At 40.6% G+C, this 72,089-nt stretch overlaps 1 protein-coding gene across 1 annotated transcript; it reads left to right on the top strand.

The window, feature by feature from the left end:
* The first annotated feature begins 13,131 nt into the window (after positions 1 to 13,131).
* On the top strand, positions 13,132 to 61,413 carry LOC126184917 (V-type proton ATPase 21 kDa proteolipid subunit c''-like). Its single transcript, XM_049927583.1, has 7 exons — positions 13,132 to 13,289; positions 14,015 to 14,063; positions 19,014 to 19,097; positions 23,139 to 23,286; positions 35,029 to 35,164; positions 47,355 to 47,470; positions 57,262 to 61,413. The coding sequence occupies exons 1-7, from the start codon at positions 13,229 to 13,231 to the stop codon at positions 57,292 to 57,294; spliced, it is 627 nt and encodes a 208-aa protein (XP_049783540.1). The 5' UTR covers positions 13,132 to 13,228; the 3' UTR covers positions 57,295 to 61,413.
* The last annotated feature ends 10,676 nt before the right edge of the window (positions 61,414 to 72,089 follow it).

Below are 72,089 nucleotides of genomic sequence, written 5' to 3'. Positions count from 1 at the left end.
AAGTGTCCCCACAGAAAGAAGTCACAGGGGTTCATGTCTGGCGAATAGGGAGGCCAATCCACGCCGCCTCCTGTATGTTTCGGATAGCCCAAAGCAATCACACGATTATCGAAATATTCATTCAGGAAATTAAAGACGTCGGCCGTGCGATGTGGCCAGGCACCATCTTGCATAAACCACGAGGTGTTCGCAGTGTCGTCTAAGGCAGTTTGTACCGCCACAAATTCACGAAGAATGTCCAGATAGCGTGATACAGTAATCGTTTCGGATCTGAAAAATGGGCCAATGATTCCTTTAGAAGAAATGGCGGCCCAGACCAGTACTTTTTGAGGATGCAGGGACGATGGGACTGCAACATGGGGCTTTTCGGTTCCCCATATGCGCCAGTTCTGTTTATTGACGAAGCCGTCCAGGTAAAAATAAGCTTCGTCAGTAAACCAAATGCTGCCCACATGCATATCGCCGTCATCAATCCTGTGCATTATATCATTAGCGAATGTCTCTCGTGCAGCAATGGTAGCGGCGCTGAGGGGTTGCCGCGTTTGAATTTTGTATGGATAGAGGTGTAAACTCTGGCGCATGAGACAATACGTGGACGTTGGCATCATTTGGACTGCAGCTGCAACACGGCGCACGGAAACCCGAGGCCGCTGTTGGATCACCTGCTGCACTAGCTGCGCGTTGCCCTCTGTGGTTGCCGTACGTGGTTGCCCTACCTTTCCAGCACGTTCATCCGTCACGTTCCCAGTCCGTTGAAATTTTTCAAACAGATCCTTTATTGTATCGCTTTTCCGTCCTTTGGTTACATTAAACCTCCGTTGAAAACTTCGTCTTGTTGCAACAACACTGTGTTCTAGGCGGTGGAATTCCAACACCAGAAAAATCCTCTGTTCTAAGGAATAAACCATGTTGTCTACAGCACACTTGCACGTTGTGAATAGCACACGCTTACAGCAGAAAGACGACGTACAGAATGGCCCACCCACAGACTGCGTTGTCTTCTATATCTTTCACATCACTTGCAGCGCCATCTGTTGTTGAAAATTGTAACTACTGTAATTTCGAAAGTTTGTCCGCCTGAAAATGTACTGTTGTCCCAAGCATATTGCAACAAACGGTGTATTTCTATCGCTGCTCGTTTAGTTTTTATTGCCGTTTCAAATAGACCGGTCATTTTTGAAACACCGTGTATGAGCAAAGTGCTCATAGACAATGTGATAGCATATCTACATAGATGTTGGATGGTTTGCAACTTGTGCGGATTCCTTGTATAGTAGTGGTTAGACACTGGACTCGCATTCGGGAGGACGACGGTTCAATCCCGCGTCCGGCCATCCTGATTTAGGTTTTCCGTGATTTCCCTAATTCACTCCAGGCAAATGCCGGGATGGTTCCTCTGAAAGGGCACGGCCGCCTTCCTTCCCCATCCTTCCCTATCCGATGAGACCGATGACCACGCTGTCTGGTCTCCTTCCCCAAACCAACCAACCAACCAACCTTGTATAGTAGAGAAGGGAAACAGAAGAGTGAAACAATGCAAAAAAAGAGTGTGTTTCCAAAAAATGGCATTATGTGGAATGGAAGGGGAATTTCATGCTCTCTACAAGGAGTCTGAAGAAGAGAAAGCTGCATTTTATAGATTTTTAGAAAGTCGAAGCACCAATTTTTTCATTTGTTACATCAAATCACACAAAATTACTAAAAGAAACACAGTATTATGTGCTGCTGTAGCACCCCAGGTAAAACTGGTCGCTTTAGGGTTAATTTTAGTTTGCATACCAGTGCAAATTTTCATGTAATAGTCGTATCTCTCTCAATACATTTCCCTTCAAGATTTATAGGTTTTCTTTGCATCTTATATTTGGTTTTTAATAGTTCCAGTGCCTTATTTGTACTGAGGATAGCTAGTGAAACCATATAAATACTGACTATAGATGCTGGCAAAACTGTTTCACAAACAATCCAGAGACCTACTTAAATTTCACTTCACAATCTATCCGATTCTTCCCACAGTACTTCTTTCACTTCAAGTTGCAGTCATATTGCAATGCATTTAATTGCAAAATATTAAATACCGCACCGGCATGTATAAAAATCCACTTCATAAATGTAGTAGAGGGCAAGAATTTTAGCATGTTTGTGTCGCACAGTTCAGACTGCTGCCTCACAGCTTCAATTAATCTTTCGTCATTCAGTATGAAATCACGAATTTTAACAAAAGAAATAACGAAACAAAACAGTTTATAACAAACAATAAAAATGACGAATAACAAAGATTTAGAATAACAGGTGATATCAACAACGAAAAGTACGACGAAACAAAGTATGGAGATGAGCGAACGGCTGCGAATCGGGAGGAAACGAGCACTTAGATGTTAGCGCCAGACGCCATCCTAGAGCTTCGGGCTGAACGCTAGCTGGAAGAGCCGAACTGCTATAGTTTACGAAGCGACGCTGCAATCCATGCTCTCAAAAGAAGTGCCGGTAGCTTTCTCTTATTGCATTTGGTAGTGCAGTCTGTGAAGAAAGCAGTAGCTCTTCGTTATTGTATTCGGTGGTGTTGTCTATTCAACACGAATATGTCGTTCTCAGAATGTGGAATTAGATACAAACGCAACAAAAATCTGCAGAAGCATGTTTCTAATGCTCACCAAGAGAAACTTAATGAATCACGTCATGACTAAAGCGACAGGTATCTTTTGCATATAGCTGTCAAATCTGTGGCAAGAATTTCAGTTATGAGTACAATTTGAAACGACGTCAGCGAGATCATGACGATGAACCACTGACTGACAACGAATTCCTTGAGTGTGAGGTCGCAAGTTCAGTATTTAGTAAGGCTCATTTGAGAGTGTTATGTTAACAATTATGACAGGAAAAATATTAGTTGCTAATGACTCACCATGTGCATCAGGGTCCGCAGCTCGTGGTCGTGCGGTAGCGTTCTCGCTTCCCGCGCCCGGGTTCCCGGGTTCGATTCCCGGCGGGGTCAGGGATTTTCTCTGCCTCGTGATGACTGGCTGTTGTGTGATGTCCTTAGGTTAGTTAGGTTTAAGTAGTTCTAAGTTCTAGGGGACTGATGACCATAGATGTTAAGTCCCATAGTGCTCAGAGCCATTTTTGTGCATCAGGAGGGCGACAGAAAATGGGTGTCTGAAGTTGTAGAGATCAGCCTCCTATGGGATGTATGTATTACACTTCACAAAATGGACATCGTTAACAGTCAAAAAATGTTCGAAACAAACTATTAACTTGCGCCATGAACACCGACTGAAAAATGGCGTGCTACAGCGATTACAAAGCCTCATGGCATCAAGATCGAAGGTAAACTCCTGGAGACTTACAAACCATACAAGACATTCAGCTAGGTATCCACTCTCAAAAAATGCTTATAGAATCAGACTCGTGGAATGGGGTGATAAGAACTGATGGAATGTAATGGGATGCAACTTAATGCAACACAGTCTGTTGTGGAGCTTAACATGAAACAAGCTATCCTTTAAGGCGTAAGGCATAGCAGATAGTGCGATTATATGTTTTATAGACATGGAAGCAACAAGTATCCAGAGGCTGAATGTGTCCAGTGGTTCCATGTGGTATGATCTGCAATGTTACCACTTTTCTGGAGGGGCAGTTTGCTCTGAAGGAGTATGGTATCAAGCAAAAGCAAGCTATTTTCATCAGCTATTGGCCACAAGCAGTGCTCACACCATAGTTGTAGTTCTCTTACTCCCATTTTCTCACTCTGTAACATAAATATTACCTACTGCCTCTTCAAGATCACACATATGATAAAGAATCGTAGGGGACAGAGCACCTACAATTTCTTGCAGCACAATAAATAATTTTCAAGCCAATTTACCATTCAGATTAACAGTCAGCGTAATGGTTTACGAATGTGTTAAGGCATTAACGTTAGTTAACTCTCTAGGTACCCCTAATTTTCAGGATTCCTTTCATATGCATTTCTTCTTCATATTTCTACTGGTTGGAGTTGAAAACAAAACTGAACGATAGGATCAATTTGGCTGTCTTACCTACAAATTTCCAGGCTGATTTCACAAGTTTTCTGTGCATTTTCAAGTTGATGCTTTGTATGAAATTTCCTTATCTTATGTCTTTTAATTGTGTAGCACTGTTTGAAGTTATGCAAGCATCCACTGCTTCCCTTGACATAACTATAATCTATGTTGCACGCAATTTTATGTGCATAACATAGTAGGTCACTATCATGCACATCCTGTAAATTGTATCGACCATCCTTGAAACACACAAACACCACTATTTATACCAAGTCAGCATTGTCCTCCCTTGAATATCCATAGCTTTTCTTATGCACTACATGGTCGTATTGCTGCGGACTTATTCGAATTCTTTTCATCACTTTTCTTTTACTGAGCTGCAGATGATCTTCCATATGCGTAATTGTATTTAGTATTTGCTCCTTGGATAATGATTGTCCTTTACTGTGTTTCACTGGAGATGGGATTTGTGGCTCCCTATCTGACAAGGATGATGAACTACATCACTCAACACCTATTTCAATATCACTTTCACTTGTTAAGCACATATTGTCATCATTGCACTCCTCATGTATGTAGTTCACACAGTCGAGCATATACAACGCCACTCATTCCACTAACTCAGCTTGCAGAAACGCTATTATTTTATCTACCGCTTCTTTCTCACTCTGCGAAATTCCTTGGGTCCCTTTCTGACGAAATTTCAACTTTGGCAATTGTTGTTGTAGATATAATGCAATGATTGCTTTTTTTTATCATTTCCATTGCTCTGCTTTGTATCGGCACCATTAGCACTGTAGCACTGTTGTCAATTACTCGACAGCTAAGCAATTCAACTACACTCTATAGCTCCATACTGTACTCAATAGCCGGCCGCTGTGACCGAGCGGTTCTAGGCGCTTCAGTTCGGAACCGCCCTGCTGCTACGATCGCAGGTTCGAATCCTGTCTCAGGCATGGATGAGTTAGGTTATTGAGGTTTAAGTAGTTCTAAGTCTCAGAGACTGATGACCTCAGATGTTAAGTAACATAGTGCTTAGAGCCATTTGAACCATTTTCTGTACTCACCATTGGATACCTCCAACCCCGCCCCTTGTTGCCATTAGCAGCCAAAATTGTGATTGCTTGGTAGACAATATATGGGACATCGAATGCTGTAAACATCATTGGCTTTTTGCCAACTCACACTCAAGGAGTTCCTTGTGAGACAAGATCAGTGAAGTCTAGAATATGTAATTATGACGTTCTTACAGAGCATCATTATTTTGAACACTCAGGATTGGCACATGACGTACGAGTATAAAGTCCGAAGAGCTACATTTTCATCATTTGAACGGAAAGTGGAAACTGAGAAGTCTCCTCGTGATGACTGGGTGTTGTGTGATGTCCTTAGGTTAGTTAGGTTTAATTAGTTCTAAGTTCTAGGGAACTGATGACCATAGATGTTAAGTCCCATAGTGCTCAGAGCCATTTGAACTGAGAAGTCTGCACAAGTGATGTTTGTAAAATATCTGCTCACATTCTCCAGCTGACAACAGTATGACATTATTATGCATGTTATCGCTCATAGAATTTTGTGTTGAGCAAAGGCATCACACTGCTCAAATTACAAGGCAGCCATAAAATTAGTGAATGTTCTGCAAAAATAAAGTCACTCAGGTCATAGGTAAATCATGCCATGTCAAATTTGTGTCTACTAATGTTGACCACACACACAAATAAAACCACTTGCGATTGACTGAAACTGAAAAGAAAAGTGTAATTGTGGATATCACAAATAAAGTCCATTTCCGCACTATACCAAATAAAGTTTGAGACTCGGTTTCTGACCCTCAACTTGAAAGAATTCACCTGTTAATGAGGCAAGACATATGTAACACTGAGCATTACTACATCCTATAACACTCCTGTCTGCTACTGCTGTACCATAACCTTAAAGTTGTAGGCAGGTCGTGAAATAAAACTATCTTGTTAAAGCAATTATGGTATAAAGCAGCAGAGCAGTGTTAGCCTCTGAGAGGAATTTTGTTATGTTGACCGTGTTGTACCTACCGGAGGTGGCTTATCGGAAATGAAAGTCAGAATTACGTAAATATTTGAACAGTAACAAACAAAATTTTGCTTATCTGCACTGTTTAACTGATAAAGAAAACGGTCGCCAGCCTAACTAGGCAAGAGAATGATTAACATTCTCGTTCAAGAAAATAGTTATTAGTAACTTTAATGGATAAACACAACCTATACTTTGTCACATGTGAGTGCAGTGAACTCTGACACATACATATGTTTATGGTAAGATTGAAACTAACAGTTAGAGCAGCACAAACTATTTGCAAAATTATAACAGATACCGAAACACACTATTACTTTCAGGGCTTATACAAACTGAATGGTCTTTATAACGTTGTTATTACTATTCACTGCAGAATCATTAATTGGATATAGTTTAAGTCTCTCTCAGTTAAATACTTTACTATTTAAAATGAAAGTTAATTGGAATCCACTAACAGGTTGCTTCTCACTATCATTTGAATAAAGAAATTATGGTTTTCATAATTAGTGGTCTTCCCATTACTTGTTACCTAGCATTAACACAATAGACAAACTGTGAATCCTGTTATATTATTAATATGCACTTCCAATACACAAGAGAGACAAACACTTAGCAAACATCAGTATATAACGTTTCACAACTGCAGTTTTCCACTTTTACTACATTGAGAGACAAAATTAACATATATGTAAGATACTGACTCACCTTCTGCGATTTACAACAGGCAGTAATGTGATCATTTACTAAGCAAAACTTTATAAGCCTCAGTCTTAAGAACTTTTAATTTGAAGTTGGCAACAACACATTAATAAGCAGTTTTACTAGTAAAATTATTTTCAGCAAGCATGATTAACTTTAACTCACTCTCTTGCCACATTAACTTTAACTTTCTTTTTACTATGTTCAAGAGACATTAATTAGGAAAAACACTGGTCTTTAATGTTCTTTCAGTAGGGACACTCGGTAATCACTTTAGTTCAAACGGGGAGGAACCTGAGAGGTGAAACTTCCTGGCAGATTAAAACTGTGTGCCCGACCGAGACTCGAACTCGGGACCTTTGCCTTTCGCGGGTAAGTGCTCTACCAACTGAGCTACCGAAGCACGACTCACGCCCGGTACTCACAGCTTTACTTCTGCCAGTACCTCGTCTCCTACCTTCCAAACTTTACAGAAGCTCTCCTGCGAACCTTGCAGAACTAGCACTCCTGAAAGAAAGGAAGTTTCATATCAGCGCACACTCCGCTGCAGACTGAAAATCTCACTCTGGAAACCTGAGAGGTGTTATGATAAGGAAAAAATCAAGGTAGGTACATAAATTCAGTTATAAATTACCTTATATTTGAGCACACTAACACATCCATTAAGCTGATCCTTCACTGTACATTACTATAGTGCTCCATTACAGTGATTGCGCAATGAGGTGGCGATTGCATGTTGGTAGGTGGAATTGCTGGACTCTCATTTCTTGGTGGCGATGATAGATACAAATTCCAGAATAGTTCCAGCTATTTATCCATCCATCCAAGGCATTGGAAAGTGTCAGAAAAAACCTCTCTCGGAACCAGCACAATATACATTAACATGGCAGTGCACAGTTGGGTAGCTCGTCCCCAACTGGTAGCTCGTCCCCGACTGACTCTTGGTTCCACCTTTTCTACCTAGGCCAACCACAATTTGCGCACGCTACACAGTTCCGTTCCTGAGGGGAACCACAACACCTTTTACATACAAAATAACTAAGAACCCTAAGTGAAGGTCAGCAGTTTACATAACAGCAAACAAACACATTAAATAAACAGAACATTTGCACATATTGACATTTCTACAAAAAATTATTCACACAGAAATTACAATTATATATAGTAAGTTTTGTTCCCTCCAAACGGGACAAAGAATTTAAATGACAGATATACTACGTTGCATAGAATCAAATCATGACATCAAAGTTTTAACAAAGAAAGGAGTATACAATTTTGTGTTATCTATTCAAACAAACACATTTACAGAAGCTTAACGATGTAATATTAAATGAAACAAAAGCAAAATAAGTCAGTAGAGCACTAGAGTTATGGTGTTAAAAACCTGTGCTCTGCAATGGCTAGGCATCATAATAATGCTATCAGCGTAGATGTGTGGCGCATAAAGTTAATGAAGGGCAATGCCTGTGTGAATTATTTTATAAACTGCAGGACACAATTAAGGAGTCACACCCAAAGCTGAAAAGCACAGATTTTCTGTTAATTACAATGAAAAATGTGCAGTAATTGTGATTTTGAGGACATGACTGGTGTTGGATGATATGAGGCAAGGATTCCCATGTGTCCTCTTCACATCAAACAGAAGCAATCAACAAGCACTGTCCGTATTCTTTGAGTACATAGAAGTTGCGGTTGGAGTCATTTTACCAAAAATTATCATGGCAGACATGGTAGAAACTTTCTTTAATGGGTGGAAGGTTTCAAACGAAGCTCCAAAGAGGAGACACTATTGCATGTGGCACGTAGACAAGGCCTGGAGGAAAATCATAAACATTAAATTAAGGGGCCGAGAAAAACAAGAGGATGTGTATGAGATTCTGAGGACGATGTTACAGGACAGAGATATTGCTGCATTTGAAATTATGCTACCTGCTGTAATAGCAAACTTAGAGCATGATTCTGATAAATCAGAATATGGAATCTACTTTCTGGTGAACTATGTCGGCAACATGCACTGCTGGGTGTATTGCCACAGACTATATGCCAGACTGAACACGAATATTCATATCGAAAGAATGCATGGCACTTTGATATACATCTATCTGGAGGAAAAGCATGTTAGGTGTCTTGATAATGCTCTTTTTGTACTAACATCTTTTTTCAAAAATAAATTATGAGGCCAGACAATGGTGATGATGAAAGGAAAGCTCATCAGCAAGATGAAAGGTATTTGTCACAGGCATAATTCGAGTGCAGAAATAAGGAAGGACCACAATATAGGGGAAGATAGTGATTCGAAAGTGCATCTGACTCAGCTGTCATGGAAATTTATTTGGTCAAAGACAATAAGGTGGAATGCAGCTGCAGACTGATGTGTTCTGACTACAAAACTATCATATGCAGGGATTCGTACTCATATGTCGCTTCGAGTGTAAAATGGAACGAAAACTGACACTGCACATGCCAGAAGAGAAAAATCATTCAACAACACAGACTGTTTACAGCGAACAAGGCAAGAGCTACCCAGTCCATCTCATTCTCAAGCCCCGACCCAACAGAGAGCAATAGAATGGCGATGTCTTTGTTGAAAGATCAGAATGAAGGAATTGATGTTCTGTCAGATTACAACACTGAATAGATGACTGAAGTTCGTGAGAAAATGGATAGTCGCCGAAACAAGATTCTTGAAAAATACAAAGTCAACTATAAACAGTATTATCAAGCGTTTTCTATTTTAGTTTCATATTACTTAGAATATAGTGTGGAAACCACGATCACGTCACCTTGTGTGCATTCTGTCTGCTGAAAATGTGCAACTTGCAACTCTTCAGCTCTATTTATTTTATTTATTTATTTAGTTTTGGTCCTGTGACATCTTGTGCAGATATAGAACAGGTCATTAAATGATACAGAAAGTTAAAAATTACACTATATATATGGACTACAAATATATACATTAATACAACGTTAGATGCACAGCTACACTCCTGGAAATTGAAATAAGAACACCGTGAATTCATTGTCCCAGGAAGGGGAAACTTTATTGACACATTCCTGGGGTCAGATACATCACATGATCACACTGACAGAACCACAGGCACATAGACACAGGCAACAGAGCATGCACAATGTCGGCACTAGTACAGTGTATATCCACCTTTCGCAGCAATGCAGGCTGCTATTCTCCCATGGAGACGATCGTAGAGATGCTGGATGTAGTCCTGTGGAACGGCTTGCCATGCCATTTCCACCTGGCGCCTCAGTTGGACCAGCATTCGTGCTGGACGTGCAGACCGCGTGAGACGACGCTTCATCAAGTCCCAAACATGCTCAATGGGGGACAGATCCAGAGATCTTGCTGGCCAGGGTAGTTGACTTACACCTTCTAGAGCACGTTGGGTGGCACGGGATACATGCGGACGTGCATTGTCCTGTTGGAACAGCAAGTTCCCTTACCGGTCTAGGAATGGTAGAACGATGGGTTCGATGACGGTTTGGATGTACCGTGCACTATTCAGTGTCCCCTCGACGATCACCAGTGGTGTACGGCCAGTGTAGGAGATCGCTCCCCACACCATGATGCCGGGTGTTGGCCCTGTGTGCCTCGGTCGTATGCAGTCCTGATTGTGGCGCGCACCTGCACGGCGCCAAACACGCATACGACCATCATTGGCACCATGGCAGAAGCGACTCTCATCGCTGAAGACGACACGTCTCCATTCGTCCCTCCATTAACGCCTGTCGCGACACCATTGGAGGCGGGCTGCACGATGTTGGGGCGTGAGCGGAAGACGGCCTAACGGTGTGCGGGACCGTAGCCCAGCTTCATGGAGACGGTTGCGAATGGTCCTCGCCGATACCCCAGGAGCAACAGTGTCCCTAATTTGCTGGGAAGTGGCGGTGCGGTCCCCTACGGCACTGCGTAGGATCCTATGGTCTTGGCGTGCATCCGTGCGTCGCTGCGGTCCGGTCCCAGGTCGACGGGCACGTGCAACTTCCGCCGACCACTGGCGACAACATCGATGTACTGTGAAGACCTCACGCCCCACGTGTTGAGCAATTCGGCGGTACGTCTACCCGGCCTCCCGCATGCCCACTATACGCCCTCGCTCAAAGTCCGTCAACTGCACATACGGTTCACGTCCACGCTGTCGCGGCATACTACCAGTGTTAAAGACTGCGATGGAGCTCCGTATGCCACGGCAAACTGGCTGACACTGACGGCGGCGGTGCACAAATGCTGCGCAGCTAGCGCCATTCGACGGCCAACACCGCGGTTCCTGGTGTGTCCACTGTGCCGTGCATGTGATCATTGCTTGTACAGCCCTCTCGCAGTGTCCGGAGCAAGTATGGTGGGTCTGACACACCGGTGTCAATGTGTTTTTTTTCCATTTCCAGGAGTGTAATACACATTAATGAACAAATAATTGCCATAAATTGTTTATTAATTTAACATTATAAAATTCTTTTTCATTCTGAGAGGTATTCTTTTACAGAGGAGAAACTGCGGTCCATCAGACATGACTTCAGCTTTTTTTGAACAAGCTGTCTTGCTTTACCAGCTTGATGTTGTTAGGAAGGTGGTTATATAATTGTGTGCCTCTATGAAGGACACTCTTCTGGTAGGCTGATGTTCTGGCATATGGGACATGAATGTTATTGCCATTTCATGTTGTGTAATTGTGCACAGAGCTGTTCAGCTGATAGGTATTGGAGGTACTTAAATATTCTCTTACAAAGACTATTGTTTCAAATATATATAGGCACGGAAGGTTCAGTATCTTTAGAGTAGGAAAAAGAGAGCGACATGAACCTTGCCCCTTTATGCTGCAGATGATTGTGATAGCTCGTTGCCGGCCAGAGTGGCCATGCAGATCTAGGGGCTACAGTCCGGAACCGAACGACCGCTACGGTCGCAGGTTCGAATCCTGCCTCTGGCATGGATGTGTGTGATGTCTTTAGGTTAGTTAGGTTTAATTAGTTCTAAGTTCTAGGCGACTGATGACCTCAGAAGTTAAGTTGCATAGTGCTGAGAGCCATTTGAACCATTTGATACCTCGTTTCTGTGTTTTGAAAACACATTGACTACAGGGTGCATTCCCCCAAAATATTATTCCATATCGGATTGCTGACTGGAAATGTGCGGGATATGTCTGTATTACTGTTTCTCTATTTCAGCTTGTGCTTAGTACCCATAGCATGTAACAGATTGACGATAGCTTGGTTGTAAGAGCTTTAATGTGTGTATTCCACTTGAGATCACTCTGCAGATATATTCCTAGGAACTTAATATCATCAACTAATCAGTGCAGTTTGGGATTCGAGCCCCAGCACGGCATATGTGACTAACGGTAAATAAATGAGATTCAGGTTCACGTGACTGACAACTGATGATGACGTCAGCCGTCAAAACTTTCTTCCCATGAAACTTCGGTGGTGGCGTGGTGTAACGTGACGTGACTTGATATGAGAGCCAGTATGGATCCCACCATTTGAAATGCATTGCGGAATGTTTTGACGGTACGCAACTGATGTAACACAACGGCTAGTGTGAACTGGCCTTTATTTACTAGAAATCAGGGTTTTTCCCTCATTATATGTGTCCTTCAGATTACTTTGAAGGTATTTTTCCACTGAATAATATGTCACATTTTAAAACTATACCTCTAATATTATCTTAAATTTACTTAGAATGAGGATATTTACTGATTGTGACAGTTTATTATACATCTTCAGACTTAGGTATTTGTGGCTATTATGTATCAGTGGATAGCCTTGAATACCACATGTCTAGCATGCCGTTATTTCTGGTACTGTGAATATGTACGTTCATTCTCGGGGAAAATTTCTGTATATTTTCTTTGTCGTGTATTAAGCAGTTATGCGTATAAAGACTTGGGAGTGTCATATAGAGGTGACTGAAGTCTTTCTTAGAGGATTCTCTGGGACCCTAGCATTGTACGCATCTGATAGCTTTCTTCTGCAATCCGAAAACGCAGTTTATACCTAATTTTCCTTTAGGCCTGATTGATGAGCTACTATTGTTTTGTTACAATTTGTTTACATAGTTTTTTAATGACAATACAGTGTAATAGAACAGCTGGCTTTACAGGCTATGGTAGTACAGTAGGACTACCTTACTGTTGCACGCCACGTAAATCACTGATATTCGTACATCCCGCCAAAGCTAGGCTCAACGTAGGTACTAGTCACGGGCTCTCCAAACGTTTTAAATAACACTGTATTTTACAACTTTGCTACATTTAAGAATTCGATCTATTGAAAGAGCCAAAGTTTCTTGTTTCATATACTATGCCATTGGAACAAACTGCTTTATCTTGTTTTGATACTCTTTGTTGCCCGTGTCACATGATATTCATCGATCAGCTGACAAGTTAGGGGTGTTGGTTAGGTGAGAATTCCAACGGGGAGGTGGCTATTTTTTTCCCTGAAAAATGAGGTACGGGCTGGGATATACTTTTTTAGCAACGCTTTCGTCTGCGGTGACTATAATAGGTAAGTATTAACAGCTGGTATTATATTTAGCTGCCGTTTTGTATTTTATGTGTATGTAGTGCACGGTGTATGTTTAGCTACGGTATTTATTTTCAGTACGAAATAGGCGTTGATGCGTGTACGGTAGGACACAAGTTACAAAAAATGTACACCCGACAGATGCTTGCTGTGTTGTCACTTTGGTAGGTGTTGGAGCTCTCTTGTAGGGGTACAAAATGTAATGAAGAGAGAGCCTTCGACGTTTGTGATTTGTATGTATGGACGTTGCTTGAAGTTCGTATGCTGGCCTAGAGGAAATTACATAAGCTTTGTGGACTGCGAATATTTATATCAATAAGGTTCGTTCATGTCAGCATCCATGTCCCTGTACAGTGTTTACTGGTGTAAACTATTAAGCGACCTTATTAGAACAGAAAATACATAGCAGAAATGTGCTATTTGAAAACCAGGACTTTGCCTTACGTAAGCTTCAAATTATTTTCTTACTAGTGCGTATAACCATTAAAAGTTATATTCACTGTCCATGAACACACACAGACTATATGTGCAGCTAACCAAGCTACACTAATCCCAAGGTTTCTTTTGTCTCATAATTAGTTTGAATTGCTGTTACAGGTTTAGTACTGGTCACTTAACCAATTTAATTTTTTTATTGCCAACTCATAACATTCTGAGTTCAGTCACTGTGGTTTTTATTTTTCAGTAATAATTTTTTTCTGTTTCAGTGCTGTATTATGTACTTACTGGGAAAGGAGAGAGGCTTAGTTTTGGCTGGTAAGTTGAAATATTAAATTATGTTCTGTAAATTCAGTTCAGTCTCATAAAACTTAAAAGAAGCACTTCAGATGTAACTTAAGTTGATATGTGTAGGTGTCACTTTCACTGAAGGAAACTGTGATACATACAAAACATTAGTTTTGCTGTGGTCGTTGTAATTCAGCATGCTAGATTCCATTGGAATGATTGTGCCCCATGACTGATATGGCAGCGCTGGTTGTAAAGTCACCTGGCGAGTTCTTAAAAATCTAAATTTCAACTTACAGTGCAGCTGTCATCAGTGTGTTATGTGTAGCCATTATCCAAGTAGACTGAATGTAATTATAATGAATTAGTTGGACTAATGCTTGTATATGCATAAGTTGGACTGAAATATGTGTTATAACTACATTGAGTCTACAGGACTACTTATAATGCACTGATGATAGCTGCACTGTCAGTTGAAATCTAGATCTGCAATAAAGAACACAGATGACATTATGACTGATACTGACCTTGCATCTTGGGCCATTGTAATTGTTCTTATGACACACATTCTTGGTTCTTGGGTGACTTATCTTGACCTGTACATGGTAGTGCATCAATGTTTCCTTGTAGTATGTAACTGGAAAAAAGGGATCCTGCATCAAGTGGTGTGCTGTAAATTTTTAAATAAGTCTTCCTGTAAAAAATATGCCCAACTGAAATAAATGATGGTTCATGAAATTTATAAAAACAGCAGATGGTACAAAAGTTAAGATTGTAGTGCATGGGTGTCATATGGTGCACAGGGGCAAAAGAGCATAAGAATTACTCATCATACTGTAGCCATAGATGAACAGGAAATACGGAAGCGTCCGATCCCACCCGTCTGCTTTGACCCATGACGTCACAAATATGGCGGAAACAAAAACAAACACACACACTTTCCACAGGAAGCCTAATGACACTAACGGGACAAGTGCGGGAAATGGGGTGTTTTGGGTGGGGGGGGGGGGGGCAAATTAAATATAAACAAATTTAGATGCCTTGCGTAGCAACAACGTGTAAGTGAAGACAGCCATGCATGAATACCCACCTACCTCCCCAGGGGTCGTAACCCCTGCAACCCATAGAAGATAAAGATGCTTCAGTAGCTCATTAGTGTTTTCTGTCTTTTTTTTAAAAAAAAATGTCACGGGATAGAACGAACAGATCAGAAAGATAAATATAATAAACTAAAACAGAAATTCGAGGAAACAGATAATTAAAATAAGTAATAAGTGTTTTTAAATTTTAAAAAAATCTCATGAGATAGAACGAACAGATCAGAAAAGTAAATAAAATAAAATAAAATAGAACTGGATACAGCCACACTCAAACCAAACTCCGCGCCGTCATGACGTCACACACGACAACACCATTACGTCACGGGTAAAAAGCAGACGCGTGGGATCGGACGCTTCTGTCGACCCGATGAACAGGTTATTTACATCAGTTGGAATATGCACTGATCTGGTGGATTCAACTTTCAACAACTTAAATTGCTGTGCTGCATAATTTAACGACGTTGTAGCTCTACAAATATTAATGAAAATTTAAGTACCATGTGGAAAGAACCAAATCTGTATTTTGACTGCCTGTATGTGATGAACAGAATCACAGCTGTTGCAATTTTTTTTCAATTGCTTGTTATTGCTTTACACAAATCTTCTCTCCTCAGTGTGTGTGGATTTAGCTCATTATTAAAATGTTACTGTTTAAGCTGTGTCTGAAAATTGCCGTGTAATGACCGTACGTATACTGTACTGTGTGTGGATTAATTAAAATTACTTTTTAGTTCACATGTCACTTACTGAAACTCAGGCTCTCCAGTCAGAGCTGAAAATGTTGTACATGACACGAGTATTACGGAAATGCTCTGTGAAATCAAATGGGGATCCTGGTGGAGAGGGATGACATTGTTTTCACGGAATGCTATTGAGAAAATTACTGTTGACTTGTTGACTGCAGAGAGATTCTACTGCCCCCCCCTCCCCCCCGGACATAAGTTTCATGCAAGGGATGTGAAGACAAGATGAGAGAAGTTGGGGCTCATATGTACGCACATATGCACACCAGACTTTTACCTTCCCGCCATTTGGAAAGGGAATGACTAGTTGTGGTACACGTTACGCTCAGCTCTGAACCATGCAGACTAGGCATGTAGTTGTATACTCCCTGCTGTTGCTAATATGCAATAGTAAAGTATCAGTTCACTTGCAGTGTTAAAATAGCTGGCACATGTGAGCCACAATCTGTTTAACTTTCATCAACAGCAGCAGTACATTTTATCTGTAGCAGACACTGGATTTGACCATGTGCTAAGTGAAAGGCAGTAGAAAGCTGTCAGGGCCATGTTGTAGTAGCATATTTTAGACACCACCTAGCAAATAGTTGTAATTGGACTATAATTAGACATATACAATTTTTTTCCAAAGTTTTTATCTCAGCCTTTTTGTTTGACTCAAGAACAAAATAAGGGTACCTAATCTGTACTCTGATTGTTTCTCAGATGAAGCATCGCAGAGGAATTTGCTAAGAAAACTATTTTCGCGTGGTTCTGTTGTGCAATTGGTAGCATGTCCCTTCAGCAGAAATGTAGTTGCTTTTCATTGCTTTTCATAAAAGCAACAATTGTTTTGCACTTGTGGTATGTGCTTTTTAGTGTGAATAAAGGAATGCACTGAAGATGATGGGGAAGCTGTAGTTTTCAGAGTATTATGAAAATTATTCTTGGCTGTACCTGTTGAGTTTCTAAAATAAACATTTCTGAGATTTCTGTGTTGGATAGTGATTTCCTTTCAATGGTTGCTTTGTACATAGCATTTTCTTTGTTCTTGATTTGCAGAAATCTCTCGAATTGCCATCTAAAAGTTTAAAGAGGAAGAGAGATTGCTAAATGTTGGGAACATAGTGCATCAATGGGAATAATTTAAGGATAACATTGATTTTAGGCTTTTGAAAGTGAGATCCTTTGCTCAAGTGTCAAAGGAAATAAGGTCTAAGAGTGACACTTTAAACTGAATTGGTAAGATCTCTGGTGTACGTTAGTAAATGTATATGGAAACAATGACCAGAATAAAATGGTTAATGTGATAAAAAGCAGTTGTCATTGTTTGCCTTAAACCAGTTCTGTCATACTACAGTTGAAACTGTCAGTGCAATTCAAAGGGTGTGGCTGAAAGAATAATGTTGACTGAAATTTTATATTTTCAAAATTTCAAGACCTGTGATAGTCACATTTTCTCTTTGTGTGATTATTGTATTTTTGCTGTTAGATGTGATTCCCTTTCATATAGCATTCGCACAGGGTTTGTGTGAGAAAGTGTAGTTGTTTCTTACAGTTCTTGCTACACACACTTCACTTCCTTTTATTAATGGAATTGTAAGATTTCCATTCAGTATAGTAATTGGTCATAGCATGAAATCATAAATTACTTCTTAGGAATTTGGAAAATTATTTGTAAAATTGTTTGCAACAACAGGATCCATAGAACTTCTGTTAATTACATTAAGATACGTTGGATGATTTGATGTAGACCGAGACGAATGATGATGTATGTTGGCAGTACTTGTAAAATTGTTAATGGGAACAAGTACCTTCCAATTTTGGGTGTAAGAATGTTTACTGAGTACCTACCCAGATTTTTGATAATCATAGTTATGGAGATCTCCCTGTCATTTTATAATGAAATATTAATCAATTGGAGTGAGTGTGTGTGTGTGTGTGTGTGTGTGTGTGTGTGTGTGTGTGTGTGTGTGTGTGTGTGTGTGTGTTTTTCTATCATTATATTCTTAAAGTTATAAAGTTTTACTTATGTTTATTTGAGAGTGAATAAATATATGAACATTTGTGTCACTGGGAATGAGCCCTATTTTAAATAAGTTGTTGTTCTAGAACAGTTGGCTTTAAAATATTAAGGCCACCTTTTGTGCCGGTGTTTTAGTTAGAGCACTAATGACTGTGCTGAAGGAATGGCAGGATTGTGTGTGTCTGGCATGACAATGGGACTGTTCGTTGGAGAACTTTTCCTGCATATGTGCTCGAGAATACCGAAAGGACAATAATTGTGCTTCATATGTGAATGTAGGCTCTCCTGGTATATACTGCTGATGAAATCTTCTCGGACTTCCATCCAGGTAGCTGTATCGAAAATCCACAATGTTTCGATGAGTGTCATTCTCATTATCTTCTGGTAAAGTGAAGATATGAATGACACTCATCGAAATGTCGCGGATTTTTTGACGCAGCTACCCGGATGGAAACCCGAGAAGATTTCATCAATAACAGTGCTGTTGACCACTCAAAATACTCATTACTACTGTCATTAGTGTTGGCTGTTAACCATTAAAGTTTAAAATAATAAGCTTCTAATAGTCAAGTCACATGATCCATAGCAGAACAGTCCGCAGCTCGTGGTCGTGCAGTAGCATTCTCGCTTCCCATGCCCGGGTTCCCGAGTTAGATTCCTGGCTGGGTCAGTGATTTTCTGTGCCTCGTGACGACTGGGTGTTGTGTGATGTCCTTAGGTTAGTTAGGTTTAAGTAGTTCTAAGTTCTAGGGGACTGATGACCATAGATGTTAAGTCCCATAGTGCTCAGAGCCGTTTCAACCAAGCAAGCATAGAACAACAAGCGAGAGAAATAGTTCTCAAAGGTGATCCTTTTCCACATTGATACTCAGTGAATGTCTGGTTCCTTTTTAACCCCTCTAATAGCCTGATACTTCATTCACATTAGAGTAAATTGCATGTGTCAAATTTTTTCTGTGTATGTAGACTTTAATTTATCCTCCTATTAGACATGTGTAAAGGTTTCTCTCTCTTCCATGGTCAGACTAGTTTCAGTTGTTAACATTGCTAAATATTTTCGTTAGGATATTTCAGTTGATTTTTGTTGCACAACTGCTACTTTGTGCACCTTGGTTGGAAAAACTTTCCTTTGCAGGTTCCTAACGGAGACTAGCCCATACATGTGGGCAACAGTTGGTGTTGGATTGGCTGTTTCTCTGTCTGTGGTTGGAGCTGCACTGTGAGTGGAACCTCTTGTCTTACAAATGATTATAAATTCTAGTATCTCAAAAATTTAGAATGAGACTCTTGGAGAAAGATGGCACATATACAGGCCAACATTCTTTTAGAAAGCTGAAATTATTTTGTCCATAATCAAAAGTAAATGGATAACAATACTTGTAACTGTTTATTGTTTATTAGTTCATTGTTAAAGAGTGCAGTTCATATCAGTGTAGTAGTTATGGCATAGTAATGGTTCTGGCATAATGATGAAAAAGTCATTCTTCACAGAAAATTCATGAGTTATTGTTTGTGATATAGTATAATTTCCATAAAATAGTATGTGTATGCAAAAAAAAAAGTTTTAAAGTATTTTGATTTAGTTCATAAAATTAAAGCACTGTTGTAGACATTAATCAGTGAATAACTGAAACAACTATGAAACTGAACTGTTGTTCTGTCTTTTGAACGATACAAGAACAAATATTACTTTCTACTGCATTTTTCTATCTACATGTAAACTTATTGTTCCTAACATTGTTAATTTGTGTAATACTGTACAGTATACATCCGTAAGTGTTGTACAGTATACCAGTTCTGTATACTAAACCACAAAGACAACTTCATATGATGAAAATCTTTGAGACCTTTGGTATGAGGACTATCTTCCCCTGTTAACCTACCTACCTGTGTCCACAAATGGTATACTACTGCATAGTCAACCCAAACAATATCTTTTTCCCTGTGCCCTGAATTTTTGTTGTTTTCACCACCAACACCATGATGTTCACTTCACATATGCCTCCTGGACTATTTATCGTACATTAATCCTGCCCCTCTCTTCTAACAGACCATCATAAGCACATGAAAGAACTTTTGCTGCATGGAAGCTCTGGGAATTACTAAGTAATCAGAAATTATCTGCAACTTGGATCTCCCCCCCCCCCCCCCCCCTATGATTTTCTTCCAAAGCTCTTGTTATTGTTTCTTTCATTGTAAAGTTGCAGGTTTTATCAGCACAGTGGCCAAGTATATTATATACTGAAGTGCCAAATAAACTGGTATAAGCATGATAAGCACGCATATTCAAATACAGAGACATGTAAACAGACAGCACTGTGATTGGCAATGCCTTTATAAAACATAAAGCGTCTGGTGCAGTTATTAGATCGGTCACTGCTGCTACAATGGCAGGTTACCATGATTTAAGTGAACTTCAATGTCAGCACATGAGTGATGGGACACAGCATCTTTGAGGTAGCGATGAAGTGGGGATTTTCCCCATACAACTATTTCAAGAGTGTACCATGAATATCAGGAATCCAGTAAAACATAAAGTCTCAAACACTGCTGCATCTGGAAAAATATCCTGCAAGAACGGGACTGACGATGACTGAAGAGAATAGTTCAGTGTGACAGAACTGCAACCCTTCTGCAGATTGCTGCAAATTGCAGTGCTGAGCCATCAGACTGTCAACGTGTGAACCATTCAACGAATCATCAGCGATATGGGCTTTTTGAGCCGGAGGCCCACCTGTGTATCCCTGACAACTGTACAACCCAAGGCCTTAAGTGTTGCCAGGGCCCGTCAACACCCACATTGGACTGTTGATGACTAGAAACATGCTACCTGGTCAGACGAGTCTCTCTTCAAATTGTAACAAGCAGATGAATGTGTACGGGTATGGAGACAACCTCATGAATCCATGGACCTTGCATGTCAGCTGGGTACTGTTAAAGGTGGTGAAGGCTCTGCAATGATGTGGGGCATGTGCAATTGGAGTGATATGGGACTGACTCCTGATATGTCTAGATACAACTATGACATGTGACACATACATAAGCATTCTGCCTGATTACCTGCATCCATTCATGTCCATTGTGCATTCTGATGCACTTGGGCAATTCCAGTGGGACAATGAGAGACCCCACATCCAGTACTGCTACAGAGTGGCTTCAGGAACTCGTCTGAGTTTAAACACTTTCAATGGCCACCAAACTCCCCAGACACAAACATTATTACCTGCAGAGTGGAAATCTCATTCTGGATTATTGAGCATATCTTTGATGCCTTCCAACGTGCTTTTCAGAGATCTCCACCCCCCATACTCCTACAGATTTATGGACAGCTCTGCAGGACTCATGCTGTCAATTGCCTCCTGCACGACTCCAGACATTAGTAGAGTCGGTGCCACATTGTGTTGTGGCACTTCTGCATGATCGTGGGGACTCTACATGATGTTATGCAGGTGTAAGAGTTTCTTTGGCTTTTTAGTGTAGGTCTTGTGTGATCTATTTCTGATTATAGTGGTTAATTTGCATGCTGGGGAACTGTAGGATTTTGCGGTATTGGTTGGTGTGTATTGTTGACTTGGTTTCTCTCAATTTTGTACATTTCTCCATTGCTGCCAATATAACTTCTGCCTGAAATTTCCACAGATATGAGCCTTTGTCTTCTGAATTATAATGTCATCAATACAACTTGTGAATTGCAACTATTTTTCTTTGGGGTTGACATCTTTATAGTTAGGCATAATAATTTAATGTATGTGAATTTTCAGAGGAAACACTGCAGTCGCAACCCATTATCATGCCTAATTTGGTGTAGGAAAACCATTTACATTGAAAACAGCTTCCAGCTGTCTTGGAATGGATAAATAAATGTCCTGTATGGTTTTTTGAGGGTATTTTACACCATTCTTCCTGCTGAATAATGGAAAGTTCAGCTAATGATAGAGGTGGATAGCGACCATGCATCCTTCTCTCTAAAGTAGACCACAAAGGCTCAATAATATTGAGACCTGGTGACTTTAGTGGTCAGGAGAATGCAACAGTTCATATTCTTGCTCACAAAACCAGTCCTGTGTGATGTGGGCTGTGTGAACATGGACCCTGTCATGTTGGAACACAGCATCATCATTGGGAACCATCGTACCATGAGAAGGACCTGATCAGCCAAAATGGTCACACAATGCTGGTAGTAAAACAACCATACAGAGTGACCATAGGGTCCAAGGAATACCAAAATACAGCTGATCTTATCATTACTGAATCCTCCTCATTGTTCACTCTTGGGATGTAAACATGGCTAGGAGTTGGAGACAGTGTGTAAAAAGACTTGCCCAACCAAATGACTTTCTTCCATTGTTCTCTAGTTCAGATTTATGGCTTTGGCATGACGTTCTCTTGTTATGGGCATTTGCGTCCTTGATGAGTGGTTTTGGAGTTCCAGGTCACTCTGCAATTTGCTACTTACGGAGTTCTATCCATGTTGTTTAAATACTGACAGGATTTGTGAGCATGACATTCAGCTCTGCAGCATATTTTGCGGCTGTCATTTTATTTTTTGTCATAATCCTCTTCAATGAGTCTATCATCACTCAACACAAACTTTTGTCATGTTGAGATGCAATGGGTGATATTTTTCTGCTTATCCTATATGTGGGGTAAATTTTTGATATGTTGTATCGTGAAATGCCACACACTTTGGCTACCTTGGTTATGGAAGCACCCACCATATGAGCAGCAACAATTTCCCTACATTCAAAGTCACTTACCTCTGAGTAATGCACACACAACTCCACAGAACACGGTTCCAACCACGAATGACGCTTGCAATGTATTGAGGGAATTGCATCCATGCCGTTCATGATCAAATCCAACACAACCTGCAGGCTTGGCTAGCATATGCATTTATGTTCAAGCATGCATTTCTTGTGTTTCTGTATATTTGTCCATTTTTGTATAATTTGCCAATAAAATAGCTGTAATTGTGAAACACAACTCACTATTAGTGAAGTGGCGTAAATACTTAACTGTGTGTTTTACTGCATGCAAACAGTTTTGCTGTCATTGTGAGTAAATTAATTAAACTTATGCACAAGACAGTTTGCTGGGCCACATGAGTTTGGCATTCTGATGATGCTTTGCAAAGTCTTTACTAGGTGCTGCACTGTTCATATTGATATATATTAGTCATAGTTGTGCACAAGATTTTTCTAGATACTGTGATTTTTATTGTAATACAGTGATTCAGCTTTATTTTTCTTTTTCCTTACAGAGGCATTCATACAACAGGAGTCAGTATTATTGGTGGGGGTGTAAAAGCACCCCGAATAAAAACAAAGAACTTGATATCAGTCATTTTCTGTGAAGCGGTTGCAATCTATGGTCTCATTACTGCAATTGTTCTTTCTGGGCTGATAGAGGTAATTACATAACAGCTTTTGTTCAATATTTTTGTCAGCTTGTCTTGTTGGACCAGGTGGTGGTCTTTGAGCTTTTATGTATTTATGTGTACAGGGTATAAACTGTAGTGATGTAGAGGAAGTATAGATGAACAGTTTGATATAGAACACATGCCATCTATCAGGTCGGAAAACTGTCAAATTGGCTTGCAAAAACCACCTAAGCTACAGCGTGCACGTGTATCGACCAGTCAGGACTTGTAATATGTTGTTTGTAGCACTCCCTCCTACAGCTGTTCAAAAATTTGTGACTACATGAATTGTTTCCCGTATTCAATGTTTTTCAGTCTATGTTAATTGGTGTGTTATGGCACTGGTGTAGTCGTGCACTTACAAATTGTAAAAGTGACATTTGTGTCGGTTTTACCTCAAAACTTTATTATTTTATGCTGTTAAAATTCACAATTTTGTTTGTTTGGCCTTATTACCAAGAAACTACTGTGCATGTTAAGTTTGAATCGAATTGTAAATATAATTAATTTGTCCATAACATCTGAAAGTCTCTTTCGTTACCCTTATGGGGAAGTTCAAATTAATTATGTTAATGAAGTAGTAATTAAGATGAGTGAAGACCAAAGGAGGTCAAAGGTGGGAAATAATTCATGTACACAATCTTTTACAGCGGTAGGAAGGAGTGCAATTGACAATGTACCAAAAACCCTGGTGGTTGAATATAGAGTGGGGGTGCATTTGAAGGTCACTTTTGTATGTTTGCATTGAATAACTCAACCTGTGGTGTCTGGTGAAAATGTGTCCCAGTACAAAATTTCATTACATTACATTTCCTGCAAAAAAGGGTCCTAGTCCCTTTTTCTGTAGGACTAATAGTTTGCATGTAGAGAGTGGGTGAATATTGGAAATCTTGCACAATGTGCATGCACTGTAGCTTGGGTGGTTCTTGTAGGCCAATTTGAGGTAGTTTCCTGACTTGATAGAGCACAAATGTCATATATCAATTTGATTGTCTTGACTACTTCTATACCACTGTGCTAAAGTGTAAAAAGTTTACATGCACTGATACGTAATATGGCGTGTCTGTAGTTTTACTGTAATTTTATTGTTGTACATGCAATATCATTTGTGTATTCATGTGCTTTGCAGTTCAATTTTTGCCACATATCAGGGAGGGAAACCTGTTTCAATTTCCTGTTCAAAATTGTACAATTTTTTGGGCTATACTATAGTTCCAACAGCTTGAGAGACTGAGTGTGCTGAATAACATCATTTATATATTCAGTAGCTTCTTCAGGAATATTTATTTTTCAAGAGCTCATTTTGTTCCTCTTCATCTACCACTATTTCCTCATCACAGTCTTCTGTGTTAAGAATTTCTTTTATATCTGTTGCCAAAGTAAAACTAGAGTGAGTTGAAAGTCATTACTTTGAATCTAGTCATCTTGACTACATAAAATGTTCTGCATTTGAATTGATTCAGCAATTTGCTGCTGCATTTTTGAGAGCTTTGACGAGTACTGAAGTATGTTGTTCATAACCTCCAAACCTTGCTTTGTTGAAACACTTGGTGGCAGTTTCGGGCTTTGTTTCTCATACTGCCAAAAAAATTAAATTTACTGCATCCAGAACAGAAACTTAATGTGCAAGTGCAAATGCATTTTTAACTTCTTAAATGCTAAAAATAAGGAGACTACATCAATAACTGCCTATGACAGGATTTAAATGTGGAAGTAACTCCCTTGGCCATTGGTTGTGTGAGGTTGATTGAACCTGGCTGGAATGAAACCAGTTTCACATTAGATAACTTGACGTTGGGTGGCAGGTTGCATTATCTAGGAAATGGAGGACTTTGTGATTTTCCTTTTTTATTTTGGCATTTAAAGAGCCTAGCTGCTTTTCTCTAAGACCACTCACCATCCACGCCTTTTTATCACTTTGCCATGTGACTCGAAGCTTACTGATGTTCATGTTTCTGAAACAAGGATTTGCCACCTGTTTAATCACTAGTGGCTTCTCCATTTCACCTAACATGTTTCCACACAGCAGTATTGTGAATCTTTTCTTGAGCATTTTTCCACTAGTGTACTTTCACTTTGAATTGCTAGAGACTAAGGCAGTGTGTGATAAAAGGTCCTGTTTAATCGGCACTGAATGTCTCTTTTGGATCATAATTTGCAATTAGAGTGTGCAATATTGTCTTCCATTCAGTTAAATTTTCCTGCATATTCTTAGCTTCCCCACACACTTCATTTCACACAATGTTGTGTCTAGCTTTGAAATTGTTCAGCCATACAGTTTCCCAAACTCTTCAGTGACCTTCAGAGCTTCACTGTGTAATGTGGGTCCAGACAAAGGTAAGTTTTTGCCCATACACGTATGAACTATTCCCACACAGTCTCGTTAATTCCTTCATTTCCTATCTCCTTTCCCTTTCTTTTGTCATTTCCTTTCCCATCTTTCCCTTTCTTTTCATTTTCCTATTCCTTTTTATCACTACATCTTGTAACTTATCTTTGTTTTATAAAGTTTCATGTATTTTTGTTGTACCACATTTGAAACAATATTTTGTGCAGTGTGTTTGTGTGTCTCACTTGCCTCAACCTCCCCCACCCCCCACTCCCCCCCCCACCTCCACCCCCTGCCCTGAGGGGCTTACTACTATTTGGTGAGTATATGCTTGGCTACAAGGGGCCCAGCCTTGCAGTGCTGCTTCCCTTTCAGTGCTGCATGTGTATCCTCCTGCTATTCTTTTCCTGTCCCTTGAAGACTGAGTCATACTTTCTTCGGAAAACACATTTCTTGGTAAAACTGTGTATGAGTTCGTCCTGTCCCCCGTCCATCCTGTTCTTACCCTTCCTCTGCTTTGGCGTTTGAAGTCTCTTTTCCTTTTCTTCTTCCTGGCACTTGAGAGCCACTGAGGTGACTGTCCCCTCGTTTTTCTTATCTCCTCTCTCTCATCAGATGTGGCTATTTTCCAGTGGAACATTTGTGGCATCAGATCCAATAGGGTTGAATTACAGCTCTTCTTGTGATCATACTGTTGTTTTCTACCCCCAGGAACAAAATTATGCCCTTAGGACGACTTATCATCTCCCACACTTCACCTCAGTCTGTTTTAACTTTCCTACCTGAGGTGGGGACTCTGGCTCATAGTCTCGCCATTTCCTTGCACACCCAGCTTCAAGCTGTTGTGTCCGTAGCTTGTGGTCTGGTGGCTAGCGTTGCTGCTTCTGGATCATGGGGTCCCGGGTTCAGTTCCCAGTTGCTGTGGGGATTTTCTGTGCCCAAGGACTGGGTGTTTGTGTCATCATCATCATCATTCGTGACAGTGGCTAGACTAGACTGTGAAAAAAAAAATTGGACTGTGCAAAAATTGGGAATTTATACGGGTGCTGATGACTGCGTAGTTGAATCCCTCCCCCCCCCCCCCACCCCCCTCCTCCCCCCTCCAAAAAAAAAACACATCTTCATCATCATCAAGCTGTTGCTTTGTCTTTCCCTTTCTGGTTTCACTTTCTCTCTTTGAAATGTCTACTCACCCTTGTCTTCTGCTGTCACCAAGGCAGACATTTCAGTGTATTGCTCAACTTCCTCCTCCCTTGCTGCGTGCCTACTTCAGTGCCCACCATCCCCTTCGGGGCTCTCCAGTCCTGTGTCTGAGGGGTCTCTCTTAGTAGGTATCTTCAACCAGCTTCATCCAAACTGTTTGAACATGGGTACACCCACATTTCTTTGATTCCATACACTCCTTTTCCCTCTTGGACCTTTCGATTTGTACTGCTCAGCTTGTTTGTTGTCTCGAGTGGTCCATTCTCTATGACACACACTCAGTGACCATTCTCTCTGTATCATTAGTTTGCTTACCTCTATCCCATCTGTGAATCCAACCAACTGACAGCTTTACAAAGCTGACTGGCATTCTACTCCTCACTGGCCTCTTTCGATGAACGCCATTTCCCCTGCAATGATGACCAGGTACAATTCCTTACAAATGCTATCCTTAATGCTGCAGAATTTTCCTTACCTTGCACCTCTTCCTTGCTGTGACCCGCCCCTGTTCCCTGGTGGATTGAGACATGCCGCAGTGCAATCTGTGTGCTGATAGGAGCTCCCTGTGGTTTTAAATGTTGTCCCACTATTTCAAACTGTATCCATTTTAAACAGCTATGTGTGCAGTGCTTCTGTGTTTTCAGGGATAGAAAAAAACTAGTTGGCTTTCTTTTCAAAGCTCTGTTTTGCTCCATCTTCTGTTTGGCGTAATCTGTTAGCTTTCATGAACCACAGTTCATTCCACAGTTCCTGGTCTGACTATGGCGAACAGTGTCGTTGTAGACCTCTTGGTATCTCAAACACCTTGGGCTGATATTTTGCAGGCACTTAGTTTCATCCACTACCATCCTACCTTCCTCCCTCTGCAACAGGCAGTGGAGGCAAGGATATCATCCTTATCCTCCCAGAATTGTGATTGTTGCAATACTGCTTTTACTGTCAGGGAGCTTAAACATGCGCTCTTTTTATCTGGCTCATTCGCTCCAGGAATGGATGTCATGTGCATTCTGATGTTGCAACACCTCTCTCCTGAAGGTTTATGCTTTCTTCTCCTTACATATAACTGCATTTGGATAGATGCCACATTTTCCAGTCCCTGCTGTGAGACCGTTGTCATTTCTGTACCTAAACCTGGTAAGGACAAACACCTTCCTTCCAGCTGCCGTACAGTTTCTCTCACCAGTAGCATCTACAAAGTGATGGAACATATGATTAATGGTTGGCTGTTGTGGTGGCTAGTCTCGGAATCTCCTCACTAACGCCCAGTGTGGATTCTTTTGTCGTTGATGAAACTGTCGAGTCTTGTACGAGGATAATTGAGGGAGAGGGTTTTTTGGTGCCCAGTATCCTCTCTACAACAAAACTACACTGTATTAACAGGATTCTTTATTTATTGGAACAGAATGCTACTTATCTTTAAACTAGTTGTTGTCGTACAGGCTTTTCCGTAATAGTCCACATAAGTCTCGCTATAAACACTACTCTGGTCACTCTGAGCTAGAGACTGTGACTCCAACTGCCTGGAACTGTGACTGACTGAGCCCTCCAATCCGTGGTGGCGATCTAAATACTGGCGGCACATTACTTTTGTGTCTGTCATTGGCCTGTCTTCTGATAAGCACACTTGATTCAGTGCCTGTTATTGATCTTGCAACCTCTTTGCTGACTGGTGTACTGGCAACAGCTTACGCCAGCACAGATTCAGTAGGCACCGCTCTGCTATTGATCTCGTCACCTTGTCAACTCATATTATGATCAATTTTTTGTGGAAGTGCAAAACGGTGGCCATATTTTTTGATTTGGATAAGGTGTATGACACCTGCTGGAGGATGGGTATTCTCTGTAGTATGTAAGAGCATGGCTCCTGAGGTTGCTTGCGCCTTTTCCCCTTTTTATCCAAGAATTTTTAAAAGACAATGTTTTTAAGTTACATGGAGGCTTGGCTCTTTTGGACACTTTTATTCAAGAGAACTGGGTGCTTCACGGTTCTGTGCTCAGCATCATCTTATGTGCCCTATTATGGATTGTCTCCTGCCAGGTACTATTACATCTCTCAATGAACCTGTCTACTTGAGCAGCGTCTTCAGCTATGTCTTTATGCTCTTTGTGTACAGCATGAACAATGGCTTCCACTTTTCTGCTGACCAGACTGTCTGTATGAACTTCTGGTGGCGCCAGGAGTTTCTTCCCCTGTCCCTGTGTCTTGACCCATTCCTTTTTCTGTTCATTGACATGATTAAATTCTTGGGACTCGCATTTGATAGGAAACTTAGTCTTCCCATGTCCTACCTGGCAGCTCATTGTACTCACTGCCTCAATGTTCTGTGTGTCCTATGCAGCACCTTGTGGGGAGCAGATTGGACCATCCTCCTCTGTTTATACTGGTCCTTTATCCATTCAAAACTGGACTATGAAAGTATCGTATATTCATCCGCATGTCAGTCTATCTTAAGTAGTCTCAACACGGTCCACCATTGCATGATATGTTTAGCCACGGGTGCCTTCTATATTAGTCCTGTTGAGTCTTTATGCTGAGGTTGCTGACTTACCATTGTCCTACTGGTGGGGCATTCTCAATTGTTGCAGCAGCCATCTGTCTTCTGTGCCAGGTCACACATCCTATGCTCCCTTTCTTTTGAAGATCCCATTGACCGCCAGTATGGGCTGCACCTGTCTTCTGTTGCCTTCTGGAGTTCACTTTTGTTTGCTGCTTAGACAGCTTTTCTGTACACTCCCTGCCATGTTCCCCATGAGTGCACGCTCTTCACTGCTCTGGCTTCATGCCGACGTATGGGTTCATTTCAGACTCCATTCGCTCCCTAAGGACACTACTTCTGGTCTGGTGCATTGCATTGAGTTTCTCGCTCTTTGCAAGTGGCTTGCAGACAGTGTTTTCATCTACACCAACAGTTCCAAGACTACTATGATGTCGGGTTTGCCTTTGTACTTGGCAATGATCCTTTTCAATATCGGTTTCTTGACCAGTGCTCGATTTTTACCATGGAGCTGTATGCCCTTCATCAAGCCGTTGTCATTCTGAGCTCCCCACCAAATTGAAGCAGCGACGAGACTTTCCATAGTTCAACAGCAGCCATTCTGTCAGTAGCCGACTTAGCAATTCCCTATTCTTCAGGATCCCCCTGTGGGAAGACAGTACCTGGGTAGACCTCAGAAGTTGCCAAGTCCATAGACGAGCTCTCCAATGCCATAAGCAGCATACATCAATAGAGGGCACATCATTGCCTTTAAAAGGCTCCATGTCCAGGTCTGCCACTTAAAAAAGTGACAGAAGCAAGAATGCTGACAACGTTATGTTTCTACTGTTGGACCACATGCATGTCCTTCACAGGTTTGGGTGAAGGTCAGGTGCCTCTATGTATACCAGTGCTCTGCATGTGCACTTGGTATTTCCTTGAATGATGCTGTTTTCACTGACCTAGTCACTGTAGCTGAACATTTTGCTCTGCATAATGCTCTAGCATGTGCATCTGAGAACTAGCAATCTGCCTTTCATGGATTTAAACAGTGGATTGAGCAATTGCACTTATTTTTCACTACACACTACCTGAAGCCCTATACTGCTCCATTCAGTGAGTGAGAATTCTTCAGTACCTTAGGTCTTTGCCCTGATACAGCTCTAGGACTATACCACATCCACAACCAATGCTCGAACATGTATCAGTGGGTTGTCAACATCATCGCCTTACCATCTTCAACCATATGTGAACTGAGGGTGAACTCCCATCTCAATGGTGAGAGAGCATCATCGTCCTGTTAGTGAAACTGGGCAAGTATCCCCTAGAGATTGACAGCTATTTGCCCAGATAGTCTCTGCCAAGGCCATTCCACTGCTGATAATTTCGTTCACCTGGAGTCTGCCACCCAGACGGGTTTTTAACCGATGTGAACACCTTATTGCCGCCTTCTTTGACCTACAAAAAGCTTATATCACCACATGACAACGCTACATCCACACTACCTTATATTAGTGGGGTCTCTGGACCCACTTAAGACTTTCGTGCAGAACTTTGTGTAGCACCATACTTCCCATGTTGGGGTTTGTGCTTCCCACAGTATCCCCTACATCCAAGAGGATGGGGTCCGGCAGGGCTTTGTATTAATTAAGTGTCCCTCTGCTTAGTGGTCATAAATGATCTAGCAGCAGCTGTAGCGTCTTTAGTATCGCCCTTCTTCTATGCCGATGAATTTTGCTTTTACTGTTGTTCCTTTAGAGTAGAGTTTGCTGAAAGCTACAGTTACATCTACGTCTACATGTACACTCTGCAATCCACCTCATGGCACGTGACAGAGGGTACCTCATACCAAGACTAGTCATTTTCTTTCCTGTTCCACATGCAAATAGAACGAGGGAAAAACTACTGTGTATTTGCACCATACGAGTCCTAATTTCTCGTATCTTATCTTTGTGGTCCTATGTTGGCGGCAGTAGAGCCATTCTGCAATCGGCTTCAAATGCCGGTTCTCTAAATTTTCTCAGCAGTGTTCCTCAAAAAGAATGTCACCTTCCCTTCAGCGATTCCCATTTCAGTTCACGAAGATCTCCATAACACTTGCGTGTTTTTTGAACCTACCAGTAACAAATCTAGCAGCCTGTCTCTGAATTGCTTCAGTGTCCTCCTTTAATCCAACCTGGTACGGATACCAAGCACTCGAGCAGTACTCAAGAACAGGTTGCTCTAGTGTCCTGTTTGTTGTCTCCTTTACAGATGAACCACACTTTCCTAAAATTCTCCCAATAGACCCAAGTTGACCATTCACCATTCCAATTACAATCCTCACATGCTCATTCCATTTTGTATTGCTTTGCAACGTTATGCCCAGGTATTTAAATGACATGACTGTGTGAAGAAGGACGGTACTAGTGCAGTATCTGAATATTACTGGTTTGTTTTTCTTACTAATCCACATTAACTTAAATTTTTCTACATCCGGTATTAGAAAAGTCTTCAGAATTGATTTATGCCAGTATTTTTATTTTTGTATGGTATGTCAGGTGGTGCCTAAAAAAATTATTTTGAAAAACTGATGGATGTTATTTTTGAAAGGAGCTTTCAGTTTCTCATGCCCTAAAATTCATTCTTAAGTTTTTGAAAGCTTCACATTCAGTACTTCATTTTTGTATCACATAATCTGTACTCTGTCCGCTATACACTTCCACAAGTTTCTATTCTCATCTTCAGTTTCATTGAGATAATTTAAATCGGCATTATGATTCTATCGCGTTATTTACAAAGATATTACAACCACTTGATGGATGAATGTCATTATATTCTGCAAATAAATAAATTTATAAATAAATAAATATTAGATAAGTGGAAAATAGATTCTGTTCATTTTTACCCGTCTTGAAGTCGTCTGTATGTGACTGCAATACAGAAACAATGCAGCAGTGTTTCGAATTGAGCTTTTGACATAAGTGCAATATAGGCAGTAGAAAGGTAGAAAGATCAACTTCTGTAACAACTGGCATGGAAGAAATTTGCAGAGTATCACATTATGCGTTGTTGTTCTCATTCCAGAGACTGGTTTGATGCAACTCTGCATGCTACTCTATCATGTGCAACCTTCATCTCTGAGTAACTACTACAAACTACATCCTTATGAATCTGTTTAGTGTGTTTATGTCTTGGTCTCCCTCTACGATCTTTACCCTCTGTGCTTCCCTCCAGTACTAAATTGATGAACCCTTGATGCCTCAGAATGTCCTACCATCCGATCCCTTCTCCTAGTCAAGTTGTGCCACAAATTCCTCTTTTCCCCAATTCTATTCAATACCTCCTCATTAGGTATGTGATCTACCCATCTATTCTTCAGCATTCATCTCTAGCACCACATTTCGAAAGCTTCTATTCTCTTCTTGTCTACAGTGTTTATCGCCCATGTTTCACTTTCATACATGGCTACACCCCATACAAATACATTCAGAAAAGACTTCCTGACACTTAAATAAATACTCAATGTTAACAAATTTCTCTTCTTCAGAAACACTTTCCTTGCCATTGCCAGTCTACATTTTATATCCTCTCTACTTCGACCATCAGCAGTTATTTTGCTCTCCAAGCAGCAAAACTCATCTACTATTTTAAGTGTCTCATTTTCTAATCTAATTCCCTCAGCATCACCTGATTTAATTCAGCTACATTCCATTATCCTCGTTTTGCTTTTGTTGTTCATCTCGGATCCTCCTTTCAAGACACTGTCCATTCCGTTCAACTGCTCTTCCAGGTCCTTTGCTGTCTCTGACAGAATTACAATGTCAAATATTTTATTTCTTCTCCATGGATTTTAATTCCTACTCCAAATTTTTTTTCTGTTTCCTTAAAATGCAGATTGAATAAAACTAGGGATAGGTTACAACCCTGTCTCACTCCCTTCTCAACAACAGCTTCCCTTTCATGCCCCTCGACTCTGCCATCTGGTTTCTGTACAAATCATAAATAGCCTTTTGCTCCCTGTATTTGACTCGTGCCCATGTGTTCCAACATTTTTACAGAATCCAAACTGATCTTCCCCAAGGTCGGCTTCTACCAGTTTTTCCATTCGTCTGTAAAGAACTCATGTTAGTATTTTGCAGCCGTGACTTATTAAACTGATAGTCTGGTAATTTTCACACCTGTTAACATATGCTTTCTTTGGGACTGGAATTATTATATTCTTCTTGATGTCGGAGGGTATTTCGCCTGTCTCATACATCTTGCTCACCAGACGGTAGAGTTTTGTCAGGGCTGGCTCTCCCAAGGCTATCAGTATTTCTAATGGAATGTTGTCTACTCCCGGGGCCTTGTTTCAACTTGGGTCTTTCAGTGGTCTGTCAAGTTTTTCACACAGTATTGTATCTCCCATCTCTTCTTGATCTACATCGTCTTCCATTTCAATAATACTGCACTCAAGTACATTGCCCTTGTATAGGCGCGCAATATACTCCTTCCCCCTTTCTGCCTTCCCTTCTTTGCTTAGAACTGGTTTTGCATCTGAGCTCGTGAAATTCACACAGGTGGTTGTCTCTTCTCCAAAGGTCTCTTTAATTTTTCTGTGGGAAGTATCTATCTTACTCCTAGTGATATATGCCTCTACATCCTTACATCTGTCCTCTAGCCATCCCTGCTTAGCCATTTTGCACTTCCTGTCAATCTCATATTTTAGACGTTTGTATTCCTTCTTGCCTGCTGCATTTTTATATTTTCTCCTTTCATCCATTAAATTCACTCTCTCTTCTGTTGCCCAAAGATTTCTACAAGCCCATGTCTTTTTACCTACTTGATCCTCTGCTGCATTCACTATTTTATCTCCCAAAGCTACCTATTCTTCTTATACTACTGTATTTCTTTCCCCCGTTCTTGTCAAGTGTTCCCTAAAGCTCCCTCTGAAACTATCTACGACCTCTGGTTCTTTCAGTTTATCCAATACCCATCTCCCTAAATTCCTACCTTTTGTAATTTCTTCAGTTTTAGTCTATTGGGATAACCAACAAATTGTGGCCAGAGTCTGCATCTGCCCTGGAAATGTCTTACAATTTAAATTCTGGTTCTGAAATCTCTGTCTGAAACCTTCCAGTGTCTGCAGGTCTCTTCCACATGTACAGCCTTCTTTCAAGATTCCTAAACAAGTGTTAGCTATGATTAAGTTATGCTCTGTGCAAAATTCTACCAGGCAGCTTCCTCTTTCATTCCAGCATCACCTTAAAAAATAATATACCATTATAAACACTACTGAACCTGACATCCTACTGTCTAAGCTATTCTTATTACAGTACACAAAACCATGAGGCACTACACACTTCAGAATTTTGCAAAAAAGGGAAAGGTCCAACATCACTCCCATCATATTTGTAGTGTCCAAAGAATATCAGCAGTTTCAAGGATTATTTGAAGCATCGGAAGGAACCCTTCCTGTTTGCAATCAAGAACTGATTCTTGTTACTGGGAATGAATGAAAAAAGTTGTTTTGGGCCTGACACAATTATGTTGAAGATCAGAATCAACAATTCGAGTAGTGGCAGCAGTATGTATTTTCAGGAAATTCATTTCTTTTAAAATGTTTAAATCCCTTCTTGACTGGCCCTAATATATTTATTTAACTTGTATGTGAAATATTACACACACTTACTTTAACCGTACAGATCATGTGCTTGTGCAGATTTAGTACTATTTATAACTAATTACAACTAATTTGTTTCAGAGTTTCAGTTGGGATGCCGTTCAAAGTAATATTGATCTGAAGAGCCAGAATTGGCTTTCTGGCTACATAATGTTTGGTGCTGGATTAAGTGTTGGTTTGGTTAACCTTTTCTGTGGAATTGCAGTTGGAATTGTGGGTAAGCACTGAACAGAACCATGTAATAAAATGTTTGACACACACACACAAAATTTTTTCTGGTATTTCGGTAGATATTTGCAATTTTGTTTCTTTGGTATTCAGATGAAGTCAAACAACTCCCCATTTCAAAGGAAAATGTTAGTTTGTTTCCCTTTCAAGGGAATTTTTTTTAAAGTGAAAGCTTTTGTGCCCATTAAATAAAGTGTTCCCAAATTAGTCCAGTGTGGTGTTCAGTTGAATGATGTATGTTAACAGAAAATCATGAAGAATAACCAGTACTCGAGTAGTTCTGTTCTATGGAGACAGTGTGACCTTGCACTTAAGATATGGCTAGTTGGGCATGTTAAAGATATTTTCACCGAATAGCTTGAAAATTATAACTGTACTAGGATACTGTGTATTAGGGTCTTCAGCTAATATGTAATCAATGTTGTTCCTACATGTTTTCGAATGTTGTCTTCCCTTCTTCATGTAGGTCACATTCTTGGTCTTTCCTTATCTCCTGAAATCAAGTACACTTATGCAGCCCTTCTATTACCCCTTTACCTGGCTGAATGTCCTGCCATATACATTTGAATTTCATAGTGGTCATAATAGCCTTCTGCTCCAGTCTGTTTCGTGACCCATTTATTTTTCTCTCTTAGCAATTGCCATTGTGCACCTCGCTGTTGCTCTCTGAACAACCCTCAGTTTTTGAATGGTTTTTGAATTGAAAGATTGTTCCCTACTGTCATTAGGTCAAAACTGGTTATACACAGTGAATGTGAACTTTCCTTTGCACAAGAGTCAGAAATTTCATTTGAAAACTCTGTTTAGTTTGTCAAAAGCCCTGCAGGCAATTTTCTACTTTCTTTGTCTTTCGTAGAGCAACAAATTGGCAGTAAAATCATTCAGACATTCGCTGCCATCTTTTGTAGAATTAATGTGGTGGTTGATTCTGTCACACTTGTTGTCTGTAGTTGTAGAAGGTGGTGTAGAAAACTAAAAGGTGAATAAATGAATAAAACATTTATTTGCACTATTTATAGAGTAAAGAATGAAATACATATCACTGGATCATTTAATTCTCTGTTCCAGCAATGTGTCTAATTTGAGCACTTGGTCGCCATTACAATATTAGTAGTGTCATGCTATTCCTTCTGTTTTCACTGTGAGTGTTCAGACAGCTGGGGCAGAGCTTGGTGTGCAGCATCTTAAAAAAGATATGTGGAGGGTTAAATTTACATGCAGTGAATTGAGGCAAAGATGGCAACCTCTGATGGCATCCATTGGAAGGTTAAAAGTCCTGGAGAGAGCTTGGATTGCGGTGATGCTCTTGGTTCCTGTTTATGCGTTTCTTCCACGGAGATGTGAGTGGCATGTGGTACATCCTGTGTGGTTGAAAAAGACACCACTGATACTGCATTCCTTCCTCCCCAAAATTGCACTATCTTCACATAGTGTGGATATGATTGATACTGTGGGTAAGGTGTTTGCCATGGTGCAGCTGATGGAGTTGGATGTAGCAGGCAGCACTAATCAACCCGTGTCCTGACTGTCACCTTATTAACTGCCAGAAAACTCGAGGTAGGATGTCCATCTAACAGCAGAAATGGGTGAAACATTTTTGCACTGCTGAGGATGCCATAGATGGTGAGATTGATGCAGGCTTGGTGTCCATGATGGATGTTACTGTGAATGGCAATTGATGTGGTGCCTGTGACCATGACCATGGTTGTGTAAATGGAAAGTCTGCATGACAGTCTTCTGTTGATCCGTGTTTCCGAATGTCAGGCTCCGGTGGCAAAGACTGTTAAAGGGCAGTAGTTTGGAGGTTGCAGGCACCTTTTCTGAAAAGAGTCTATGGCAGGATCACAATAATCACGAAAACAAAGTTGGTTTTGGTCCCATTCATGGGTTTTTGTGTCCCCCCCCCCCCCCCCCCAAGCAGTATTATGAATGTGGCCAGTCATCTGAGGGGTGATACCAGATTCCCAGATGTGACGCTTGTTATAAACACAATAGAAAACTTTGTCCTTTGCGCAGAATTTCATTGTGAAGTTTGCATCTGAAGCAGATTGTCAAGGGTGGAAGAGATGCAAGAAACTGTGGTGAAGACCATTGTGTGATAATTCTGCCATAAAAGCATCATGCAAAGGCAGAGTGTGATAACTGTTGAGAAACTGTCCTTAGAGTGTGAAGCATGAAGGTTGGACATGTGAGCCTTGAAAGTGTGAATTAAACTTTTGGTTTCACCCTCATATTGTAGAGAGAACAGAACTATTTGGATATGTTGAATCCCATTTTGTGGACAAGTGTTGCAATTCCAACGGAGAAAACTGTGGCACACAGTCTGAAATTATAGCGGTAAGCTTCCTAAACTAAAGACAGAAGCAAGTGTGTTGATAATATTAATGCTAGTTGAAGAATTCATTGGAATGACAAATGGATATTTCATACTGGTAAATCGAAAGAACTAAAGACCAATTTTTCGGTTCTGCACTGTACAATCAGTCGAATCCTTTGTCGGATAAAAAAGAGCAGTCAAAAGCTTGTGATCTGTCATAAGAGAATTTTCTGTCTTGCAGACACTGATAAAATTTTGTGATGCCATAAATGATGGTTAAGGCTTCCTTTTACAGCTGACAGTAGTTGATTTGGGCCTTGTTCAACATCATAGACATGAAAGCTGTGGAGTGTTCAGTGTTTCCAATGTTGTGAGATAAAACTCCGCCTATTACGTGTGATCATGAATCAACTGCAAGCACTACCTGTTTATGCAGATTGTAGTGAAGAAGACCTAAGTGGCTAAACAGTGCATTTTTCAACCTATGAAATGATTGTTCACATTCTCCATTCCATTGGAAACTAATGTTTTTATGCCTGAGGCAATGAAGAGGAGTTGCAGTTTGTGCTGGGTTTCGATTGAATTTAATGTGGTTTGTTTTCTACAAACTGCCTGTAGTTCCTGTACGTGTTTAGGTAAGAGTGTTCTTAAAATAGCCTTCAAATTCTTAGTTGAGGGATGAGTGACATGAGCGTCATTGAAATGACCCAAATATTCAGTTTTATTATTGAAAAATGGATTTTTGTTTACAGATTTTGCTTCAGTCACATCAGTTAAAACTTGAAGTGTTTAAATTTTGGAGATGCTGTTTGGCGTTTGGACAAACACAGAGATGTCATTCAAATAATTAGGAACACATGGAACTTTGGATGTCACGTGTTGGAGAAAGTGTTGAAACAATGTGAGGGCAGATGTGCATCCGAAGGGAAGATGTTAGTTTGATACAAGTAGACACACACATTGAGCACCACAAATCTTTTATGTTCCATCACCCAAGGGGAGCTGAGAGCAAGCTTTGGCTAAATAAATTTTGGAAAAGGATCGTCCACCTGTATGCAGTTTCTAAGCTCCATGATGCAGCGAAGCAAGAAAGAATCAATAACTGTCTTGAGTGCAAACTATGGCCTTAAAGTCTGCATGAAGTCCGACTTCCCTGTCAGATTTTCTTGTGTTAGAGATACCCAGTCATAGTGAATTGGGTTTCCAAACACAGATTTGTTCCAGTCTGTAGAGTTCAGAAGCAACTTAATTGTGAATAGGATGAGCTACTGGATCTGCACTGTAAAACTTTTGGTTTGTTGAGTATAATGTATGCTTCAAAATTCTTTTGAAGCCCCAGTGAACCCTTGAGCAAATGTCCTTATTTTTCACACAGTTTTTGAATGCTGGCATGGCAAAACTGATTATCGATAGTATGCATATTGTCTTGACTTTCTGAACCAAGCAAATCAAATGCATTGATGGCAAAAAATATTGGGACTGGAATTTGATAAATTTGTACTATTTTTGTTTCTAGGAGTTCATAGTATGTCATTTTAGTCATACAGTTAATTTTTGAGTGTTGCCACTCTTATTCTATTAAGATCTTGCATTCTTTGTTGAAGTTATCTTCTGAACTGACACAAAGTTCAGTGTTGTGTGCAAAATGAAGGTGGTTCAGATATTTTCCTTTAAAACTTAAGTCTCCTTTGTTTTCACTGTTTAAGCATGTAAAAACTACCTGTAGGACTGTAGAGAAAAGCTTCCTTGATGTGGAGCATCTTGCCTGTAAAATATGTACATCTGATACCAGCTTTACCTTCTGCTCGATTACAACTAATGTTTTTTCAGTATAATTGGTAATATTTTTGTAAATATATTTTAAATTACAGTAAGAGACTGGTATGCATATAGTTAATTTTTTTCTTTCTTGTGAGGTAAATAAGATTTTAAAAAAATTCTGTAAGTTGTTTTAAAAATTCCATTTGTATTACTTTCCCTCAAGCTTTCATAAATTCTTTTTAAACACCATCTCCAGATCTGTGCCCTATATGCCCTCTTAACTGATGAAATGTGGTGTCTGTCCATTATAAGATTCTGTTTTGTTTTCTTCTTACTTCCCTTGTTATCAGTTGTTGCTTTCACCATATGTTCATTGTACTCTTGAAGACATTTTTGAAAATTTTTTTTAAACTAAACATACTGTGTCATGCTTGTATTATTGCTTGCTTGGGATTTTTGCTTCTTCATTAATAACTGCCCTGACATCTTTAGTTCTGTAATATCTTGCTTAATTTCATGTGACTCATCTCCCCATTCCTAAATAATCATCTTCTGCATTGCCAACTTCTACTTCGATTCTATGTGATTTATATCTCCTTGTATCTTCTTTCTCTTTCTACAACCTCCACCCTCCCCATTTTCCACCCTGTTTCTTAAGTATATGTTGGAAAGTATATCAGCACTGACACATCCTGTATAATCTCTTTATTATTTAATAAAACGTTACACTGCTAGGGGGAATGGTAGGACTGGGTTGAACTGTGAGTGGTTCTTGCTCCTTGCTAAAGTAATTTTTATTTTATTTAAACAAGTTCTGAATATTTAATTTGTCGTAAAAATAGAACAATTTAGAAATTTAAAAGATAATTACTTTTTCAGACCAAAACTGTCACAATATGGGCAAACAAATCAACTGTGTAGCTGCTCAACAAGAATTTACTCAACACCAAAATGCTCATGTAACAGTATGAAATTCCACTGCAGTGAACACACATGAAGCATCAGTGCTGCTTCGTAATAAAAAATTGATTTAAAATACATACATATTAAATTACACTCAAAACCATTACTCAAAGAGCAAATTCTACTTCAAATCTTTAATAGAATTTTTATCATAAAAAATCCAAATAAGCATCACCTGCAACATGACAGTTAAATAAGGATCAGGTTGATTGCATTGAACAAAATCAAGTGACATCAAATTCAGTGGTCAAAAGAATACACATCTGAAAAAAAGGAATCAAGAATTGACAGAGATGCACAGCTTGGAAGAAAAGTACTGGTTTAATAATGTGTGCTTATTGAGCTGAATTCAGTCGGTACACACTACAGCGCACACCATGTAATAACATCTGTAGACCTCCAACACGAGAGAACAGCCCTGTCCAATAACATACTCACACATTTAATTCTGCTGTCTCCAGGTTCTGCTTTGGTAACAGCCAGCCAGATAGCCCTGAAGAAGTATACTTCTCCCAGTCTTGCCATATCACAAGTATCTGCCAACACCTTCCTTGTTATCGTCCACCATGGCATGTAGTTAAATCTAGTGGCCGCTTCCACTGCTGAGCTCTGGCCCTGACAGATACTCGCTCACCATCCAAAACCAGACACCTCGTACTGCTAGCTGTTCTGTGAAGGTTCACTCGGAGGCAGCTGTGTCAAGATTCATATGGCACAGTGCCGCCACTGAGCTGTTTGATCATGTATACCATGCAATGCCCCAGGTTTTAACATGTGGCAGCTGTGTGATGTCTTGTGATGGCACAAATGTGGTTAATTCCATTTCGTTCTTTCCATGTCCATTTTGTAGTTTTGTCTGGAAGAATGAATCAAACATTTAGCTATTCTTTGTTGCAGATTATATCAAAGTAATGCCTTTGTCATTTGTTGTTATATCTCAAGCCTCCTATCAAAGAATTATTGTTTAGTTATCCCATTTTTGCATTAAAACCATCGATTATCATCTTCTAGTGGAATTTGCTGTCAATCAGTTACTGTAACACGTCATAGAAGTCCTCTATCTCATCATCAGAATGTGGGGACCCCCCTGCGGGTCTGGGGGTTAGAATAGGCCCGAGATATTCTTGCCTGTCGTATGAGGTGACTAAAAGGAGCTTCACACGTTTCGGTCTTTATTTGATGCACTTGATATCCAGCACCGTAGCCAGTCCATTGTGGTGGGGCCGCCATGTACCCTGTTGGTTGTAGCCCCCTGACCAAACAGGATCACTCTGCTGATGCCTGCGCCATTAACTCCCCACGTATGCCAAAGGGTAGATGCCCATCCCCCTGGGGCATCAGGACTCCCGGCAATGGCCATCCTGCCAAGTGACCTTTGCTGCGGCTGGGTGGCGCCCGTGGGGAGGGCCCCTTGTTCGGAGTGGGTGGCATCAGAGCGGATGACACGTGATGAAGCGTAGTCCATCATCTCTCGATGGAGGTGAAACACCAGCAGTCTGTAAGCGATCACGAGATCAATTCAATGCACAGAAGTACGGCCCTAAATCGTTCCCGTCCCTGGCCTCACCATGGGAGGAACATCAGGCTAAGGATGGCAGCGGATCTTATTCGCCCCAGTACCTTGTATGTTCGAGAGCTGATGGGAATCTTTCATGACGATGAAGCCTCAGTATTTTGTTGAGCATTTAGAGGACAAGTTCAGGGAGGTGGAGGGCTTGTTCAAAATGAGATCTGGGTCAGTCTTGATCAAAACAGCATCCTCTGCCCAGTCATGGGAGTTACTCGCTTGTGCCAAGCTGGAGGATGTTTCTGTAACAATCACACCCCATAAGAGCTTAAATATGGTCCAAGGTATCATATTTCACAGAGACCTTTTTTTGCAGTCCAACGATGAGCTGCGCGCTAATTTAGAGCGGTGAGGTGTACATTTTGTCCAGCGTGTCCACCGGGGTCCAAAGGATAATCAGGTTGCCACCCGTGCCTTCATCTTGGCCTTTGAGGGAGATACATTGCCCAAGAAGGTCAAGGTGATGGTGTACTGCTGTGATGTAAAGCCCTATATCCATCCCCTGATGCAGTGCTTAAAGTGCTGGAAGTTCGGCCATATGTCTTCCTGCTGTACTTCCGGCATCACATGCTGAGATTGCAGATGCCCATCACATCCCAATACTCCATGTGCCCCGCCTCCCATCTGTGTCAACTGCGGAGAGCATCATTCGCCTTGCTCGCCTGATTGCAGGATTCTCCACAAAAAAAGGAAAATCGTGGAATACAAGACCTTGGGCCGACTGACCTACACTGTGGCTAAGAGAAAATTTGAACACCTGCATCCTGTGCATATGACATCTTTGGCCGCCGCTACAACAGTTGTGGCACCATCAGCTCCGCCAACTCAGGTCACCTCTCGGAGCCGGAAGACTACACCTGCCCCCTTGATGGTGGGACGGGGGGATTTCCCTATTTCCCTCCTTGTTGCTCCTGCTCGGGAGCATCACACACACACACACACACACACACACACACACACACACACACACACACACACACACACACACACACCTCCCCTCCCCTCCCCTCCCCTCCCCTCCCCTCCTCCAACCATCGGGGACGTCTGTTCCACTTGTAAGCCTGAGAAGCATAAGTCGTCTTCGGCTTCTCTTGCTAGGAGGAAGGGGTCCCTTGGGTCACTCCCTTCCCAGGTTTCTTCTAGTGAGAAAGAAGACACCCACCAGTGGCTGAAGAGCCCGAAAGCAGCTGGTTGTAGGGCTTCATGTTCATCCTCAGTCCTGGAGAATGAGCCAGTGAAGTCCTCCCAGCCAGGGAAACCCAAGGAGCAGTGAGAGAAATCCAAAAAGAAAACCCCCAAAGACCAAGGAAATCGCAGTGGCAGCCACACCACCACTACCTACAAGCTCTGCGGCTGAGGATGGGGTGGGGATTCTGGCATCCGCTGAGGACCTGGATCTCGCCGGACGCTCATACACAGTGGTTATAGACTGCTCGGGCAAAAAGTCATTGGCAGCAGGTGACCCTGAGGCATAACCTGCCTCATTGAATGTTCCATGCCTTTCCAGTTTCACGATGTCATCCTCCAGTGGAATTGCGGCAGTTTTTTCCATCGCCTGGCTGAGTTACGGCAACTGTTAAGCTTTACGCCTCCTATCTGCATTTCCCTCCAGGAAACCTGATTCCCAGCAAGGCGAACCCCTGCCCTCTGCAGCTATAAGGGGTATTACAGGAACGGTACCGACTATAATCGAGCGTTGAGTGGAGTTTGCGTATATGTCCTAAACTCAGTCTGTAATGAAACTGTGCCCTTTCAAACCTCTCTTGAAGCTGTGGCTGTCAGAATAAGGACGACACAGGAAATAGCTGTCAGCAATGTGTATCTTCCTCCAGATGGTGCAGTACCCCTGAATGTATTAGCTGCACTGATTGATCAACGCCCTAAACCTTTCCTACTTCTGGGAGATCTTAATGCCCATAACCCCGGGGGTGTGGGTTGGGGGGGGGGGGGGGTGGTAGCATGCTTACTGGCTGAGGCAGAGATGTCGAAACTTTACTGTCACAGTTCGACCTCTGCCTATTAATTATTGGGGCTGCGACACATTTCAGTGTGGCTCATGGTAGTAACTCGGCCATTGATTTATCAATTTGCAGCCCAGGACTTCTCCCATCTATCCACTGGGGAGCCATGATGACGTGTGTGGTAGTGACCACTTCCCCATCTTACTGTCACTGCCGCAGCGTCAGGCACACGGACGCCTGCCCAAATGGGCTTTGAACAAGGCGGACTGGGGAACTTTCACCTCTGCTGTCACCACTGAATCTCCCCCACACGGTAACATCAATGTGATGGTTGAGCAGGAGACTAGCACAATTGTTTCTGCGGCAGAAAACGTGATCCCTCACTCTTTAGGGTGCCCGAGGCGTAAAGGCAGTCTCTTGGTGGTCTCCGGAAGCTGCTGAAGCAATTAAGGAGTGTCGGCGAGCTCTACAGTGTCATAAGTGAGATAGGTCTCCACCATTGGGTGCCACACGTCACCTTCCCAAGTCTGGGCAAAGATGAAACATCTTTTCGGGTACCAGGCCTCAACAGCTGTCCCCGATGTTACCATAAATGGCAAGCTATGTACCGGTGAAAACGTGATTGCCGAGCACTTTGCTGAGCACTTTGCTCAAGCCTCTGTGTTGGAGAATTACTCCCTAGCCTTTTGCACACTCAAACAGCGGCTGGAAGGGAACGTCCTCTTTCACTACACGCTGCAGTGAATCCTATAATGCCCCATTTACAGAGTGGGAGCTCCTTAGTGTCCTTACACATTGCCCCAACACAGCTCCTGGGCCTGATCGCATCCACAGCCAGATTATTAAACATCTGTCATCTGACTACAAGCGACATCATCTTGTCATCTTCAACCAGATCTGGTGCAATGGCAACTTTCCATCACAATGGCGAGAGAGCACCATCATCTTGGTGCTCAAACCCAGTAAAAACCCACTTGATGTGGATAGCTAGCAGCCCATCAGGCTCACCAACATTCTTTGTAAGCTGCTGGAATGTATGGTATGTCGGCGGTAGGATTGGGTCCTGGAGTCACGCGGCTTGCTGGGCCCATGACAGGGCAGCTTCTGCCAGGGTCACTCTACCACTGATAATCTTGGGTCCATTGAGTCTGCCATCCGAACAGCCTTTTCCAGATGGCAACACTTGATTGCCATCTTTTTTGACTAACGTAAAGCATGCGACATGACTTGCCGACATCATATCCTTGCCACATTGTATGAGTGGGGTCTCCGGCGACCACTCCCGGTTTTTATCCAAAACTTCCTGTCGCTCCGTACTTTCCATGTCCAAGTTGGTGACTCCCATAGTTCCATCCATATCCAGGAGAATGGAGTCCCACAGGGCTCTGTATTGAGTGTGTGTCTATTTTTAGTGGCCATTAATGGTCTAGCAGCAGTTGTTGGGCTCAGTCTCACCTTCTCTGTATGCAGACGATTTCTGCATTTCGTACTGCTGCTCCAGTACTGTAGTTGCTGAGCAGCACCTCCAGGGAGCCATCCTCAATGTGCAGTCATGGGCTCTAGCCCACGGCTTCTAGTTTTCAGCTGCAAAGTCGTGTGTCGTGCACTTCCGTCGGCGTTGTACTGTTCGTCGGAAACCCGCACTTTACCTTCATGACGATCCAACCACAGTATTGGAGACATATCAATTCATAGGACTGGTTTTTTATGCTTGATTGACTTGGCTCCCTCATCTTCATCAGCTTAAGCAGAAGTGCTGGCAGCACCTCAATGCGCTCCATTGCCTGAGCAACACCAATTGGGGTCCAGATCGCTGTAAGCTGTTGCAGCTCTACAGAGCCCTTGTCCAATCCCGAATTGACTATGGGAGTGTGGTTTATGGTTTGGCACCGCCTTCAGCATTGCATTTACTCTACCCTGTGCACCACTGGGGTTCAATTAGTGACAGGAGCTTTTAGGACGAGTCCGGTGACCAGCGTACTGGTGGAGGCTGGTTTCCCTCCACTGCAGATCAGACGTGCGCAACTGCTTGTCAGTTACACAGCACACATTCATAGTTCCCCTTAACATCTAAATTACCGTCTCCTTTTCCCGCCCGCGGCAGTCCATCTCCCGCATCGGTGGCCCAGATCAGGGCTAATGATTGCGGTTCACGTGCAGTCCCTACTCTCCGAACTGGAGTCCTTCCCCATACCATCTCTACTTGTGGTCCATTCACGTATGCCTCCATGGTGTATGTCTCAGCCACAGCTTCGACTGGACCTTTTGCATGGCCCTGAGGACTCCGTTAACCCCGGAGCTCTCCACTGTCACTTTCTCTCGATTCTTGACATGTTCCGGGGCTCTGAAGAGGCTTACACTGACAGCTCAATGGCTGATGGTCACGTAGGCTTTGCATATATTCATGGAGGACATATTGAGCAGCACTCCTTGCCAGTTGGCTGCAGTGTTTTTACTGCAGAGCTGGTGGCCATATCTCGTGCTCTTGAGTACATCCGGTCATGCCCTGGTGAGTCATTTCTCCTGCTGGCTCTGCATTGGCCAATTGTGGCTAACACACGGTTACCTACTCCATCGCAAGGATCCACCTCAGTGTCACTGTGGCTCCCAAATGACAGTTGTCCACCTCTTGCTGGACTGCCCACTTTTAGCTGCTCTGCGGCAGACTTTTAACGTTCCCAGCACCCTGCCTTCGGTGTTGGGCGACAATGCCTCCACATCAGTTTTAGTTTTAAGTTTTATCCGTGAGAGTGAGTTTTATACTTGTATGTAGGTTTTAGTGCATGTCCTTTGTCCCTCTGTGTCATCGACCCTAGTGCTTTTAGGGTGGTGGTTTTAATGTGCTGCAGAGTGGCTGGCTTTCCCTTTTTATTCTCGTGGTTGGCCAGCCACTGTAATCTGCTTTTATGTTTTACTCTTCTATTTCTAGCATCTCTCCATTGTTTTCTTGTCCTCTTTTGTTTCTTTTAGTGTTCGTTGCTTTCCCCTTCGTTCTTGTGGCTTTTCCTTTCTTTCTGTTATATGTTTCATCCATTTTATTCTCACCCTTGTGGCATTGTTTTATTAGGAAGAAGGAACCGATGACCTCGTAGTTTGGTCCCTTCTCCCGCCTTTAAACCAACCAACCATCAGAATGTGGGGACATTGACGAATAGATGTAAATGATTTCGTTTGAGTGTCTTATTTCTTGTAAAAATAGGTCTTACTATTCTGTCTGTGATACACCAATATCTTTAATATTGTGAAAAAATTGTGACCTGTTTAGCACATAAGGTGTCATATTCATAATAAGTTTCTCACTGATAACACCTGAATGTAGGCAGGTTTCTCTGAGAGCACTACTATAAAGTTTGCGTGTCAGATAAAGCTGCATTAAGTTATGGTTGCATTGTATACGTGAACTTCAGAACTGTCATGAAAAGAACTAAAACACTATAAAACAGTGAGTGTAAAATTCTGATTAATGGTGCTAAACATTTAAGATAATTCAAAATTTTGTTCATAGCTTCACTTTGATGATGATTTTCCCATTTTAAGATCACAAAGTCAAACCTTTTCAGCATATTGCATTTGTTGTTTACTTGCTTTATGAGTGTCAAATATTTTACAGGATCTGGTGCGGCCCTAGCAGATGCTGCGAACTCGGCATTATTTGTCAAGATCTTGATCGTAGAAATTTTTGGTAGTGCTATTGGACTTTTCGGACTCATTGTTGGAATTTATATGGTGAGCCAATTTGAAATTTGCTTTCTAAAAGCTGTATTAATCAACTGAGATTTGTTAACTGTCAAATGTTTTGCTGTTTGTACCATTCACCAACATTTGCAGTCAAGTACTAATGTTGTTCATCTGGGACAGACATTGTGCGTATATTTTATGCCAGTAATTGTACATGTTTGTTCTTCATAAGTTTTCGTAACTTTGTAATATATAAGGGACAGTCAAACGAAAATAAGATATGGAAAAAAAGTAAACCATTTTTCACATCTACAGTAATTGCCATAACCATTACTACATTTATCCCACAGTGAGAAAAGATGCTCAATACCTTCGTGGAAAGATGTTGGTGGTTGCATCAGAAATGTGGAGATTGCATGGGGAGAGATTGGGATTGTATGGAGAATGTGTCAGCAGAACTTCGGTTGTTTACTCGGGGACACACACACACACACACACACACACACACACACACACACACACACACACAGGACACTCTTTGCAAAAACTGAAGCATGCCATTACATCCAAATGTCCAGGAATGTTGACGGGCAGCGGCATTCTGTTGCAGGATAATGGGTGCTCACATGTTGCCAAAGTTGTTTAAACTTTGCTGCAAAAGTTCTGCTGGGGAGCCCGTACACATCATCCATACAGTCCTGATCTCTTCCCATGCAGTTTCTGTGTTTTCTGGAGTCCTGGAGCAAGACATTTGTGGCAGTCGATTTGCTTTGGGCGAATAGGTGCATGTCTGGGTACAATTAAATCGCCAATAAAGTCATGGCGATGGTGTACCAGGACTTTCAAGGGGTTATTCTGTTTGATGTCCTTCCTCGTGGTGCAATGATCAACTCTGAACTGTTCAATAAGTAAAACAATAATTTTTTTCTGAAAGCATGTTGGTTCTGTTCACGATTCCAATCACCACATTATCCCGCATTCTTTAGGCTATGAAGCTCTATCTTCAGCATAATCTCTGTTCAATCTGACAACCTTACACCACCTAACGGGGAGGGCCTGTTTTGCCTGCATGGTACCACTCTACTGGTTGATGTTGGAACCCACGTCTTGGTGCATCAATAAAGTGTTGTCCAGTGGAACAGGAAGGCATTTGATTGTGATCTGTTGGTCGTCTTGAATGGCTGTTGACATGTTCCAACATTGCAGGAGTCACAACTGCATGCAGTTGCTTGGCACGTGGGACATTGGACAGGTTTATTCAACCTTCTTGTGATGAGATGCCTCGCCCAATGCCTCACTGTGCTTTTGTTCACTGCCATATCTCCGTAGACACTCTGTAAGTGTCTATGAATATCTGATATGCTCTGGTTTTCTGCAAAAAGAAACTCAAATGACAGCTGTCTGCTTGGAACACACTTCCTTTACAGATGCCATTTTGAAGGCTACATATAGTGCTGCCATCTATCAGAACTTCATGAAACTATAGGGGCTGAAGCAAGAATATTCTGCAATGTCTCACAAAAAATTCCATTTTTTTAACCAAAAGTGGCTGAGAAAGTGCTGCTTTACTTGCTGAATGCTCCCCTTAGAACCTGGTGTGGTGAATGTTCATCAGAGACAAGGGTAGCATCAGGAGTGTCCTGTGGAAGTGTGAAAAGACTGCTGTTATTTTTTATGTACATGTATGATCTGGTGGACAGGGTGGGCAGCAATGTGTGGCACCTAGCTCTAAATGTAGAAAAATTTAAGCGAATGTGAATGAGTAGGAAAAACAAATATGTAATGTTTGGATACAACATTTAGTAGTGTCCTGCTTGACACAGTCAAGTCATTTGAATATCTGGGCGTAACATTGCAAAGAAACATGAAATAGAATGAGTATGTGAGGCTAGTGGTAGGGAGGGCAATTGGTAGACTTCAGTTTACTGTGGTTCATCTGTAAATATAGAATGCTTGTGTCACCTTTTCTTGAGTACTGTTAGTTTTTGAGAGCCATACAAGGTTGAACTAAAGGAACACATCGAAGCAATAGAGGCAGTCTGCTAGATAGGTTACCAATAGATTTGAACAACATGCCAGTATTACAGAGATGCTTCAGGAACTCATATGGAAATCCTTGGAGAGAAGGCGATGTTCTTTCTGAGGAACATTATTGAGAAAATTTAGAGAACTGGCATTTGAAGCTGACTGCAGACTGAAACTACTGTTGGCAACATACGTTTTGCATAAGGACCATGAATATGAGATTAGATGGAGGCATATAGACAGTCGTCTCTCTCTTGCTCTATTTGCAAGTGGAACAGGAAAGGAAACGACTAGTAGTGGCACAGGGTACTCTCCCCCATGCACACCATATGGTGGCTTTTGGAGTCTGTATGTAGATGTAGGGCCCAAACAAAAATATGCCATGTCATAATCTTCATATGCTTTTAAAATCCCTGTTGTTTTTAAAGTCCTGACAGGATCTCAAACAGTGAATGTCACATCTTAATGTGCAGTTTTCATTTTACTTGCTGCACAAAAATCTACATTCCTGACTGTCTTGCGTCTGTTGTCACAAATGCTAGTCATGAATACTGCCACAAACACTCATATGAAAATCATTGATAGTTTTCACTTTTTTATTGTTTAGTGAGTTAATAATTATTAACCTCTTCTCAAAATAATTGTTCTGTGCTTTAACAGCCCATATTGATAGTTTTCTTATTTCATTAAAATAGTCCTGAACTGGCATGATAAAGGCTGCAGTTCTTAGTAAGGTGCCAGTTTGGTAAAGTGGAGACTGGCTGGTTTATGTAAGATGATTTGTAGGTTTGCAATTAAGTGTCAGTAACTTAGTACATATGTACTGTAGGATTTTCAGTTAATGGCAGGTGTGTCCACTGATTATCAGAGTATATGTTGTGGGAGCCTATTATAAAGTTCAGTATGAATAAAAGTTGCTTTGCCAATACAAATGCTTATCTGTTGAGTATATAACACACAGTTGATCCCTGCCAACTTTATTCTTGCATTAGGCACAAGCTGTGTGTGGATCAACATTGTCTCATTAAAAAATGGCACCAAAATATTGTTTAGTTTAGTTATGTCATGTTCCATATATCATTTTTATGATTATTTTATCGATATAATGTGGAAGAAGTTTATATATATGGTCATTTTTCCCTCTCTAGTGTTGTACGCATGAACATAGCTGTTCTTCGCGAATTGAGTTAGTGAATATATGTTCTGATGGTGCAGTTAAAATACCTAAATCCTTGAATAGGTGCCTACAGGATGTCCTTGGGTGAACACCACTAATTATTCTCTCCGCTTTTTGTGCAATCAATACTTTGTGTCTAACAAGGGGAAGGCCTCAGACACGGCCAACCGATTCGGCTCAAATTTGGCAGGTCGCTTGTGTACAGCCTAAAGCAAAGGACTCTAAGATATTTTGGGTCAAGACCCCCGCAATTTTGAGAAAATCGCCCCTAAAAGTTATGACGAGCAATAGACTCAAAATTGAAGGGATCAATAGATAATTGTAGATAGAGCATTTTTCATCATCAGGTATGGGGCCCGCAAACGCAAACTTTTCCAGAAATTGAAGAAAGAAACTTTTACAACTGCCACTTCTGTAGCCACATGGTAAACGTTTTTCGCCAACAGTGCCGATAGCGCAGCGGCCAAGGTAACTGGCTGGGAATCGGAAAACCCGAGTTGGAATCTCGAAGAAACCTAGCGGATGTTATTCTTTTCGTTTGTATTGTTCCATATCTCAGTTGATAGGGATGGGAGGCTTAATAAGGTAAGTAAATCAATAAGGAATGATAATAATAAGGTAGACAAATTAATTTACCAAACGCCACGAGTTAGTAAAGTATTAAAGTTTTAAGCCTCGTCTCATGAAAACAACTCCGAGTAAGAGTGCTGCAAATTCTTCACGGGGGATCACAGATAGCCAACCCGCGACGCTTGTTACAGCTAGGCACGGGACAGAATGCACGTGGGGAGAGTTACGTTGTCCCGGTTGCCTCTTCGTCATATCATAGTTGTGCACCTGGAAGAGTTAAGGTGTCCAGCACGAGCATAATAGAGGTCAATCGGAAAGAATTGTTTTCCGTCATTAGGCGGCCGCGAACCTCGCGGATACATGTAGTGATTTTTCCATCGTTAATGCGCCAAATGAAATACTGTTTTGTGAATGAATACAGTGTTCTTCCGTAAGTAACATATGACAAATACTGTATGTAGTTTGTAGTAATTAGCTCGTCTGTTTATGCCGTAGTAACTAGTTATTGTTTGTTGTGTCATATCTTTCAGGTGCATAATCTGAATAATGGAGGATGTACACCCTTCGACTAGCACTGTAATATGTAGTTGGGAGCCTGTCAAAGACGATGGCAAGCGGGAAGTTACCGACGCTGTGTTTTGGTTTATAAAAGTGTTGCAAGACAGATGCATTATCAACGCACTACCGGAAGCAGGCAGCTCTGTTTCTCGGCGTTTGAGGAATTTATTTGCCTACCTTAATATTATCATTCCTTATTGATTTACTTATCTTATTAACCCTCCTGTCCCTATCAATTGAGATATGGAAAAATACAAACGAAAAGAACAACATCCGCTAGGTTTCTTCGAGATTCAAACCAGAGTTCTCCGAATCCCAGACAGTTACCTTGGCCATTGCGCTATCTTTTTTTATTGTTCTTGTTTTGTTAGATTCACTTGTTCGGTGCGGATGTCTCATGACACCCGTTCAAGTTCAGTGTTGAGCCGTTAACTCAGTTTTTTATTAGAGAGGGCAGCTAACTCTCTGACTGAACACGCCGATCTACCGTGCCGGCGACTATCGCTGCTGTCGGCGAAAAGCGTTTACCATGGGGGTACAGAAGCGGCAGTTTCTTTCCTCAATTTCTGGAAAAGTTTGCGTTTGCGGACCCCATACCTGATGATGAAAATGCTCTATTTACAATTATCTATCAATCCCGCCAATTTTGAGTCGATTGCTCGTCATAACCTTTAGTGGTAATTTTCTCAAAAACGCAGGGGTATTGACCCAAAATATCTTAGATTCCTTCGTTTTAGGTTGTACACAAGCGATCTGCCGTATTTGAGTCGAATCAGTTGGCCGTGTCTGAGGCCTTCCCCTTGTAAGTGGTGAGTTAGCCCAGAAAATTATTCCATAAGACATTATTGAGTGGAAATATGCAAAGTACGTTAGGAGGCTGATCTGTTTATTACCAAGACTAGCGATTATACAAAGAGTGAAAGAAGCTGAACTTAATTGTTTGAGAAGCTCTGTAATATGCTTCTTCCAGTTAAAGTTGTCAATGTGAACACCCAAAAATTTGGAGAAATCTGCCCTGTCAACTGAGCCCTGTTCATACGCTACATCAATTGCTAGTATGACTATTTGGTGTACAGAACTGGATATAGTGAGTTTTTTCAAAATTAAAGGAGAGTATTTTCTGAGAACCACTTAATAATTCTTTGAAAGATATCCTTAACAATATCTTCAGCTGCTTTTTCTGGAATGGGATTTATTATAACACTCGTGTCACCTGCAAAAAGTATTAGTTCTGCTTGCTGAATGTTAAGTGAGAGGTCATTCACACGAATAAGGAACAGCAGAGGACCCAAAATTGAACCCTGTGGGACTCCCTTTGTGATAACTCCCCATTCACTAGAATTTACCACCCTTCTAATATTATTTGTGTTGTTCAGCACAACTTCTTGCTTTCTGTTCATTAAGTATGATTCAAACCAGCTGTGTGTATAGCCTTCAATTCTATTAAACCTGAGTTTTTCTAAGAGTGACATGATCCACACAGTCAAATGCCTTGGGAAGATCACAAAAAATACCAACCGGTGATAATTTGTTATTTAGGGCTTGTGCTGTTTGATGGTTAAATGTGTAGATAGCATTCTCAGTCGAGTAACCCTTCCCGAATCCGAACTGTGACATGCTGAGTAAACTATTTTCACTTAAATGTGAGACTACTCTTGAATAGATAACTTTTTTGAATATTTTAGAAAATGAAGTCAGCAATGAGACTGGTCTATAATTATTTAAGTCCTCCTTATGAAGAGGTTTGACAATTGCATATTTCAATCTGTCTGGAAAAATTCCCCCTGCCAGCAAAGCATTACATATATCACTAAGGACTCGTTATTGAATTAGAAAAACACTTCAAAATTCTGTTAGACTCCATCAACACCACATGAGCTCTTGTTTTTCAGTATATTTATAATTATCTTAATTTCAATGTTGGTGCTATTTCTAAAGGCCTAAAATCCTGGGAATGACATTAACAGTTTTTGCTTCTTCAACTGAACCCTGTAACCCTATTTTTTGCTGCTACATTCAGAAAGTAATTGTTAAAAATACTTGCCACTTGTGAATTATCACTCACATCATCGTCATTTAGCTTTATTGCTGTGGTATTCTGTTTACTGTCAGGCTGCCCCATCTCCCGTTTGATAATATTCCATATAGATTTAATCTTTTACACGCATTATTAATTTCTGTGAGAAACACACAAGCTTCTCGACTTCTTAATGACTTTCTTTAAAACATTACAGTATCTTTTGTAGTAAGCAAGTAATGTCAGATCCTGACTTATTCTGGCCTGTCCATATATTTCTGTCTTCCTGTTACACGATATCTTAATTCCCTCAGTAATCCATGGCTTACTTGACTTTGTAATGACTTTTTTGGATAACATTTCAGGAAAGCAACTCTCAAATATTGAGACAAATTTATGGTGGAATAAATTGAATTTGTCATCAGCATCATTTTCTGTGTATACTTCATCCCATTCTACCTCTTCTAGGCTGCTCTTAAAACTTTGTACCCTGTCACGAGATGCAACACACGAGGAAGCCAAATGTCTGTGATGTACTGTTGTGCCATCAGAGTTCACTCAGACAGTATCGGCCATGACATAAAGTCATACCTGATGGCTCCTCACACAACGCCAGGAGTAATGATGCTGTGCTGTTTCAAATCATAGGAAGACTGGGACCTCTCCCCAGCTTGTCGCCATACTCCCAGATGATGGTCATGTGGGGTAGTGCAGAACTGTGATTAATCACTGAACACAGTGCAATGCCACTCGTCAGCATTCCATGCTCCCTGGTCACAGCATCACTCCTAACCTGGCTGTTTGCGTCGTGGTTGGTTAACGACAGCTTACACATAAGATTGTAATTCCCTAGTCTGGCTACTGCTAGTCTCTGACCAATGGTGTGGGATGGTGCAGGGAGTCAATTACTTGTTCTCAGATGGCAGCTGCCAATATGAAGGGGTTGCAATGTGCTTGGTGCACAATATGGTGACCCCTCTTCCGGTGGTTGTGGTTGACTGGAACCTAGATGAGTATGCATGCCCTCACATTCACATGGAGTCCAACACTGAGTCACTGTCAAATCCAAATGGCCTGCAAACATGGATATTGCACGATTTGACCAGCTGTGCAAATGGAAATCCACAGTGATGTGCTGCTGCCCCCCTCCCCCCCCCCCTTTTTTCCAACACTGATGGGTGCTGATAAGACTGTACCTCACAATACATGGCATTTGCGTCCTTCATAGTAATCAATCATCTGATGCTGTTCACACTCTTTATATAGGTTACCAGGGCTTGCAGCAACACTAAACATGAACAACATTAATGCAGTCCATAGCCTGTTCTACTTGTCACAGTCTGCCACTTTTGAAAGGCTTATGTTGTTATGATTAGTGCCCTGTGTGACTCTGCTTGACATTCCTAAAATGTATTAAATCTTCAGCCCTTCAACATAATTTTCATCTTGTGGAACTGGAAAAAGTCGCAGAGAGCTAAGTCTGGTGATTTTCTTTGTCAAATATTCCTGAGTAAGCTAGGCTTTATGTGGTCCTATATTGTCATACAAGCCTGCCAGTCATTTGTCCACCATGTCTGTGGACTTTACTTCTCATGTTTCAAGCCATTTGTGGAAGAACATGATGATTGAACTCTCTTGAGCTTTAGTGTCAATCTGTGTCTGAACAATCCCATCAGTGTATCAACAAGGACTTTCTGTTACTCTTGACATGTTGAGCTTTCTTGGTCGTGGCGAAGGACTCTTCTTTCGCGATGACTGCTGCTTGGTTTCAGGGCTATAGCCATAAACCAAACTTTTGTCACCACTAGAACCTTTCAAAGTAAATTTGGATTGTCTTGTACTTGTTTGTTCCCTGCAGAGTTCGATACAATGCTGCGTGTCAGATTGTCTTGAAGTAGTCGTGGCACAAACTTTAGCCATAATCTTTCTCATGTTCAGTTCTCCTGATGAAGTAGACAAGAGGCATTGTCATCAGAAGCTGATATTTACATGTTTCTGAAATGGTTATACCAGGCAAGTGTCTTCCAAAATCGTGCGTCAACATTTCCTCCATTTCTGTAGTGGTTTTCCTAAGTTTAGAACAAACTTCATACTGGCACCCTTTTCTTTCAGATCCACCAGTGCAAAACTACAAACTCATGGTAACTTGACAATGGAAATATCACGTAATTTTCTTAGTTTCGGTATTACCCTTTCAGGTAATCCTATGAAAGTAGGAGGAAGCCATAAAGCTCTCATCGTTAGGTGTAAGAATTTGTGGGAAGTTTATGAGGAAACTCTCATGTAATGCCTCAGTAGTTTTACATAACATGATGCAGCATCGTTTTGTCGCCACACTAAATATCTGTATTAATAGTTCAGTAACTCTTTTGACCCATAGTCTACAGTATATTGCCATCATCTGTAGGTGCAAATATTTTTTTTGTAGCAGTTGGGAGTTTCTCCTCATAACTGATGAAGCCATTCATTTGAAGGGGAATACCACTTCTGAAAATGATTTTCTTCAGGAAGTTGATGTGGACAGTGACTTAAGTTTTTTGCAACAATCAGGCATTAAAAGTATGATACTGTAAGTGTTGCATTGATCTCAAATATAAACAATGAGACAGTGTTAAAATGCTTTACTCCTGTTAAAATCCACTGTATCCACACTGCCAGCAATAATAGAAAATTTTTGCTTGCTTATACATGATAGTGTAGGTTTGAAGTAAATCTTGAATGTCTTCATTTTCCACACTCTCTTTGTTCAGAAATTCTGTGTGAACTTAGTGTCTGTGGTGCATACAAGATTATAAGAATAAAATTGTTGTAGTAGTACTTTCATGAAACTTGTCACATCTCATTTGACTGAAAGGTGTCAAAGTTTGTCAACAAATACTACTACTACTACTACTACTACTCCTACTACTCCAAAGATGCTTTTCTGCTAATTTTGAATAAAAATATTGTTGGGAATAGATACACAGACCTGGGATTGATTAAAAATTTAAACTGGGTAGCTTAGCTGAACAGTATTGTTTGATGTTGTGGCTGGTTCCCTATGTGATGTGAGAATTGCGCAATGTGTAGTTTATTTTGGATATGGTCTTTGAGCTGTGGCTGTATCTTCTCTTAAAAGTTTCCTGATACATTAAGGTAGCTCAGATGCCAGGAATATTTGTGAAACTATGGAAGCAGATTAGTCTAAATCTGATGCACACTTTCATTAGAAAGGAACATATTGCTCCAATCTGTGTTTCATTTGAGCATTTTCACATGTGCACAACTTCACCAATAATAGAGGGGTAAAAATTACATCTTTCTAGAAAAGATAAAAATAATACTGGTACCAGGTGCTGTTTGTCACAGTCTCTGTGATAAGTTGGAATATAGATGCAGAAGAGTGTCTCACTTAATGCATTCCTTTTTGAAGCTCTACTCCCTGTATATCTGTCTCACTTCAAAGCTAATTTGAATTTCAAAATATATATTTATGTATATTTTTAATTTCAGACTGCCAAAGTAAAGATGGGGGACAAGCAGTAAACAAGTGATCCATTTCAGCAGACAAGAAATATGGCTGTTTTTGGATTGTACAGAGACTTCATGTATAAATTAGGGGTGCTGGTGTACAGAAGTGTGAATGTGCTTTGTATATTTGTAAAAAATAAAGTGGGTGTAGAGAAGATAAGTATTATGTAATGAAAATGTATTTGTTATTACATTATTTTAATCAATTACATAGATGCGTGATTGTTACTCCTGATATGAACTTGTATCATATGTACATAGTTTTCAAATTTGAAGTCTCTCTGTCTCACTTTGTATACATAATTATGCTTAGAAGAACCTAGTGTTTATACCAGAAATATTTCATAAATTTGTGTTAATTTAATGAATCCAACTCAGAATAGTGTGTGTAATTTATACTTGTGAAGTCTGTGGGGTGATTTGGTAATGAAATATAGTTAATGTATGAATAATTGTTGAAGTATACACATTGTAATTAGAGCATCATTCAGTATTAAATATTTTGCAGTGTGATCACAATTAAGGCAGAAACTGTTGTCAAGGCTCTTCAAACTGTAACTTTCTTGGTTGGTAGAGCAAACAAGTAAATGGAAACAAGACATACATGAAATTTTTTTTTACACAGTGTGCTGATGACAAGATGATGTGGTAGGGACATAGAGGAATGGACAATTATTGATAGTTCATTTCCATCAGGGTTGAGAATGAGAGGGCATTACAAATGTCCGCCTGTATTAATTTTATCAAATCACTCCTCTATCCTGCTTGCATATTCAGATGTTAAATATTATCTTGCACAGAATTCATTATTTTGTAAGTTTTGTCACCTGCATATTATTTATAGTGCTCATATACATGAACTATTTGTTGTACTGATTCACTGTCCATTATGTATTTCTCAAACTACAATATCAGTATTTGGTGTCAAGATTATGTGTATCTTTTTTTCCTGTACTACCATGTAGGTGCCATCCACAGAATATTGTCATCAATGAAATTTGTTATTTGACGTTGCATGTTGTCTCATACATTGTAAGAATAACCATTTTTGCCAAGCTTAACTCAGAGCTTTGCACAATTATCTATTAGTAATTTTGTGTTTAATCTTAGGCTTCTAAGTAATTTGATTGCTGCTTCAGATGAAGATAATCAGGAAGCAAATGAAATTCTTGCCTTCAGCTTGTGTTCCAAAAAGTTATGCTGAAATTGGAAATTGCTTTGGGGGGAAAAATTGAAGTGCAATTTTAAGTATAGGACCTAGTGAAAGTTCACTTTTGAAAACATGAATGCTGAAACCATAAGGATGTATTAAAAAAACCACTGCCACACAGAACAAACAATATAATAATTATATCTGAAAAGATGTGGTAAATGAGTTTCTAATTTGATATAAGTGCTTCATGTGACAAGTTAATTTTATCATCATCATCATCATCATCATCAAGCAGTGCATTCAAGTGTTATAGACACAATTGAAAGATATATAAATGGCATATCTTACCCACAAAGAAACTTTTAGTAGTACAACTTGACATTTTCCACATATACTGAACTGTCCAGATACAAAGGAAATGTCATTTGAAAATTGAGATTTCGAGCAGAGGCCTTCTGCTGCAGTCGGATAACTACCTGTTGAATGAATTCTATGTAGAAGTAATTTGGGAGGAGATGCTGAAAATTTTAGCGGTGTGTTGAATGCACTGTAGCATATAAGACACAATGCTAACATTTTTTATGCAAGTTAAAGAACACACACTGTAAATAAAATGTAAGGTGTGGAGTAGTCTGAAGTACTGTTTTAGTGCCTATTTGCTTTATAACAGTATTAAAAAGAGGCATTTAAGGGTAAAACGGGTGTTCATTGTGCACATTTTGGATTTCATATATTGTGCACCCCCCCCCCCCCCTTCCACCCCCCTTTGATCTTAATATTTTCTTTTTTTTTTTTCTCTCTCAATATATGAACTGCAGATTTAAGTTGTTGGAATGATGTTTTGCAATTTTGACAGGTAGCATGTTTAGTATGACTAACAATTAATTTTTGTACAATTTGTCACATGAGATTGTAAGTGTATTACCAGTAAAATATAGCTGGCTGGATGTACAATAACTTGTCAGCAGTCAGTTGTAGATGTGGACAATCCTTTAAGTAAAAACCATATTACTGCAGATGAGAAAAGAACAATGAAATAATAGTTTGAGAGAAGAATGGTGATACACAGTAGTCATCATGAATTACAAGAGAAGATGAAGTACCCCACAATTTTCAGTTGATTTTTATCAGAAAATGTACGGGGGTACTGTTTTTTTTGTGCTGTTAGTTTTTTGAAGTTTTTATTCGTTTGTTCCAAGTTAAATCATGTCAGATCACACTAAAATTGAAAATGAAGATACAAATGTAGTCTGATCTCTTACAGATTCTGTGGACACAGTTTTTTTTTTTGAAAATAATTTGTACAAACTGTATTGTCTTTAAAATTTATGAATGTTTTGATTTCCACATTCTTGGTCCTCTTTTTTTTTCCTCATGAGTACGTTTCTAAGAATGCATTTACTTTGTTTTAAATTTCATTGATTGTGCAACTGGCTAAAAAGAGGTGAGAGAGATTGTCACCTGGGCTATGTACTTACAGCCCTTTGTGAAAGGCATCGGACGAAGACTTGAGCCGTAATTTTGTTCCCATAATCAGATGAGATGCTTATTCATGATTTTAGATTAATGACCTGTTAGCATGATACACCCTGCAAGCATTTCATATGAGCATAACGAAGGTGAGAGTACTATTCATTGTTAAAGTATGTAATATATATTATGAAAAACTTGTACAAGATAGTGCATCCAAACATCATTTTAAACATTGAAACTATGAAGTTTATAATCTGAAGTAAGGTTAAAAACTTACTGTTTGCACCTATCAACTGCTCAGTTCCTCCACTGTACTGTGAGTGTTTGTTCATATTCCACCCAGGATCAAATTAGAAACTCAATATTTTAGTGATATGGAGTAGATAGATAGTGTGTGGCATAAGCAGACTTTCCTGTGTCTTGGCAGAACAGATATTAAAATTTTGGATTATCTGTGGGAGAAAAGTGGGTTTTTAAAATACTTGTTCAGTAAAAATTGCAGTTTATTAATTACATCAACAATTAATTATAGTTCTGTTTATTCATGGACTTCAGTACACATGTATGTAGGGTCATTTCTTTCAGACATATTTAATGGTAGTTGATGTTTAAAAAACATCTCGTAGATAAATGCAAGTCAGCAGTGTCGGTAATGAAAGATTTTGGCAACAGTGAAACTGGGTTGAATTTATGTAGCCTGGTAGCTGTACATAATTGTTGTAATAATGTTCTCAGCTTTTACGCACAGTTGCAACTTGCAGACAGTATAGTAACACACAAACTATTGAATAATATGAAGTATAAATTGTCAGTGCACAGCTGACTGTTATGGAAATCTGTAGACGTACAGATCAGATGAGTAATCCATTCCTACCACTTGTACCATGCTTGTAATTGTTCTCATGGTATTTGTTACTTGTGCATTGTGATAGTCAGCATGATTGTTTCTGTGGTAGATGTTTCTATGGAACTTGAAATCAAGCTGCCCAAATAAAATTAGTGTGTGTGGAATATAATGAATATTTATGATGTGGCAGCTGTTTTAATAGGCTACTGAAGTTCATACATGCTATGGGTGCTCCCTTCCCAGATTCCTGATATTTACAGGGGTGAGCAAACTACTGATGTAAGATACAGTGGCCAGAAAAAATCATGTCAAACATTCCATTCTCATGTACCTGAATTTAAAATTTTCTTTTCTTTTTATTATGGCATTTAGTCATTCATGCAAATATATGTTAAAGCTGTTTCCACAGTATTGGTCTTCCAACTGTGTAAAAATAAACTCTGTACCATGTGAATTGATAACGAACCTTAAGGGTGCAGTCTATGCCACAATATGCTATTGTTGGTTTGTGTATATGGTTGATTTTTGTGTATGTGCAAATTTTGTTTAACCTTGCAAAACTTTACATTGTATGTGTGAATATTAAATGTTGGTACAGGGATTTTAATTGTCGACATAAAGCTGTCTGTATGAATAAAATAATAAACTTTGTAATAATTCAGCTCTGTGCTTGCCTGAACAGCTGTCTGGTTTTTGTATGTATTTGAAATTATGATACTCTCTATCTTGCAGCATTGAGATGTAAGGTACTTCAGGAAGAACAACTCTTTACAAGATCCTGCACATTCTGGACTTAAAAAGTCACAAAGTTAACCACTCCGGTTAAACATATTTTTTATTCTCAGAATATTTCCAGGCTGAAAAGGAAAATGGCATGTGAGTCTTTTAAGAAATTAATGTAAATAAGAAAAAGTCCTTTGATTAAGACTAGTGAAACATGGAGAAAAAAATATGCCATTCAAATAGTGAGCAAGTGATTGTTTTCCATTGAGGGCAAGATGTGAATATGGATTTCCAGGAATAAAAAAACTAGAAATTACTTTTAAGTTCGTATGTCATGCATCTGAAGGAATTGGAGACTGTTTGATAGTACAGGTATGATTCAAAAGAAAGTAATGTTTGACTGTTGTAACACACACACACACACACACACACACACACACACACACTTGAAAGAGGCAGTATGCAAAAGGTAATCCTAAACTGTGATAACATGTCATGTCCGAATAACTTGCAGCACCAAATTATTCTCAAAAACCACAAGATCTGTACCAATATGATTAACAGCAATAGCTGGCCAGTGTGGCCGTGCGGTTAAAGGTGCTTCGTCTGGAACCGCGTGACCGCTACGGTCGCAGGTTCGAATCCTGCCTCGGGCATGGATGTGTGTGATGTCCTTAGGTTGGTTAGGTTTAATTAGTTCTAAGTTCTAGGCGACTGATGACCTCAGCAGTTGAGTCGCATAGTGCTCAGAGCCATTTTAACAGCAATAAAAGCTACTCCTGTTAGACAAGTACACCCAACAGGAAGAAAATTCGGCTACTGTAGACAAAACAGCAGAAGATTCCCTCCATTTGGCAATACCATCAGAAAAATGTTTCAGGATCTGACATTAAAATGAATCAGTGGTTCAGGAAAAAAGAGGTATCTGACACTCACTTCTTAACTGTGCATGTCACGTGAAAGTATTGCTTACTTGACTGACTATAAGAGCATGCTTTAGAATGCCTGCTGGGTACAAGACAGATTATGAATGTGAATGAACACTCAAAAACTGGGATAGCAATTGAATACCAACTTATATGAAATGAAGGCTACAAAACTTTCAAGAATTTTTTTTGTAAGGTCACTATCTACCATTCAGGGTTAACTGCCAAATTGGAAATAAATAAAATGTCCTACTATACCAACATGTTTCAGTCTAAAATTGCCTGTCTTCATCTTTTGGATTTTTTTTTTTTTTTTTTTTTTTTTTTTTTTTTTTTTTTTTTTTTTTTTTTTTGCAAAATTTAGGAAAATGTTTCTCCAAACTATACAGTTCATCAGAAAGTAATTAAAGGTATGGAGTCCTATTTCAGAAAAGTATTCAAACATTGAAATAAATTTTTGGAGAGTGATTTTTGAAAGAACTGAACTTTACTTCAGTGATTAATTTTGGCAGCATATCTCTCTCTCTCTCTCTCTCTCTCTCTCTCTCTCTCTCTCTCTCTCTCTCTCTTCTCCCCCCCCCCCCCCCCCCCACACGCACACCCACACCCACACGCACACGCACACGCACACGCACACGCACACGCACACGCACACACACACACACACACACACACACACACACACAATTTAAAAATTGTGGACATTGGTCACACATTTCAGGTACAATCAGATTCCAGAAAATAAAAATTGTTTTCGTGTGCTGTCATAGGGGTTCGATAGCAATTTCAGATTCTCAAAAGCAAGTGTTGTTTAGTACAGAGGTACAAGCTTTCCTGCTGGCAGCTTCTGGTAGTGATGACTATGTGCTAATTTTGTTTCCAGCAGTGATGACTAATTGCTAATTTTGTAATTCAATATAGTGTGCTGCAGTGTTCCATTTGGTGGTTAAATGGAACATGGTAGTGAGGAATCTTTCTGGTTCTGTGATAGAAAATGGTAAGTTAACGGAATGTAATCAGATTGCTACAGAGCTGATAATATATAGGTGGTGGTGATTTTTTTGTTCTTGTTTCGAGGGTCACTGGTGACCCTTGTCTAAACTGTTTTGTTAATAGACAAGTGTTGCCTTTTACAAAACTGCACACCTTATCACACTGCAACTGCGTTGACGCTATTGCGACCATGAGCTACCAGAGTAAGAATATATCTGTGACACACGTTCCAAATTTGTCATTTAGAGGCAATTAAACATAGGAAAACTAACAAACAATGAACATGTTCTGGTGCCTAAATGTTTGGTCTGTTCCACTGTCATATTTTGTTAACCTTTGCTTGAGCAGCTGGCCGCTGTGGCCAAGCAGTTCTAGGCGCTTCAGTCTGGAACTGCGCACCTGCTACGATCACAGGTGTGAATCCTGTCTCAGGCATGGATGTGTGTGATGTCCTTAGGTTAGTTAGCTTTAAGTAGTTCTAAATCTAGGGGACTGATAACCTCAGATGTTAAGTCCCATAGTGCTTGGAGCCATTTGCATTTTGCTTGATTAATTTTTACTTCCCACTACGGGTTTGCTAGTCTCAGAATCTGTTTTTTGTTCCCTCATGTTATATTTATGCGACCCCCAAATTTTCAGTTAAGCATGAGCTGATGGATGGGCAGTCGCAACAGGAGACAGGTTGATGTTCCCAGGACTTACCTCAAAGGCATTATTCCACTTTACAATAGCCTCCAAGCTTTTCGACTTCTTTTGAACATACTGAACAAAGTCAAAATCAAATGATTTCGCTTATCTCCCATTAAGCATTCAACTACCTTTCTTTATCAGAGGGTTTAGCTGAAACAGAGAGTAATACTCATGGAGCACAACATTAGCTTATGTCCCATTACACAATGCTGGGAGGCTGAAAGTGCGGTATTTGTCTGTAACTATTGTTTGTCACCTCCACAGCAAGGTCTCACTGTGCAACAGATGATAGTTATCTAACGGTACCTATTTAACAAACTGTTCAATGCCATTGAATAATTAATTAAATTATGTATTCACTTTTTTTTTTATTTTCTTATCTGAAGCAGAAGTGTGTAATTCAAGAATTTAATACGTTTTTCACCTTCAGATCTGTGAGGTACTGAATCAGTTTTATGAGAAGATGTACAATTTAAAGGGTTTCTTAAGATTTCTTTGCTGATATTGGTCTGGCAGTTTAAAGAAGAAAATGCTGACACAGTACACCTGTCCTCCAGCCAAATTGGAACCCACAGCTAATACACTCATCGTTTCAGAAGACAGTCATTTAACCATTCAACTAGCGAGCCATTACTGTGATCTACAGTCTATCACTGCCCTAATGAGACGAGATTAGTATTATGTTCTGCATGGGACGATCTTTTTTGATACCCCATTGTCACATTCTACATAAAAATCACTCAGATTATTCAATGTAAATGACGAGAAAATATTGTGTAAATTTAGCATATTAATGAAGTAATTTGATCATGTGGTTGCTAAATATGTTTTGCAGTGATGTCATTTATATTAACCACAGCGAATGGTTTCCTGAATAGGGTTTGAAGTGAGGGGTGCAGCTTGTATCTCAAAGATGGGGCTGCCAAGTTGACCGAGGACCAAAATACCAAAAGAGAAGCCAGTTACTTTAACCCTTAGTTCTGAAACTAGACTTATGGGATACAGCACAGATACTAATAATACTCAGGTACACCAACTGTGGGATGCGCTACATAGTCATGGCTTGCTGTCAAATGATGTCAAAATATTGTGTACAGTAAGCTGAGCGTGCAGTTGACAACTTTGCAGATGCCATATCAATTTCGTCATAGTTCATTGTTCTATTCTGACATCACATCTGAGTCATGAGTGAATGTAATGCATACCCACCAAATGCAAGCTGAACAGAATGAATCAATAGCTGTCACAATTATTATTGCTTTACTTTCTTAAGCATACTGTAAACTGGAAAACTCATTCAGCAGAGACAATCCACTCTTTTATAGCATCTGTGCTGTTTATAGGGTAATACAGTGTAAGCATTACCTATGAGTAACACATCTTTATAGACTTAAAAACAGTTTTCTTGAAAGTGCTGCTATTTGTACTACCCTCCGAAAACAGAAGAGTACAAATGAGAAGACAATAGCAGAGTACTGAGTGTAAAATGTGAACGCCCACAGGAAGGTTTCATGAGTAACATGTAATTTAAAGTCTCAAATCATTCAAGTGGACTGTGGGAGAAAAGAGTGCACAGTGACGAAGAAAGAGCACAACAGAGTCATAAAAAACTGAAAGTAGGGAATCTAAACAGGAATGCAATACACTAACAGTAGTCTATATTAATCACAAGAACTAAAAGTAGCTGCTATCCATAATTATTGCAAAACAATCCTTGCTTGATGCTTTGCCTATAAAAACAAAAATATTCTGATGAATAAATAGTTCAACTTGCATTAAGTTTATGACAGAGACACACAGCAATAGCAGTAAGAGGTTCTTTTAGCTGAATGTGGGGTGCATTTAGAATGCAAAATATTACAGCCAGTCCAGTTTTTTCTTAATTTATTGACTGATGGTTTCATGTTAACAACACATCAAAGCCATTATATTTATATGAGAGTCATTGACAAGTAATTACTAGTACAGACTGCTGCATTAAATGGTAATTAGTAAAATATTTTGAAACATACTCTGCCGAAGAGCTCAATGACACCAAGTCCTTAAATGAAAAAAAAGGAAGGTTTTAATTTGGAGTGGTATTTATGCCCAGTGCCTCACAACAACATTAGGAAATACGAATAGGATGATTCAGATTGGAGTTGAGTTGGAATGTGTGGAAACTATGGACATAATATTAATTTGTTATGCTAAATTATCATCATTCCATAACAGCAGTTGTTGTAAGGTGGATTATAGCCCACACTTAATTTCTGCCAGTGAAAGGATGGCTGAAAAATGTATGAAGAAAATTTAACTTCTACACCCAGAATCATGTGTTAGTTATTTGTGGAAATTGCCTTATGATGCATCTTTCTGCAGATGACTTAATTCCTTCTGAAGCAGATGGTCACCTCAGTGTGGAGATGATAAACAAGAGTAACAGACTATCACACCACCAAATGCCCCATCTCAACCCCCTCAACTTGTCATTTCTCATCAATTATGAACCTGGTTGCAGTAAAAGATTGTTATTTGAATATAATTCTCCATTAAATCTAAATTCCTTTGGTAAAGGGATGTTGCAGACAGGATTACCACTGATCCCTTTGATGAAGGCATGTTGCAAATAGGATCACCAGTGCTAGATAAACAAAATTGTTGAATCCCAACCCTTGAAGTGTTGCACATGTCTCAAACCAGTCAAAAAGCCTCTAAGCAGCTCATGGAGATGTTCACTTTTCTCCAGATACCATAGCACAGTAGCTCTTGTTCAGATGAAAGTTTTTGGGTCTGTACAAATAGAGCAAAACCAGAATGACAAACAAGCACAGAAACTAGTGATCTTGCAACTGATATTACTAGAAAACCCTGAAAAGTAATTAAGAAGTTGAAATAAATAAATGGTAAAGCAGTGGGTTTAGATTATACTGGAGATGCGCTAATTGAATATTTCAGTACCAAAATAAAATGCAATACTTCTGTATGTTTTTCTGTGTTGATTTGCCCCTACATTATGAAATTACCTTTAAGACATGACACTGGTGTCCTCTTTGAGATTTATTGTAATAGCTCAACATCATGGTCATGACCAACAACATAGCCCTGGTGCAGAACGTCATGAGGTATCACTATGTGACAATCGTGCAAATGGGCAGTTGGTGCTGAAGTAGGGGGACAACAGCCAGATGCTGCTCAATTGTGATCTAAACTACTACAATTCTGAACAATGGTACATATACAGTGGGGTGACACAAGCCAAGGATAGTGATATGCAAATATACAGATGGCAGCAGTATTGAAAAGGTATAAAAAGGCAGTGCATTTGTGGGGCTGTCATTTGTACTCAGGGGGTTCACGTGACAAGGTTTATCGCATAATTAAGGCTGCATGACCTGAATTAACCCTTTCACTATGGTGAACTTCTGTGGAAGTCTGGAGCATATGTGCTGCTCAGCCGGTGGACAGCTGCAGCAGTCTAGTGCGGCTCGTGCCGCCCAACCGGTGAACTGCTGTAGCAGCTCCGCCTCACTTCATATTTCTCTGCTTCACTAAGCTCGACTTGTGTGGATGTTTGACCTATGCATCATCTAGCGACTTTGTTCAACATCTGTAGTTAGCAACAGAGTCACCAGATGGCAGTTGCATTCAATTTCAAAGCATTGGCTTGAGTTGGCTGCTCATTTCCCGCCTCGTTTTGAATCTGAATTGACGTGTTGTTAACCTCAGTTAGTTTGTACTAGAAGTGATATGGCAGGTAAGCAATATATTGTGAAGGAAGGTCTTTCTCTCATACTGGATAGTGACTTTGAAGATGAAAGCGAATCATCATCCGAATCTGATGACGAACTTGAAACACCTATTGTAGCTGCTTCTTCATCAGGTATACATGCTACTCCAGCTCTTCCATTGACATCTCCAGACAGATTTGTGCACAGACATGACACAATATCAAAAACATGTGTGATTTGTATAAATATTTTCCTGAATAAATATATACACTCCTGGAAATTGAAATAAGAACACCGTGAATTCATTGTCCCAGGAAGGGGAAACTTTATTGACACATTCCTGGGGTCAGATACATCACATGATCACACTGACAGAACCACAGGCACATAGCCACAGGCAACAGAGCATGCACAATGTCGGCACTAGTACAGTGTATATCCACCTTTCGCAGCAATGCAGGCTGCTATTCTCCCATGGAGACGATCGTAGAGATGCAGGATGTAGTCCTGTGGAACGGCTTGCCATGCCATTTCCACCTGGCGCCTCAGTTGGACCAGCGTTCGTGCTGGACGTGCAGACCGCGTGAGACGACGCTTCATCCAGTCCCAAACATGCTCAATGGGGGACAGATCCGGAGATCTTGCTGGCCAGGGTAGTTGACTTACACCTTCTAGAGCACGTTGGGTGGCAAGGGATACATGCGGACATGCATTGTCCTGTTGGAACAGCAAGTTCCCTTGCCGGTCTATGAATGGTAGAACGATGGGTTCGATGAAGGTTTGGATGTACCGTGCACTATTCAGTGTCCCCTCGACGATCACCAGTGGTGTACGGCCAGTGTAGGAGATCACTCCCCACACCATGATGCCGGGTGTTGGCCCTGTGTGCCTCGGTCGTATGCAGTCCTGATTGTGGCGCTCACCTGCACGGCGCCAAACACGCATACGACCATCATTGGCACCAAGGCAGAAGCGACTCTCATCGCTGAAGACGACACGTCTCCATTCGTCCCTCCATTCACGCCTGTCGCGACACCACTGGAGGCGGGCTGCACGATGTTGGGGCGTGAGCGGAAGACGGTCTAACGGTGTGCGGGACCGTAGCCCAGCTTCATGGAGACGGTTGCGAATGGTCCTCGCCGATACCCCAGGAGCAACAGTGTCCCTAATTTGCTGGGAAGTGGCGGTGCGGTCCCCTACGGCACTGCGTAGGATCCTACGGTCTTGGCGTGCATCCGTGCGTCGCTGCGGTCCGGTCCCAGGTCGACGGGCACGTGCACCTTCCGCCGACCACTGGCGACAACATCGATGTACTGTGGAGACCTCACGCCCCACGTGTTGAGCTATTCGGCGGTACGTCCACCTGGCCTCCCGCATGCCCACTATACGCCCTCGCTCAAAGTCCGTCAACTGCACATACGGTTCACGTCCACACTGTCGCGGCATGCTACCAGTGTTAAAGACTGCGATGGAGCTCCGTATGCCACAGCAAACTGGCTGACACTGACGGCGGCGGTGCACAAATGCTGCACAGCTAGCGCCATTCGACGGCCAACACCGCGGTTCCTGGTGTGTCCGCTGTGCCGTGCGTGTGATCATTGCTTGTACAGCCCTCTCGCAGTGTCCGGAGCAAGTATGGTGGGTCTGACACACCGGTGTCAATGTGTTCTTTTTTCCATTTCCAGGAGTGTAATATAAAGTCCAATAATTGCGATACTCATAAGAGTGTGAAAGCAGGGCAGAGTAGCACCACGGGCAGCGTGAAAAATGCACCATACAGCGGTCACAGCTGGGTGGGACTGGCGCTCGTCCACAGCACATGATGCAACAATCACGGTGCTGGCGTGAAAGGGTTAACATACTTTGAATGAAGAATAATAGTTGAAGCTAGACTCATGGGACATTTTGTTCCAGAAATCTTTGGGGAATTCAATATTCAGAGATCCCCAGTGTCAAGAGTGCACAGAGCCTTCACTTGATGGCAGAATAGTGGCATTTGCATAGAGTTGTCAGTGCTAGCATACAAGCAACAATGCATGAAATAACCACAGAAATCAATGTGGGTTGTACAAAGAATGTATCCATCAAATCAGTGTGGTGCAGCAAAATTTGGCATTAATGGGCTGTGGCAGCAGTGTCTTTGCTAACAGCATGACATTGCCTGCAGTGACTCTCCGGTGCTTGTGATCATATCAGTTGGACCCCAGACGACTGGAAAACCAGAGTCCCAATTTCAGTTGGTAAGAGCTGATGGTAGGGTTTGAGTGTGGTGCAGACCCCACAGACCTATGGACCCAGGTTATCAACAAGGCACTGCAAGCTGGTGGTGGCTCCACAATGGTGTTGGCTGTGTTTACACAGAATGGACTGGGTCTTATGGTCCAGCTGAACCAATCATTGAATGGAAATGGTTATGTTCAGCTACTTGGAGACCATTTGCAACCATTCAGTTTGAAACAATGATGGAATTTTTATGGATGACAATGTACATTGTCACCGGGCCACAATTGCTCACGACTGGTTTGAAAAACATACTGGGAAATTTGAGCAAATGATTTGGCAACTCAGATTGCTTGACACAAATGCCATTGAACAATTATGCAACATAACTGAGAGGTCAGTTTGTGTATAAAATCCTGCACTAGCAACACTTTTGCAATGATAGATTGTCTGTAGAGGCAGCATGGCTCAATATCTCTGCAGCAGACTACTAGTGACTTGTTAAGTCCATGGCACATTGAGTTGCTGCACTATGCCAGGCAAAAGGAAATCCGACACAATATTAGGAGGTGCCCCATGACATTAGTCACCTCAGTGTAGATATTAGCTGCAGTTTCACTTGAAATAAGTAAACACTTAAAATTATGCAGTTTTATTATTTGTCCATAACAGCTTTTCTACCACTTATTTTCAATATTTTTAGAATGATGGGGTTGGAAGAATGGAAGCCAGTATGTTTATTTCATTGTCAGAGCAAAAGGAAAACACCCAGAGTAGCTGATATGGGAAGCAATGCAGGTACAAATCTACAACCACTTCATATGATTTATCACCACAACGAGAAAGCATTCACTCTGGGGCATGTTACCAAACTATTAATTAATACATGCTACCAGAAAATGACAACTGTGTAGTCTAGAATGGTTTACTGTTGTTTCAACTGCTGGCTCCATTGAACTAAGTGAAAAATGTAGACAATGTTTATCACATTGGCAATCTGGTGCCTAATTTACAAGGTATGAAGAAGTGAAACTACAGGACACTTTCTTGCTTTTGGGTCAAACCCCCACAGTTAAGACTGTGAATTTCTCTTGTGATACTGGAAACTATTCATAAACCCTTGGCTACCTCAATTTAGTATCTTTGGGAATAGGCATTGGCAAAAAGTTATTTATTGGCATTAGGAACAAACTGGTAGAAAAGTAATTTATTCCAATCAGTTTCTGATTCATAGTTGGAATATGGTTTCTCATAACAGTGGGATAAGCTGTGGGAAATTTAGAGAATTTACAGAGCTAGTGGCTGTATGCTTCCATTTGTAGACAGCCATTACTGATGGGATCCCACTTTCATCAGCTGTCCTGAACTTTATGTGAGGGTGTCTTGTGATGTCACAAAAACTTTTCTGATGCTTATTGTGAGATAGGTACTTGAGATTTGATCAGATCACAGCCTGTAATAGAATAATGCTTTTAGAGGCACAAGAGGCTAGACTATCACAAAATTCTGCAGGTGTAGCAAGATGCCAAACTAACTGTAGCTACAATGCTGATTAGTGAAAATGCATAGATGTTAAAATATTCAAGGGACTGCTAGAACCTTGTAGAATCAACAAGCTGATTGATGCCCCTCATCAAGGACAGAAGAGAGGTCTTAGTGGTCAAATGGAAGTAGAACATCTTGATTTCTCATAGTATATCAATTTCTCAGAGCTGGCTTTTCGGATCCACAGGCATTGGTCAAGCTCATTTTGGGCATAGAAAGACTACAAGAGTAAGTTATGTTTCTATGCGTGGGTGTCGAATTTCAGCACCAGTATCTGATGGCAACTGTTGTGATTTAGTCCAGAAGCACTTGACTTGACCCTGGCAACTTCCGGTATTGACACGATTGGTAGCTTTGTTCTTCAAAGCATAGTGCATGGGGACAGAAGAAGACGGTGTTATTAATTGAAGGCAGCCTGATAGAGTAAAGGACTAGTGACGGTAGTTGATGGTCATTAAGAGGCTCACCAAACTGGAATAAACCATATTATTTTGTTAGACCTGTTTTTCTGTTCTGCTGAAATTTCTTAT

Source organism: Schistocerca cancellata, chromosome 4 (genome assembly GCF_023864275.1).
Source record: "Schistocerca cancellata isolate TAMUIC-IGC-003103 chromosome 4, iqSchCanc2.1, whole genome shotgun sequence".
In the NCBI taxonomy this organism is placed as follows: domain Eukaryota; kingdom Metazoa; phylum Arthropoda; class Insecta; order Orthoptera; family Acrididae; genus Schistocerca; species Schistocerca cancellata.
The sequence above is the reverse complement of the archived record's forward strand: the minus strand, read 5'-3'. Positions and strand labels throughout refer to the sequence as shown.

Coding starts and splice junctions, on each gene's coding strand:
- LOC126184917 (XM_049927583.1), top strand. CDS start 13,229: ATGAGGTACGGGCTGGGATATACTTTTTTAGCAACGCTTTCGTCTGCG. Junction 23,287..35,028: donor TTCTTTCTGGGCTGATAGAG/GTAATTACATAA, acceptor AATTTGTTTCAG/AGTTTCAGTTGGGATGCCGT. Junction 35,165..47,354: donor AATTGCAGTTGGAATTGTGG/GTAAGCACTGAA, acceptor AATATTTTACAG/GATCTGGTGCGGCCCTAGCA.